At 38.0% G+C, this 72,089-nt stretch overlaps 4 protein-coding genes across 4 annotated transcripts in view; all 4 read left to right on the top strand.

Moving 5' to 3' along the window:
• The window catches only part of LOC101627467 (guanylate-binding protein 4), a 10,022-nt gene extending 7,310 nt beyond the window's left edge, over positions 1-2,712 (top strand). Inside the window, exons 8-10 of the mRNA XM_012722135.1 lie at positions 967-1,069; positions 1,420-1,613; positions 2,470-2,712. Coding sequence (XP_012577589.1) covers positions 967-1,069; positions 1,420-1,613; positions 2,470-2,712 — 540 coding nt within the window. The remainder of the gene's footprint in view (positions 1-966; positions 1,070-1,419; positions 1,614-2,469) is intronic.
• An 11,983-nt stretch (positions 2,713-14,695) lies between these two features.
• On the top strand, positions 14,696-26,972 carry LOC101627239 (guanylate-binding protein 4-like). The gene is made up of 10 exons (XM_012722160.1): positions 14,696-14,885; positions 16,709-16,836; positions 18,732-18,841; positions 19,030-19,226; positions 20,554-20,799; positions 21,644-21,924; positions 23,306-23,518; positions 24,518-24,620; positions 24,971-25,164; positions 25,964-26,972. The coding sequence occupies exons 1-10, from the start codon at positions 14,696-14,698 to the stop codon at positions 26,204-26,206; spliced, it is 1,905 nt and encodes a 634-aa protein (XP_012577614.1). The 3' UTR covers positions 26,207-26,972.
• Positions 26,973-37,725: 10,753 nt separating this feature from the next.
• LOC101634754 (interferon-induced guanylate-binding protein 1-like) lies at positions 37,726-48,843 on the top strand. Its single transcript, XM_004679191.2, has 10 exons — positions 37,726-37,945; positions 40,370-40,497; positions 41,648-41,757; positions 42,016-42,212; positions 43,658-43,900; positions 44,382-44,662; positions 45,130-45,342; positions 46,131-46,233; positions 46,465-46,658; positions 48,007-48,843. The coding sequence occupies exons 1-10, from the start codon at positions 37,756-37,758 to the stop codon at positions 48,121-48,123; spliced, it is 1,776 nt and encodes a 591-aa protein (XP_004679248.1). The 5' UTR covers positions 37,726-37,755; the 3' UTR covers positions 48,124-48,843.
• Positions 48,844-61,816: 12,973 nt separating this feature from the next.
• LOC101627013 (interferon-induced guanylate-binding protein 1-like) overlaps positions 61,817-72,089 on the top strand; it is an 11,669-nt gene continuing 1,396 nt past the window's right edge. The window contains exons 1-10 of the mRNA XM_012722002.1: positions 61,817-61,928; positions 63,722-63,930; positions 65,512-65,639; positions 66,542-66,651; positions 66,913-67,109; positions 68,587-68,829; positions 69,188-69,468; positions 69,893-70,105; positions 71,144-71,246; positions 71,968-72,089. The exon at positions 71,968-72,089 is cut by the window's right edge and continues 72 nt beyond it. Coding sequence (XP_012577456.1) covers positions 63,741-63,930; positions 65,512-65,639; positions 66,542-66,651; positions 66,913-67,109; positions 68,587-68,829; positions 69,188-69,468; positions 69,893-70,105; positions 71,144-71,246; positions 71,968-72,089 — 1,587 coding nt within the window. The 5' untranslated portion in view covers positions 61,817-61,928; positions 63,722-63,740. The remainder of the gene's footprint in view (positions 61,929-63,721; positions 63,931-65,511; positions 65,640-66,541; positions 66,652-66,912; positions 67,110-68,586; positions 68,830-69,187; positions 69,469-69,892; positions 70,106-71,143; positions 71,247-71,967) is intronic.

The raw sequence follows: 72,089 nt of genomic DNA, 5'->3' as shown, positions 1-72,089 counted from the left end.
ATAACTCTGGTTATGCTACGACTACTGTCATATTTACATAGATAGAGGAAAACACAGAGATAGCTAATATTAGCTTTTATATTGCAATCATTTATATATTCTTTAAAAAGTAGAAATATTTCTTCCCAAATATAAGATTTATTTTCAGGAATCTAGATGAGAAAGACCATTCCTCTCACTTTGTAAACAGTGTAACTGTTTCTTTGCTGCCTATGAGGAGTATATAATGAGAGACACAAAATTCTTCTCAAGAAGTTTAACTTTTACAGAGAATGAAAAATATATAGTTGATTGGATATAGCAGTTATCACAAAGATATACATTGAAGGGGAGATGATAGTGATGAATATGATGATGACTGATGACTGACCTATTTTTCACTAAATCATGTTGGATTATTAATTAAATACTGAGATAATGTGAATTAGCTACTACTTCAATAAACTAGGCACCTCACAGTAAAATTGAAGAATTTTATGCAAGGAGAAGTTAATAAGTCAATGCAAACACACAGCCATCAAGAGGTAGAGATGATACCTGGCAATTTTGGTACCTGGCAGCCATTCAAATCTCAGAAAGAACTTTAGGGAGCATCCCTGGAAGAACATGTCTTTGTATCAAAAAATAAGATAAGATAAAGGAGAAAAAATATACAACAATTAACAGGGGGAATAAAAAACCAGACACTACAAACAAATACCACTTTGAATTTTTAGAACAGGATATAAAACTGGTTGGATCTAACCTGGGAGGGTGGCTTGATTGCAAGAAAAAAACTGTAGGATTAAAATGTGAGTTCCTCTGGCTGGTATTTATTTTTGCAGTAAAGGAAAAGAACCATTGTGGACCCTCAATTGGACAAAGAATTTACAGGATATTATTTATAGGTTCATTGAACAATAATTTCCCTAATATAAGACTAGCTCTTAGCTGCCTGACTAAGTCTTGCTCCTATTGTTTCCTCAGGCGAAGAAGGTTCTCCAGAGCTTCCTGCAGTCACAGGCACCAATAGAAGAATCCATCCTGCAGGCAGACAAAGCTCTCGCTGATGGGGAGAAGGCCATAGAAGGTATGGAGAAAGGAGGGAATGTCCTGCAGTGCATTGATATGGGTGAAAGTAAAACCTTCCTGAAACAACCAGCATCCTTTATTTCTGTGGGGGGAAATGATATATGTGAAATAAACCAGGTGGGTTTTGTTGTTCCTGCAACTAAACAGTGTCTTCCCATCACATTCTGACATATTTTCCTGGTGTGACTACCACTTGGTTTCAGATATCCCTCCCTGAAATTTTAAGGACTATTATCGACTATAATACATATGATAATTGTTAATAAGCTATTATAGTCTATTAGCTCAGAGGGTACAGATCTACATTACTGTTGTTTTTCTTCCCCCTACAAAACTGTTGTGGAACAGCTGAGCGGGCCAAGAAGGAGGCAGCTGAGCAGGAACGGGAGCTTCTAAAACAGAAAGAGAAGAAACAACAGCAATTCATAGAAGCTCAAAAGATAAGTTTTAAGGAAAACATAACCCAACTGCAAGAGAAGATGGAGAGAGAAAAAGATGAACTTCTTAGAGAGCAGAAAAAGATGCTGGATCATAAACTAAAGGTATTTCTGCATAGCCTGATCAGTGACTGAGGGCAACACTACAATTCCTCAGAAGGAAGAAAACAAAAAATTTAACTCTAATCATGACCTAGGTATAAAAGCAAAGGTATATGATTACTTGAAATAGTGAATAAACCTGGATCATGTGAAGACTTAAATATATAAGATCAATACCTTCTGTAGCATTTCATTTTTCAGAGTTCAGTGTTTATATGATTATAGGATCAGATTCTGATCCCAAATTCAGTAGAACAGTAGTTTCAGAGTCCTTCATGATGCATAAAACCACAAAGAGAAATGAAATATATCCATTTATCTTGAAATAAATAGGGAATGCTGAAAACACTAAAATTAGGTCAATTTTATTGTAAATTGCTTGATTCATTCCATACAGATAAAATGTATAGAATGTCCATGAATACATTTGGAGGACATTCTTACAAGCATTCTCTGTCCCAGCCTAGAGTGTGATAACTGTGTTCTGGAGAAATACAGCACTTCCCGTTATGTTAGAAAAGTCCTCATAGCTCCTCAGTGGAAGAAGCACTAGTGGAATTACATCTATATGTTCCCTCTCAAGTGTGTCATCGGACTTGAACACATGCTGGCATAGCTGCCGAGCCTGGCTCAATCCCAATACCTCCCCACTGCAGGGAGAGGTTTTCAGGGGTCTGAAGCACCTACAAGTCAAGGATACTCCAATTACCCAGCTCCAAACATAGGGGTATATTGAACAAACTCATCAAAGAGCAACTAATAGTGGGCAGTAGCAGGACATACTTAGCAGCTAAAACTGTTAAATAGAAAATACTGCTAATTTGACATTTTCAACAGAAGACATCCTTCTTTTTTACAGATGCAAGAAGAACTACTTACTGAAGGGTTTACAAATAAATATGAGGAGATGAACAAAGAGGTAAATCAGCTAAGAGAAGCTGTTCAGCAAACTAAAAGCAATAGATCCACAGCAATTTCTGATGGCCTCATTGAGGCTGGTAGTGTATTAACTGCAGTACTACCTGAGTTTTTAAAGGTTTTTGGTGTAGGCCTTGTTGGTCTTGGCACAGTTATGAAATATGGCAATGGTTGCATTCAATAAATTTGAAAGGTAAAAAGTTATTCCCGGGCCCTCCCTGGTGGCGCAGTGGGTAAATGCAGCACTAAAAAGCTAAAGCCATTTCATCACTATTTCAATCCCCGGCCCCAGAGGTGACCCAGATGGTGTGGCAGAACTCTCCTGACCTCCGACTGCTCCCCTCAGCAGCGTACTTGTCAGTCAGCCTGTTCTGTTCCCCACAGTCTCTGGTGAATCCTCTCACTGACCCTGCACCTCTGGCTTGTACCCCAGTTCTGTATGTATAAATAAACAAAACTTTAGAAAAAAAATATTTATTACCATAGTATATCAAGGGTTGACATCTTAAAAACCCTTGAAATTCTATATATTCAGAATTAACTTATATTCAGAATTAAGTACTAAGATGTGAACTGCAATGGACAAAAGTCCAGCATTATGTTTATCAAGATGGATTATTTCTAGGAAAATTTTGTTCATGGTAAACCCAAATTGTAGGGATTCTTTCCGGCTGGAAACTCTTGGTTTAGAATGAAATGCTTGCAAGTCCATAAACGGTACGTACTCTCTTGACTCAGGCTCTGCACAAAGAACACAACTGTCCTTACACAGTCATTTTCCTCTTCCCTGATACTTTTTGCCCTGTTCCTCCTCACTGTTTCCTAACCACCTGAGACTGGATGAGATGTCTTCCTTTGAACTATGTTGTCCGACTATGGGATACTGACTAATTATGATTTAAAATTCCAATTTAAAAATTTTCTTTTGGGTGATTTGAATTTATTTTGATAAAATTGTGGTAGTGAGATTGTTTTTCATTGGATCTTTGAACTTTCTTTTCTGTTTGGGCCTTTGTCAGCATAAGTGTCATGCTGTTGGAGTGATTATTGATGGTAACATACAAAGAAGAATGTCAATATCAACATACATAAGACAATGCTTGAAAAATTGTTGTGCTGTCCCTATGATGTGCAGACGATGCTTCCATCATTAAAATTGTGAAATTGAGAAGGCCTGTTTACAGCTGTCTTCTCTTCGTGGTCATGAAATGATACTTGATGGTCTTTGTTGTAATTTATTTGACTATTACTGTAATGTCCACACACAGCACCATGTAGCCCACACTTATGTATGAATAAATACATGAGCCACAGCCCTTTAGACAGGGTCCCAAATTGCCATTTCCTTTCATATTGGCTGCTCTCTAGGGTGCTCAAAATAAAGAACTCAACCTTAAGAATGAATGCAGAAGAGACTAAGAGGTAGAAAGGACATGACTGCCCTGAATATGTCACCCTGAATATATTTCTGAATATGTCGCTCTGTTTTCTCAGGAAAACCAGACACTGCATGTGCTATTTGCTCCTCTGGTTTCTTCCCCATGAAATTAGCTAGCCATAAACAACATACCTTGGCTTATAGGACCATTACTGTGATCAAACATCATAAAGCAAATCGTTCTAGTATGCAAACTTCTTTCTACCCATAGTATCTCTGTCCCTTCAAGGTTCTGCTGAAATAGAATACACTTTTGATATGCAGCTCATTGAACACACTGACAAATTATAACACATTGTTAAATTTGCTCACTTCTTAAAATGGTGCAGTAAACAGGAACACTTTATTTTAATTATTTAAATCCAGTCTGTAATTAATCTGTACAGTAATAATTAGGGAGGATTTATTTCTTTACTTATAATACTAGTTACACATGGAGTCTTACAAAAATATGTTCTGAGGTTAGATGTTTGAAAACCAATAAGCACTTTAAACACATGGGGTCGAGCCTTGGCAATCTGACTCCAGAATCTGATATCCCAGGGTGGCTTGGGTTCCTTCAGTGTGACTCATCCTTATCCACCTCTAGAGGGAAATCAGCCAGTAAGTCCCCCTCAGTGCTTATTTGGAAACAAAACAGCAGAAGAGACAGACAGGGTGTGATCATGTGCACGTCACTCGTTCCTCTTCCCACTGTCCTGACTACTGAAAACCTCCCTCTCTGAGCTCCTTCTAACTGCTCTTTAAAAGCAAGCAGTGGGAGAATGCCAGGCTTAGGGGTTCAGTCATTCACTGTTTCACATCCACACAGCTGCTCTCTCTAGAGTCCTGACCTCATTTAAATGGGTTCTGAATATTGATTTTGACACCCTCTATCACATGGTCTCTTAATTACCATGGTTGGCCCTCTCCTGCCTGCTTATTCTCATGCAAGGCCCTCTACTTATTGCATGGGAAGAAATGTCCGGTTTCAGTCCAAGTCAATTCTTCACCCTGTTTAGAAATTACCCTCCCTGTCTTCTTGGATATTCAATTTTTAATCAATACTATGTAGGATTAATCACAGATGAGCAATATTTTAATATCACCCTAAATATTATGGGCTATGCTATCCTCTTCATGATCCTAACAGATTATTGCGTTTAATGTTCCCATTTTAAAGAAGATTAAAAACTGAGACAAAGAGAAAGTAGTGATTTTTCCTGTGGTCACAAACATGTGAATGCTGCTTATTAATATATTTGAGAAAACAAATGCATAATCAAAGCACTGGGACTAGTCTGTCTCCTGCTTTCATGAAATAGAATACATTTTTTCTTTTAAATTAATTCATATTTACTTTTAACTCAGGTAACATTGGAGTATTGCCATCAGGTATTATACCATAATGCACCCACCAGCAAGTATCCTGGACTCCACATCCACAGATTGTTGTGCTTTCCTCTTTCCCTGTTCTTTCCCTTTGCTCCATCTCTACTCCCTGGTTATCACAGTTATAAAGTTTAGTTCTCAAGTCAGTTATTAAAGGGTAGTTTTTCTATATTTCTTTATTGGAATATTAATTTAATGACTTGCTATTCTACATATTCGTGAACCCAAATGGTACTTATCTTTCTCCTTTTAATTTATTTTATTTACCATTACCATTTCAAGTTCAATCCATGCTGCTGCCAATGACATGAATTTATCTATTCATTTTGTTTTGTTTTACAACATTCTTACTTTTTGTACAATGTACGTTTTCTCCTCTCAAGTACAGTCCCCATAAAATTCCCACCAATTCACCTGTGCACCATCATTATAGTCCCTTTTGCTCTGTTCTCCCTTGTATGGAATTCTCTCCCTCCCCTGCAGAATGGCTCTTATTTATAGTTGCCTGTTAATTTTGTTCTTTCAATTTTTTATAATTATTTTTTTCCTGATCCCTTATTTGGTTCCCCTATATTCTTCCTATAAGTGAAATGATTACTTTTTTTTCTTTTAGCTTATTTCACTCAGTATGATCCCTTCTAGTTCCATCCATGTTGCTGCCTATGGCAGGAGTTTATCTTTTTTGATTGCTGAGTAATATTCCATTGTGTCAAATTACTACATCTTCTTAATCCAATCACCTATTTTTGCATACTACTGATATGCACAAGACTTGTGTAACCATGAGCTCTGGCCTACAGGGCTCTTATTTTGGGGAATTCTTCCTCTGGTTTACAGTTCACCATGGCATCTGGATCCATCATGACGGTCCCACCTGTCTAGTGGAAAATGAGGAACAGCAGCGGAGGGTAAATCAAGAAGCACTGAGCATTCTGGTGAAGATATCAGAGTCTGTGGTGGTGGTGACCATCGCAGGGCTGTATTGCACAGGAAGTGCTACCTAATGAACCACTTTGAGGGACAGAACCACCATGAGTGCTGCTCCGGGGCAGGGGACATGGGTCAATTGTACCTCTTTTGGGATCATGTTAGGAAAAGCCTGGCACTTGCCACAGAAAAACACTAATTGTCAAGAACAAGGTAAAGGATAATTAAAGCAGAGTGAAGGAGTTCATCACTTTAATGTCAGTCACAAGTGTCATCTGCTGAATCAAAGTACATATAGCTCAAGAAAAGCTCCAAGCCAAAGGACTCTCCATACCTGAAAATTAATAAATGAATTAAAGATCTATTCTTTAGAAAGATGCCAGAAAAGAATTCTCAGAACCATCACCTCACACTTTGATATAGTAAGTAGTGAATGGTTTGGACATTGCCCCATTCCTCCTCTCTGTCCTCAGATTTCTTTATAATCTGTTTCACCAGTGTTTCTCTCCTGTTAGCTGGTTATCATATAATCCTCATAGAATTTGTTATTATATGCTTTAGTGATACCAAGGGTGTGGCAGTACATAGGAGGGTGAGTCTGAGGCACAAGAGTGGAGGAATTCACCAGAACAGTGTGGAGAACAGTAAAGGTGGGTTTGTTGAAATACCCTGGAAAGGTTCAGGGCCAAGATGGTAGAGATACATCTGCATGGGAAAAAGAATGGGGTTCCCGTTTTGAACTTATTTTCCTGGGCTTTTTCATGACGAAGAACAAGACAATTTGTGCTAATTATCAGCTGGCTCAAGGTTTCCATGAGCCTTCCCCACAGGAGATTTGTCCTGTCTCTGCTTTTCCAAATTCCCCACAGAACCAACTGGTATTGTGGACCCATGGCAAGGTTTCCGTGGCAACTGTAGCAGTTTCCCATTTTTCTTTTTATGTCTCCCAGCATCATTCAGCTGGGCAAGGTGCAGACTAAATTTACTTCTTAACATACCTTGACCCATGGGTTGTGTTGCAAGATTTTGTAGAAATGGAAAGAAAACTAGGGGATTTTTCTCTAAGAATACAGGAAATAGCTTAAAGAATCAGGAGAAGTGACAAGAAAGTGTGAGGTCTTCATTGGCCTCTTAGTCCAGGTAGGATTCTTCCAACTATGTGTGTATGCACTGTGTAGAACAGTAAGTGAAATATGTTCTATTGAAGCAACCATTCTGCAGCATGGGGATTCCTTCTCTGGGAAGCAAAGGCTCAATTCATAGTTGACAGGTCAAAAAGGAACAAATGAACCTGATATATATTACAAGTGCATCATTTGCCCTCATGAGAATGGTGTGGAAAGAAACAATTACTATAAGAGAGAAGTGACTGGTGCCTGTCCTGGCCCCTCCTGACTCATTTATTGTCTGCTTTTGGTTAACTGCAGGAGACAGAGGACACTGCAGGGACTTTAGTGGGACGACTGGGAGAAGAGAACTGAAAATACAAAATTGGACTTCATTACATACATTTATTCCAACTCAAGAAATTGAAATAAGAAAAAAAATAAGTAGGGTCTACAATGTTAGTGCATTAATAAGCACAAAGGATATAAAAATGGAAGCAAAATATCACTAGCTGGGTAAACAAAGGCAAGGAGTGTATGACAAAGAAGCAACCAGAAAAATAACAACTTAGGTGGAAAGGGGGAATATTTTTGTCAAATGCTAAAGATAAAAACAGAGCACAGACTCTGGTCTGTGCAGGGAGCAGGGAGAAGGCCTTGATGAAAATTGAGTGGTTGTGTTGGATGCTTTAAAGTGAGATTATGGAAGACCTTTATTACCAATAGGAAAATGTCCAGACTGAGGTAAGATGAATGACTAGGTTTTGGAGATAGAAAGTCAAGAGTCTGAAAGCCCTGAGTATTATATAACATTCTGCTGAAGCTAAAGTACCCAAGAGCAGCGAGCCTGGTTATAAACGAGGGGAGAAGAACCAAATGGTAAGCTTCAGTGTATGGATGGTTGGGAGATTCAGGACTCCTGAAATCAAGCACTGTACAGACAGATGACATGTACATCAAAAACACATAGTGTTTTGTGGTTCTTTCTTATTTTGCATTTTTTATGGAAGTATATCTGAGGTGACTGAAAAAAAGAAATAGATTATCTGAAGCTATAATGAGGGGCAAGATGGGCATCTAATCCACCTTACTTAGGGCTCTTTCATTTTAAGACAGTGGAGTTACATGAAAAAGCCACCATGGAAAAGAACAGCTGGCATACCATTTATGCCATCAGCTGCCACTCATCAGCCTATCAATTCTCTATGATCTATTCTACATCTTCTCAATAGGCATAATACCCATACAGTTGATTTATGAGGTTTTATTCAATAATGTACATAAAAGACTCAGATGTGTCAAACTCATTGTGATCATTTAAAAATTGGGAACATTTAATCAACTCTGAAAAATCAAAATGTATTTCCTAATTATGTTAATTAAACATATGCTCCACACAGAAAATTTTCAGGATACAAACCTACAATAACGTACAATGTTTATATTATTCTTACTAATATTTTGTTTCATTTTCTTTTTATTCTTTATAAGCTTGTGTAAAACATCTTTCAGGATTAGAGCATATACAAAATCCTTACATAGAGTTTGATTCTGTATAAAATAAAAATGCTTTTACACATCATTATAACTATATCTTTAGAGACTCTATATTCCAGTGAAGTTTTTACCTGTTTTTATTAGTGTTCACAAAATGTGAACAGTGTAGGACTTGAACAATTTCTTTAAAAGATAAATTATCCTCTATTAGAATTGTATTCCTATACAATTTTGATGTAATGATATGAGTCCTGTCTGGAAAAGAGCCACTACCACACATTATGGAAAGATGTTCTTGATGTAGGATTTACTTGGATTCAGAACTAACACAAATGATGTAGGGCAGCTGGGATGTGAAGGTCTTAGAAAGAGGAAGCACAGTAACCAGGAAAGTGGAACTGTCATAAAAAGACACACATAGATCAATGCAATGTCTTCCATAGAGGGTGCCAATTCTGAAAATGACATTGCATTGTTACTGCACCATGCACAAAAAAATAACAAAATGGATTGATGATTTGAATATAAGACCCCAAACCATAACATTTTTAGAAGAAAATATAGCAGGTAAGTATCATCAATCTTAGCTTTTTTTCTTTTCTTTTCTTTTCTTTTTTTTTTTTTTTGGATCTTACACCAATGGCAAAGATGTCAAAAGTAAAAATTGCATGGGGATTACAAAGTAAAAGCTTACTGTATAGCAAAGGAAATTATCAACAAAATGAAAGGTAATTTGCAGAACTGAACCAATATTTGCAAATCATATCAATGACAATTGTGAACATCCAAGATATATTTTAAGAACTTATAATTCAATTAAAAATACATCTGTTTAGGTCTTCCCTGGTGGTGCAGCAGGTTAAACCACTGCACTGAGAAGCTAAAGCCACTTCCGCATGAGTTCGATTCCCGCCTGCCTTGGAGGTGACCACATGGCGTGGCAGACCTCTCCTGACACACCCGCTTCTCCCCTCAGCAGATCCCCTTGTAGATCTGCCTGTTTTGCTCCCCACTCTGTCTCTGGTGAAGCCTCTCACTGCCCCTGAGCCTCTGGCCTGTACCCCAGTTCTGTATGTACAAATAAATAAATCTTAAAAAAATATATGTCTGTTTAAAAAAATGGGTAGAGTCTAAAGATAATTTTACAAAACAGATATACTTAAGGTAATGGGACCAGGCAAAGTTTATCAACATCATTAATTGTGGGGAAACGCAAATCAAAGAAACAATGTGAGCTGTATTACCTCACCCCCATTGGAATGACCATTATCAAAAAGACAAAGGACAACAAGTATTTGTGAGAATGTGGAGTATACAAAACAACAGTGCATGTGTCTGGGTTATAAAATAAAGGATTAGATACACACACACACTGCTGTGTGTGTGTGTATTATATACATACATAAATACATATATATACACGCATGTATATATATACATATATATATACACATACACACACACACACACACATATATATAGTTATTGGGGAAGAAAATCACAGTTGAAGGAGAAATTCATTTGGGAACAACAAAAACAAAAAAAAAAAAAGAAAGAAGTGAAAAAATTTAAAAGAAATCTGTGGTAGCTAAACTCAGAAAAGCACCCCAGAGAGACAGACACTTGAATTTTCTCAACAGATCACTGAAACCAGTTTGTGCTGCTACTGCTTTTCATCCCAGAACCCTTAAACCACATGGGTTCCTTTCCCAGAAAGCAGCAAAAGGGAATTTGAACAAATCCTCAGAGATATAAGCTGAGAGAATGAAATCTTTATTTAGAAATTAAAGGAAAAGTTTACTCAGAGGAAAAGAACAAAGGTGAAGACTCAACACCATCAAAACCAGTTGCAGGCAAAAGATGCCAGTATGGGCCTGTGTGTAGAGAATATTTAACCTGTCTTCACTATTCTAAAATCTCATCATCCTACTAAGTGACAATCTCTCTCTCCCAGTGCTTATTCTCCTCCATGCAGATGTGCCCACTTTAACTCTTATCCTAGAGTTTCTCCTTTAACCCTCCCTATCCAAGGTCTCATTCTCTCAAGTTTTATTGTCCTTGTTTATTTAGTCCTTCTGGACTTTCTCACCTCATCTCTGGAGTATGTTTTGGTTAGTACCTCTTAGAATATATTTCCTTTTCTCAGAAGCCTCTTTACCTCTTTTGAAGTCCATGCCTGATCTGCCCCTGAAGCTGCCAGTACCCTAATTAGCCCTAGGACTCACCATTACACTCATGTCTGCTTCTCTGTATTTATTCTGGAGTCAAAGAAACCTAAGTCATATGTGAAGGAGGGAAAACCCTGGAATTTTAAACCAAGGGTGTTGAAACCCTGGAATTTCTCCCTCCTTATATAGCCCTGCCTTTTCAAAAGAGGAAGAAAACTGAAAATAAACTTTAACTTCCTAGAAACGAGCACCTTTTCCCTTTCAGTTTCATTTCTTCTAAACAGGCCATAGCAATCTGTAAACATCCAGGACTGTCTGTATTTTCAACTTAAAAATAGAATCACTGCCCGAGACCAAGGAAGGAGAGCACAGGGGCAGCAAGGAGTGCTGAGAGCTTGTTCCATAGCTGCAGCATCTACTCCCGGTGAGTTCCCTCCTCAATTTGGTCTTATATATTTATTTTAATATCAAAGCAAAATCCTAGGTGCAAGGTCCACTAAGAAGGCAGCCAGAGGAGCACAGAGTTCTAAGATTTAGTGGGATGCAGGAGTGGGGTGAAGCCAGGAGGGGATAGAGGGGTGAGGAGGGGGTGGAGAAATGGGGGTGGGTTTGCTCCAGCAGCTCAGATGCTCATTGGGACTTGAAGCAGCTGTGAGGGGAAAATGCCTGTTCTCAGTTGCCAGTTTCTCCTCTGATCCAACCCAGGCTGCCTCAAAGAGCATTGCTGGGGCACTGCAAAGCAAGGTCCAGCAGCTTCAGCAGGAGTTCCATCCCTGCCGGGGAAGTGAAGCACATGACGCGGCAGACCCTGGACTCCCCCCTGCTCTCCTCAGCAGTGTCCTCCCTAATCTGACAGATCCTGATTATGCCCTTTCCCCCCACCTCAGTCCAACCTCAACACTACCCAACCAGACATTAGAGAAACAGAAAAAAAAAATGCTTCTTCATTTACAATTCAAATCCTTAAATGACTGCATATTATACTTGTAGTAGCAACATTTATTATTCCAAATATACTACAAGACTGTCAAATGGAATAGTTCAACCTCACACTCACTAGTCAGCTGTGAAAGATAACTAAACTAAGCTCTAATCATGTCTGTTGATCACTCGCTGTTTATAATGTAGGGTCTACACAAGAGCAGTTTCAGAATTAACCAATATTTGCTGAGAAGACACAGCTTTGGATACATTTTTTTTAAAAAAAACAATTGTTTCAGATGACTCTAATGAACAGAAAATTTTGGAAATTATTCACATGTAACTCTGTCTTATACAATTATCTCATACTACTTGCTTGTTTGGAGTTTATAGCTGTAGGTTGGGTGTCTAAGTTGGTGTGTTGGCAGGCATTAGGTCTGGTGGATTGTGGAAGAATCCTGAGACTGAGAGGTGCGATGTAAAGCAAAGTTTCTTTCCAAGGGAGGGAAAGACAGAAGTAAGTGGTTGTCTGCAGAAGTGAGCAGCTGGAATCTAGCTTTTATATTTGAGTTTCCTTTGCCTTATGGTTTCTTTATGCTCCCTTAGCAAGAGCTATTATAGCAAATGCTGTGTACATAAACTTTTCATTAAAACTGTGACACAAGATACATCAGGTAGTTAGGGTGTTGGTAGTGCTAGTGGGGCAGCTTGCTCACAGGAAATGCTACTGGTGTCTGGTTATAGGAAGAGCAACTAGCTCACAGGACCACAGGTTTAATAAATTTAGCCAAATCATGATACACTTGCATTAAAAAAAAAAAGCTTAGTAAACTCAATTATTCCTTTGAAAACTACTTTTTAATTGACTACTTTTAAAAATTTTGGGGTCATTCCATTCTGTTCACAATACAACAGAAAAAAGAGAGAGGTTTTTTTTACAGAAAGCCTGTTAAGTAAGTTGGTGGTGTTTTTGAACAAAATGGTTGTGTATACCTTGTATTTCTTGGCAATTAGCAGCTCACTGATGGACACACATAGTTTTAGACATTGTCTAACTCATTGCTGCAACAGTACATCAATACTGAATTTTAGAAAAAAATTGAGTGCCTGTCTATAAATAGTCTGTGCTAATCAGTCAGGCAGGAATTATTTTTCTACCTGTAACACTGATGAGAAATGGAGGCTCAAAGAGATAGACCTTTATCATGGGCTTGCAGACAAGAAATATTTAAAACTCTGGGGACTGAACCCTGGCAGTCTGGCTCCAGCATGTGCTCTGACATCCTGGACTCTGCTTCCTTTGGCCTGACTCACGCTCCCTCTTGTGCTCCCTCAGCTGTCACTGCTGGTCCTCTCCTGCCTCCTCCTCCTCCTCCTGCTCCTGGCAGGTGTCCTGCCCTACTTGCTGCCAGGAGAGAGGAGTCACTGCTTAGCCCAGATCCAATCCCTCATCTTTAGTTAGAGATACCTTCCTAGACTTTTAACTTTTATTCAATGCTTCATAGGATTAAGTATGGACCAAAAAGATTTGAAGAGTATTATAAAAATTGTAAGACATTAATCCCCTAATTAATATGAGCACCAGGAGATTATTACATGAAACTGCAGTTTTCAGGAGAGAAACTGAAGCACAGCGACATTAACAATCGTGTCAGTGGTCACATGATAGGAAAGTATGGGGACACATGAATGTTTAGCATTTCCTTGAAAACATACAGTGTTTGTCACAGTAGAAACTGCTCGCTGTCTGTTGATTTCGTTAATACCCAATCACTGAGATGAAGAGTTAAACTAGAACCTTGCCCACGTGCACGACTGTTACTAATGGATAGCTCCTAAATCACCATGACTAATCCTTCTCCGCCCTGTCCACCCATAAGCAAGAAATTACAATCAGGATGCATCATTTAATTCCTGTGACCATTACAATACTAGCCAGAGTCCTATACTGGATAGGGTTGCACTTTAAGTGTGTTTCATCATAATTCCTGTACCCATAACTTTTTCTAGCTACTATGGAGGCATGTGTTGAGAGAGTGCCATTCATTCTCTCTTCTTTTGCCTAAGATCACCCTTCTCCAACCTGTTCATGCTGCCATTGATTCACCAAGCCTGTCCTCATCACATTTGCTGACACATTCATTTTCTCATTCATGGAAAGGCCTTCCCAGACACCCCCATAGCTCTTCAGCCACCAATACTTCCTATGCCTATTACTTCATTGCTTTCCTTGAGCAAATACTATGTATAAATACATGTGTTTTGTCTTTTTTGCCTATTGTTACTTGTCTAATTCCCCACTCCTACCCCCTACCCACACACTAGAATTGAGGTCCATGAACAGATCCCAGCATATAGTAGGTATTCAAGAAGTATTTATGCATTGAGAGATTAACTGATTCCAGATGCTTATTATCTCCAGCACCCATTCTTCCTCCATTTTCTCCCCAAATGTTAGTGTTTTTAAAGTTTCATCATAACTGCTTAGTCTTGATATTTTCATTTAATCCACTTTATAAACCAAGTTCATTTAAGGATTCATCAATAAGATAAGGTGCATTAGGTCACTACACCAGTGTTGATGTACTCAGCTACAGAAGGTCTTTAGAAATATACATGTAGAAATTGAGATATACATTCCAGAGCAGAAAGCTGATATGGAAGTGGAGTGTGCAACCAGGAGCTCCGACCTGCAGAGCTCTTATTTTCTGGAGTTCTTCCTGTGGGTTACAGTTCACCATGGCACCTGGATCCATCATGATGGCCCCCATCTGTCTGGTGGAAAATGAGAAACAGCAGCTGAGGGTAAACCCAGAAGCACTGAACATTCTGGAGAAGATCTCAGAGCCGGTGGTGGTGGTGGCCATCGCAGGGCTGTGTCGCACAGGAAAGTCCTACCTAATGAACCGCCTGGCGGGACAGAACCATGGTGAGTGCTGCTCTGGGGAAAGGGATGTGGGCTGGGCAGCAGTGAGGACACAGGCTGATGGCACTCCCTTTAGGGTCATTTAGGAAAAGTTTAGCACTTCCCAATAAGAACACTAATTATCATCACTAAATGTATCACCTCACCCACATCTGCCTCAATTCTCCCTTTCCTAAACTTTATCAAAGGATACCTCATTAATTTAATCTCAGCTGCTCTTATCTGCTCAGTAGCTCAGGTCCAGCAAGTATTCCCTTACTTGTTCTAACATCATTTTTTCCCTAAATTAGGATCATTTCAAGTAACACAAAAATATTGCTCAATAGGACTTCATTTTCCAAAATGGATGGAAGATGAATAGATAATTGAAACCCAATATATTCTATTTAAATGAGACCATCATAAAGCATTTTTGCATCATTTGATAGCAAAATTTGTTCAACTATACCCCCTTCCCATTCTCTATTTGGTATTACCGAATGTGCAAACTATAGCATAAGGAGATGGCTGCATAAACATATATTTGAATGATAAAGTTAGTAAATATAAACTGATAAGTTCTATCATCACAGTCCAGATGTAGAAACAAAACATCAAAACATACTAGAGTTTAAAACATTTATATTTTCATAGTGTATTTTTTCACTTTTCATTTTTAAAATTAGTTTCATAATCTGCATATACATTTCTCAAAAATAGTTTACCTTTATATAAAGGGAATTACATTTCTGGTGTTCTTGCTTCTAATGCTCAACAAGAAGTTTATAGTAAAGTGCCTAGGGTTTGTCATAGGTATGTTATTTATTTATTTTTACCACACTAGTATCCAAAAATACCACAATTTATGTATTGATTTTTTTTTGTTCACTTTATGAATGGACCTGTATTTAGGTCCTTTGTGATATTTCATGAAGTAGAAATGTTGGTTCATATATATGCTTGTATATCATATGTGTGTGTATGAATACACATATAGATACAGATAGAAGTATATATACATATATACTTTGAGCCATTCTAGATATTAACAGCTTTTCAAACTTTATATGCAATTTTTACACATATTAGGTAACAGCAACTGAGAATTATCCACATCCCCCAAAAAATCAGGTACAAAAACTGTTTATTGCTGATTTAGTGACCCTTTATTTATATATACTATGCATTTACTGACCTCACTTTGTATCATTTGATATATTTGCCATAATTACTTTCTATTTACATTCTTAATTCATGAACTCTATTATAACTTATTGCTTCCTTTGGTTCTCCCTATTTTTCAATCTCCAAAAGAGGAAGTTTGTGGCTGGGGGACAGAAAGTGGAGGGCCTGCACCATGGAAGCCTTGATAGTGGATGGGTGTGGTAACATACACCTGATGAGCTGTGTGAATCTGCATCCTCTGAATCATATATGGTGTTCAATATATTGTTACCTCAATAAAATAATTTTTAATTCTAAAAACATTTAAAATAAACTAATTCACATAATTCAGTAATGTGACATAGTTTTAGTCAGTAATGGCATGACATGAACCAGGAATACAAAAGCCTTCTTGAGAATTTCCTTAATGTGTATAAAGTTGGGTTGCTTGCCCTTGTTGAAAGAGTAGAAGTTTAACTCCCAAACAGGGGTCAATTACAGGCCCTTCTCTTTCTTCTATTTGACATTTTCTACTGTGCAAGCTATAACCTATAGATAGTTACATAAAATATACATATATAATATATTTAATCAATATAAATTGATAAGCTAGGGACTACAAGGTAAAACCAGTGGGCATCCTGCACCTATTATCAATAACACTTTCTCCTCTTCCACTTCAGGTTTCCCTCTGGGCTCCACTGTGCAGTCCAAAACCAAGGGCATCTGGATGTGGTGTGTGCCCCACCCCTCCAAGCCAGACCACACTCTGGTCCTTCTGGACACTGAGGGCCTGGGGGATGTGGAAAAGGTGAGGCAGAATATCTTCTTGCTCTTGATACCCTACTTACATTTCACTTTGCCACCTCAATTCAGTTTTTACCATATTCCTTTAAACAATGAAGTTAAATTCTGTTTCTTGAATTTGCTTCCTTTAAAGATTAGCATTTTACTTATTAGGAATAACCCTTGTTTTAAACACTGCACTGAAGGATACTGGTCAAAAACTTGCCAGGTTGCTGAATTGAGGCTTTTGTGTTAAGTACTATAGGTACCACAGTGAAGGAACAAAACTCAAAGAGTCTAGTTAGGGAGATAAGAAATAGGCAGGCTATCAGAACAAGGCACAATAGACTGTTCTATTGTGGCAGGGGTGGGGGCTGGGTAATTAATGGGATTGAGAATAGGAACCATGAAAATAGGAGGTCAGTGAAATAGACTATAAAACAACCCCAGAACTGCTAAGCCAGGACTCCTTATTAGGTTTTAGTACAATTCTCTGAGGTTTGAGTTTGAATTCTTCACTAATTTACATAAAAACATGACCCACCAAAAATTGAATAATTTCAATGTTATTGTTTTAGTCTAAGCTCAAAATAATTTTTTTCCTTGCTTATGTAAGTGAGATTCCAAATTATAGTAGTAGCAGTGGCTCTTTGACTTCTATTACTATCAAAAAAGTGTGAGGGAATAAACTCAGAAGTTCTGAATATAAGTATTTCATCATAAATATACTCAATAAGTACCTAAATATAAATTCACAACAATCTACTGATTCTGAAGACATTGTGGCTTTCATAGACCTTCTTTGTATCTAATAGCATTTATCAATGTAACAAAACACACCCAATTATAGGTAATAGCTGCAGAACTATTGTTATCCTTGCAAATTACAGTGTATTTGAGTGTTACCTGATTCTATGAAAGTCACTGTAACAGTCCTAAATACCACTACAGCCATGTCATCTACTGCCAAACAAATAACCAACCACTACAGTCTAATGAAAACCTTTGTGGCCCTCCCTGGTGGCGCAGTGGGTTAAAGCACAGCACTAAGAAGCTAAAGCCACTTCCTCATGAGTTCAATCCCCACCTGCCCCGGAGGTGATCCACATGGTGTGGCAGACCTCTCCTGACCCGCCCGCTGCTCCCCTCAGCAGTGTACTCCATCAGTCTACCTGTTCTGCTCCCCACTCTGTCTCTGGTTAATCCTCTCACTGGCCCTGCACCTCTGGCCTGTACCCCAGTTCTGTATGCATAATAAATCTTTATTAAAAAAAAAAAACCTTTGTAATACCTATGTCTGCATTCTGACAACAGTTGTCTTCTTTTGTTGCTCTACCTCATAGTTCATTAATCTTCACAATTCTACATTCTGTCAATGCTTAAATCAATGCTATTATTCTACTGAAACATGAATGCTATTTAGTCTGAATCAAAGAATACTTTTTCTGGTTTGTTAAAATCCCACTTAGTCTTGAATATGTGGTCATCGTAATTTCATTTGCAGGCCGCCATGTATACCTGCTCCTCTAGAAATGCATCTACTTGAGGCAGGTACTTTATAGTCACATAAATAAATGCATGATAGTGATACTGATACTCTGCAGATGTGCAGTGAATAATTGTGCCCCTATTAGAGCCAATGACTAAAAAAAAATTACACAAGCATCATTGCTTATTGCTATGTCTATTTAAAACTTGACACACACAAATAGTGGCATTCATTGCTAGTTAATCACAAAAGTATCTCAGACCATGAGAGGAATATATATAGATACAAAACTGAGGTTTCAGTTCAGAACTGTTCTCAAAATTTACGACTTTTACACTACTATTTAGCAACAACACAAATGGCATCATGAGTGAAGAATTTACTGATGAAAGGAAAGTAAGCTCTTACTTCCTAATTAATGCACTCTCTAGGGTGACCCCAAGAATGACTCGTGGATCTTCACACTGGCTGTGCTACTCAGCAGCGTGTTTGTCTACAACAGCATTGGCACCATCAACCACCAGGCCCTGGAACAGCTGCAGTATCCTTCTTGAGCAAAACTGTCATGCATTATCAGTGTGTAGATATTGCACTCACTTTTTTCCCATAATTCAGTTCCATGGAGAAGTGGGAAAAGGGAGACAAATAGGAATGCTTATAAAACAGTTTTAGGAGTGAGATCTGGAAGTTTTGTCAAAGGACCTTTCTCTTTCCTTAGCTAAGGTTCAGCTACGTGACTGAACTAGCAGAGCTCATCAGGACAAAATCATCTCCCAGCTCTGATGAAATACATCACTCATCTGAATTTGTGAGTTTCTTTCCAGACTTTGTTTGGGCTGTCCGTGATTTCACACTGGAGCTAGAGTTAGATGGTCGCCTCATCACTGAAGACGAGTACCTGGAGAATGCCTTGAAGTTGATTAAAGGTATAGAGAATGTCCTGGTGATGGAAGGTTCAGTGGAGGTGGAATGGACTAAGCTCTGTCATTCAACTGTTGAGATGAATCTTTACTTGACTTTGGATTGTCACTTATGATATTAGTTGGTGTATGATTAGTGGGTATGGAGTCAATCATTAGTACTGAGAAAATTCTGGTGGTCAAGTTTAAATTCACCAAGGAAACTTAGAATCCATGATTGGAACAAATCATTTCAGAAAAAATTGATTCCTTGAAAGTTCATAATTACAACCAGTGTTCAAGCTTCCTATATCCCAAATATCTTTCATACTTATTCAGTTTAAGTGTTCCTCCACTCCTCTTTAGAGAAAAAAAAATCTCCATTATATTCGAAGTAGGTAAATCCAGAAGCACAAAAATATCAAATTACCAAGCTTTGACATATATTTCATGCAATTTATTTTACTAGCTTACATAATTACATATAAATAGTTTTATACTTGAAGTTTCCCAAAAATCATTAACTTATTTCTCCAGTGAGGCTGTCCAACCTTTTTGGATTCTCATAGAACATGCTCTTTATTGTATAGCTTTACATTTTGTGTAGTCATGTTAATATAAATATTCATTATTAATTGTACTTAGCAGAAAAGATAATAGGTGTTACCTAAAATCTATATTCATTTTGATTTATTTATCATTTATTTATTCACTCAACAAATATTTCTTTGATGGTTGACACATATCCATAAACCCTCTGGATGACATTATCACATTCAATATAATTTGGAATAGAGAACTGGTGAGGCCTCCAAATTCCAAGGCTTACATTTGATATTTTACTGCTCTGTTAAAAGCAATTTTATACATACTTCAACTTGTTTCGTTGGTTATTTATTTATGCAGTGCTGATTTTATAAAGGTTTTCCTTACTTTCCTGTTTATCAACAGGCCCCCTACATGATATTTTTCCAGAAATATCATACATGTCTTTATCAATGCCCATAATTTACTGAGATACTATATATCAAGACTAACAAATTATCAGAAAAATAGTTATGAAAACTTTTTGCATTAAACTATCATTCAACAAATGTAATAAAACCAACCACTGCATACCATCAAGTACTAAAGAAAAAAACTCATGAGTTTCTTAATTTAGGATGGAAGCCTCCCTCATCCCTTTATTCTGTGTTCTGTATAAAGAAAAGATTCTTCATATCTTGTGTAGAATTATATAAGGTTGATTTTCATATAATCAAAGATGGATCACAGATTCCTCAAATGAAAGTAGTCAGCCAGCCCCTACATGGAAGACATTCATTCAGTGACTATTATTTTTCCACTCATAAAGGAAATATTCCCCAAATCCAAATGTCCAACCTGCCTAGAGAGTCTATCAGGAAGTTCTTTCCAAAACGGAAGTGCTTTGTCTTTGATCGGCCTACAAGTGACAAAAAACTGTTACACTGCATGGAGAAAGTGTCAGAAAGTCAACTGGATCTGAATTTCCAAAAGCAATCCCGAAAATTCTGTTCCTATATCTTCACACATGCAGAAGCCAAGACCCTAAGGGAGGGGATCACTGTGCCTGGAAATGGTGAGTCTCGTTACAACATGTCTCTGTGGCTCAGTGTGTGGATGACACCCACTGCTCCCTGGGCTTGTTGGTGCTGTTGTCTTTCTCTATGTGCTACCAAAAGGCAGGTGTTATGCCACATATAGAAATTCATGTACTCACTAAAATTTCCTTTTAAAAGGGTTAAATGACTCTTTCAGTGTCTCATGAAATAATGACATTAGCACTGGCTGCTGTTAAGAACAAAAATCTGTGTGAAGATGAGTTGATTGGAAAAGTCTTATTTGGTGAGGAGACACAAGATGTTCTGTGAATTGACACAGAACATAAATAGCAGTATATGAATCTCTGAATGCTCTTTTAGAGTTTGAGAAACTGTTTAAATATAATCTTATGTCATGGACAGGACACCTGAGCAGACACACTGTGTCTGTGTTCAGATGGACCCATGCCTGAGGAAAGCGTGTGGCAGTGGCTTGAAATTCATATGATTTTTTATAAGTGGGATTTATTTTCATATGGAAAGTGTGAAAATTATGTACTTAACTATAAAATAAGCACTTCTTAATTTTATTTCAATGAGTAAAGTTTTCCTGATCATCATTGATTACATAGGTTGATTTCATTAACTTATGATTGTAACATGGTAAAACAGCCAACCAAAAAAAAGTAAACAATACAGCAACATTATAACTAGGATGTTGATTCATAGAAGACAAAAGAAGATAAAGCAATGATGAAGACGAGGTTGAAGATAAAGCTAAGATGAAAGTCAAGATATTTCAATAAAGTTTTTGTGATTTTTACAATGTTGGCCTCAAAAGCTGTGAATTCTTTTTATCTCCTAAATATCATTGACATTCAGGGCTGGGAACTCTCATTGTGATCTACGTGGACACCATCAATAGTGGAAGTATTCCTTGTTTGGAGAATGCAGTGACAACTCTGGCCCAGCTTAAGAACTCAGAGGCTGTGCAGAAGGCAGCCGACCACTACAGCCAGCAGATGGCCCAGAGAGTGCAGTTCCCCACGGACACACTCCAGGAGCTGTTAGACCTGCATGCAGCCTGTGAGAGGGAGGCCATCGCCATCTTCATGGAGCACTCCTTCAAGGATGACAAGTGGGAGTTCCAGAAAATGCTTGTGGTAATAGGTCTAAGCCTTCATTTACCCTTATTTCTGTGTTTCCAGAGTGAGACTTATTCACCCTGCTCGGCCCTACATTTGATGTGCTCTCCGTGTAGAAGGATCTTGATGCAGTCCTTCCTATTTCTAAAAGATTGACTATTATTCCTATTATGAGAAAACATCTCAACATGAGCTTGGCATCTTAAAACATTTGATTAGCTCACAGTTCTTCTTGTCAGATCCCTGTAAAAGATAGTATCAGCCCCATTTATGTACAAGTAGAAAACAAGTTTCAAATGGGCTTATTTTACCATCTGAAGGCACTGGGATCCACACCTCATTTAATCCACCAAGAGCACATGCCATCCTTCTCTTGTTCTCAATTTTTACATGTCTGCCTTCTCTGCCCTAACCTACAGAAAAATGCTTTTAGGCGACTCAAATGATTAGGTAATGATCTACTGGTACTCTCTTTTCCTTAAAGTCTATTTTATTTACATACCCAACTAACAAGATTAATATTCACAATCCCAGAGAGAACGCAGAGTGTAAACATCAGAGAGGTGACTCTTGGGGGGCGGGGGGGTCATAATAACGCCCCTTAGCCAGGGCACCATTACTGCAAGTTTGCCTTTGAGTTTCCTATTGGTCATTGGACAAATCACAAATATCACTTTGTACATATAGAAAGAAGGATTGAAAACTACTATCAGACAAACAAGTTCTCTTCCTAATATTTATGCACACAAGCAGTTATTGAAAGAATTTATGACAGGTTCAGAACTCTGTTCAGCAGCTACTTACTAACTTAATAATGAGTAGTTGATGCTATGCATAAATAGAGAAAGTTAGCATCCCTTCATCCAATAACATTCCATAGTTTATTCTTGATAGATGGAACATTTTTAATTCTACAATCTATAGTGAACCACTCATGACATGATATTGCACATATATAGTGCTCAAGGGTTAGAACATAAAAGATCTCATAAAAGAAAAAAATTCATAAATATGTAAGATGACAAATATTAACTAGAGTTATGTTGTGATCATTGTGCAGTGTCAGCAAATATAAAATTATTTTGAACAAATAAAACTAGTAAAATATTTTATATCAGTTGTATCTTAATTAAGAAAATAATTGGTAGCTGGTAGTTCATGACTAGCAACCCCATCATTTCAAAGGTAATGACTTCAATCCACAGGAGATGAGGGACTTTGAACAAGTTATGAACTGAATTAATCAGAACTATGGCTAACAAGTCTCCTAACTCCTGGTCATTCCATGTTTTGTCCACTCTGAGGTCACTAGGCTGCTTCTTCCAGAAGGACCACAGATAGACTTTCCCTCCTAACAACTTTTTTTTTTTTTTTGCATTTTTCTATTTTCCACTGGCAGGAAACCATAGAGAAAAAGAAGGAGGATTTCTTACTGCAGAATGAAGATGCATCTCTCAAATATTGCCAGGCTGAGCTTAGGAAGCTTTCAGAATCCTTGAGGGAAAGCGTCTCCAGAGGAACTTTCTCTGTGCCGGGAGGACACAGTCTCTACTTAGAAGCAAAGAACAAAATTGAGCAGGACTACGAGCTGGTGCCCAGGAAAGGAGTTAAGGTGAGAAATAAACAGAGCTGAGAAGAGCATACTCAGTGGTAGGGACTAAGACTACTGCCATAATTACATAGGTAAAGGAAAACACAGATAGCTCATATTAGCTTTTACATTCAAATTATTTATATATTCTTTAAAAAATGGAAACATTTCTTCCCAAATATAAGATTTACTATCAGGAATCTAGATGAGAAAGACCATTCCTTTCACTTTGTAAACAGTGTAAATGTTTCTGTGCTGCCTATAGGGACTATATAATGACAGACACAAAACTCTTCTCAAGAAGTTTAACTTTTACAGAGAATTACAAATATATAATTGATTGGATATAACAGTTATTACAAAGATATACATTGAGGGATGATGATAGTGATGGTTTTGATGATGACTGATGATTGACATATTTTGAGCACTCACTAAATCATGTTGGATTATCAATTTAATACTGAGATAATGTGAAATAGCTACTACTTTAATGAACTAAGCACCTCACTATAAAATTGAAGATATTTATGCAACGAGAAGTTAATAACTCAATGCAAATGCACAGCTATCAAATGGTAGAGCTGGTAGGGAAACTTTGGTACCTGGCAGTCATTCAAATCTCAGAATGAACTTTAGGGAGCATCCCTGGAAGAACAAATAGGCTACATGTCTTTGTGTCAAAAAATAAGATAAATGTAGGAAAAAATGTACACCAATTAAAAGGGAAAGATTCACAGACACTGCAAACAATTGACACTTTGTACTTGTAAACAGGATATAAATCTGGTTGTCTCTAACCTGGGAAGGTGGCTTGCTTGCAAGAAGAAACTATAGAATTAAAATGTGAGTTCCTCTGGCTGGTATTTTGTGACCAGTGAAGGAAAAGAACCAGTGGAGACCCTCAAATGGACAAAGAATTTACAGGATATTATTTATAGGTTCATTGAACAATAATTTCCCTAATATAAGACTAGCTCTTAGCTGCCTGACTAAGTCTTGCTCCTATTGTTTCCTCAGGCGAAGAAGGTTCTCCAGAGCTTCCTGCAGTCACAGGCACCAATAGAAGAATCCATCCTGCAGGCAGACAAAGCTCTCGCTGATGGGGAGAAGGCCATAGAAGGTATGGAGAAAGAAGGGAATGTCCTGCAGTGCATTGATATGGGTGAAAGTAAAACCTTCCTGAAACAACCAGCATCCTTTATTTCTGTGGGGGGAAATGATATATGTGAAATAAACCAGGTGGGTTTTGTTGTTCCTGCAACTAAACAGTGTCTTCCCATCACATTCTGACATATTTTCCTGGTGTGACTACCACTTGGTTTCAGATATCCCTCCCTGAAATTTTAAGGACTATTATCGACTATAATACATATGATAATTGTTAATAAGCTATTATAGTCTATTAGCTCAGAGGGTACAGATCTACATTACTGTTGTTTTTCTTCCCCCTACAAAACTGTTGTGGAACAGCTGAGCGGGCCAAGAAGGAGGCAGCTGAGCAGGAACGGGAGCTTCTAAAACAGAAAGAGAAGGAACAACAGCAATTCATAGAAGCTCAAAAGATAAGTTTTAAGGAAAACATAACCCAACTGCAAGAGAAGATGGAGAGAGAAAAAGATGAACTTCTTAGAGAGCAGAAAAAGATGCTGGATCATAAACTAAAGGTATTTCTGCATAGCCTGATCAGTGACTGAGGGCAACACTACAATTCCTCAGAAGGAAGAAAACAAAAAATTTAACTCTAATCATGACCTAGGTATAAAAGCAAAGGTATATGATTACTTGAAATAGTGAATAAACCTGGATCATGTGAAGACTTAAATATATAAGATCAATACCTTCTGTAGCATTTCATTTTTCAGAGTTCAGAAAATACCAAAGATTGTTTATATGATTATAGGATCAGATTCTGATCCCAAATTCAGTAGAACAGTAGTTTCAGAGTCCTTCATGATGCATAAAACCAATTTTATTGTAAATTGCTTGATTCATTCCATACAGATAAAATGTATAGAATGTACATGAATACATCTGGAGGACATTCTTACAAGCATTCTCTGTCCCAGCCTAGAGTGTGATAACTGTGTTCTGGAGAAATACAGCACTTCCCGTTATGTTAGAAAAGTCCTCATAGCTCCTCAGTGGAAGAAGCACTAGTGGAATTACATCTATATGTTCCCTCTCAAGTGTGTCATCGGACTTGAACACATGCTGGCATAGCTGCCGAGCCTGGCTCAATCCCAATACCTCCCCACTGCAGGGAGAGGTTTTCAGGGGTCTGAAGCACCTACAAGTCAAGGATACTCCAACTACCCAGCTCCAAACATAGGGATATACTGAACAAACTCATCAATATAGCACCTAATAGTGGGCAGTAGCAGGACATACTTAGCAGCTAAAACTGTTAAATAGAAAATACTGCTAATTGACATTTTCAACAGAAGACATCCTTCTTTTTTACAGATGCAAGAAGAACTACTTACTGAAGGGTTTACAAATAAATATGAGGAGATGAACAAAGAGGTAAATCAGCTAAGAGAAGCTGTTCAGCAAACTACAAGCAATAGATCTTCAGCAATCTCTGATGGCCTCATTAAGGCTGGTGGTGTATTAACTGCAGTACTACCTGGGCCTTTTAAGGTTCTTGGTGTAGGCATGACTGGCCTTGGAGCAGTCATGAAATCTGGTGGTTGTTGCACTCAATAAATTTGAAAGGTAAAAAGTCGTTACCATATTATACCAAGGGTTGACCTCTTAAAAACCCTTGAAATTCTAGTCCCTGACCTTTATTTAGAATTAAGTACTAGGATGTGATTGCAATGCTTCCCCAAGTCCATCATTCTAGTCCCTGACCTATATTCAGAATTAAGTATTAGGATGTGAACTGCAATGGTTCCCAAAGTCCATCATCACGTTTATCAAGGTGGCAAATTTCCAGGAAAATTTTGTTCATGGTAAACCCAACTTGTAGGGACTCTTTCCAGATTGCAACTCTTGGTTTAGAATGAAATGCTTGCAAGTCCATAAACTGCGCCTACTCTCTTGACTCAGGCTGTGCTAAAGGACACAATTGTCCTTACACAGTCATCTTACTCTTCCCTGATATTTCTTGCCCTGCTCCTCCTCACTGTTTCCTAACAGCCTGAGACTGAATGAGGTGCCTTCCTTTGAACTATGTTGTCCCACCTATGGGACAACTAATTATGATTTAAAATTACAATTTAAAATTTTTCTTTTGGGTTGTTTGAGCTTATTTTGATGAAATTATTGTAGTGAAACTATTTTTTGTTGGATCTTTGAACTTCTTTTCCTGTTTGGGCCTTTGTCAGCATAAGTGTCATGCTGTTGAGTGATTATCAAATGGGACATACAAAGAAGAATGTCAATATCAACATACATAAGATAATGCTTGAAAAATAGTAGTGCCTGTCTATATGATATGCAGATGATGCTTCCATCATTAAAATTGTGAAACTGAGAAGGCCTGTTTACAGTTGCCTTTTCTTCTCACCACGTAATGATACTCAATGGTCTTTTTGTCATTTGTTTTATTATTACTACAATGTCCACACACAAGCACCATGCAGCCCACAAATATATGTGAATAAATATATGAGCCACAACCCTTTAGACAGGGTCCCAAATTGCCATTTCCTGTTATATTGGCTGCTCTCTAGGGTGCTCAAAATAAAGAACTCAACCTTAAGAATTAATGCAGAAGTGGCCCCTCCCTGGTGGCGCAGCAGGTTAAAGCACAGCACTAAGATGCTAAAAAGCCACTTCCTCATGAGTTCAATTTCCGCCTGCCCCGGAGGTGACCACATGGCATGGCAGACCTCTCCTGGACCGCTCGATGCTCCCCTCAGCAGTGTACTTCGTCGATCTGCCTGTTCTGCTCCCCACTCTGTCTCTGTTGAAGCTTTTCGCACCCCTAAGCCTCTGGTCTGTACCCCAGTTCTGTATGCACAAATAAATTAATCTTAAAAAAAAAAAGAAATAATGCAGAAGAGACTCCAAGGTAGAAAGGACATAACCACCCATCTGAATATGTCGCCCTGTTTTCTCAGGGAAACCTGTCACTGCATGTTCTGTTGGCTCCTTAGGTTTTTTTCCCCATGAACAACATATCTTAACTCATAGGACAATTACAGTGGTTAAAATTGTAAATCAAATACTTCTATCCACAAATATCTTCTTTCCACCATAATACCTCTGTCTCTTCAAGTTTCTAATGTAATAAAATACACTTTTGATATAAGTAACAATTTAAGAAACAAGTTAAGGAAACTTGTCTCCTACCAGCTCTTACAAAAAAAAAAAAAAAACACTTAGTTTTTCACCATTAAATTTGACATTAGTTCTAGATTATTATGTTGAAATATGTTCCTTGTATTTCCATACTTTGAGATTTTATAAAATATTTATTTATTTATGCATACAGAACTAGGGTATAGGCCAGAGGTGCAGGGGTGTGGAGAGGACTCACCTGAGAGAGTGGAGAGCGGAACAGGCAGATTGAGGAAGTACACTGCTGAGGGGAGCATCGGGTGGGTCAGCAGAGGTCTGCCACCCCATGTGGGTCACCTCCCTGGCTGGGGATAGAACTCACACTGAAGTGCCTGAGGCTGGCTTCACAGTGGTGTGCTTTAACCTGCTGTGCCACAAGAGAAGGATCTTTGAGATTTTTAATCATTAATGGATGTTTAATCTTGCCTGAACTTTTCTTGCTCTGTGCTATTATCCACCATCAACATTCATTGGTAATCCTCTGTAAAAAACACCATATTTTCTATATCAAATACAATGAAGTAAGGAAAAAAAGTTAGAGATAGTGATGAACATTGTAATGTTCAATTTACAGTTGGTTTCTTATCTCTGCTCTATTTGAAGGATAAGATTCAATTCACTCTTGCCTATGTTTCCCCTTTCAAGGTTATTTTTTCCATTTGAGTAGGGAAAATGTAATAGGGAGAATTTATGTACATTACAGTGTATTATAAATATATATATATGTATTCACATGCAGATTTTGAAAAAAAAAAAACTCTAGTTTTCAACCTATGAACACGAAGTTTATTTCTTATTTACCCTACATTATACAGAATTCCCCAAAACATGTTCAGCTATTCCTGAAGCCAACTTCTTGGTTATCTTACATAAATAATATACATCATTGGTCAGGAACATAAGCAGCTGATTTATTGGCATTAATCCTATTGCAAAGCAGTTCTGCCCTACTTTCACTTTCAGTTATACTAATAATAACTTTGAAGAGTTCCATTTGGGCCATAAGATAAGTTAAAGCATTTTAATGAACCGTACACTAAAATGTTTTTGAAATGATGGGAAGAATTTGAATAAATCTGTTTTAGAAAATGCAGTTAAGCTAAAACAAAATATCCTTTTAGCATCAATATGTACTTTTAAATACATATTACTAAATTAACATGTATCAAATGTTCACACAGGCATTTATTCTAACACATTTCAATAGTTTATAAATTCATAGGTCAGAATGGAAGAAGGATTCTCTCATAGACTAGTCACTGTATGTTCACTGACATCATCCCATTGAGCTTGTGCTCTCTGCCAAGCTCTGTTCTAGGAGCTAGAGGTGTATCTGTGAACACAGGAGGTCCCTGCTCATGAACATGAATTTTAGCTAGTCATAGGGAAATATATATATTTATTGAGGTGATGTGGTGGAGAATAACAGCAGGTTTATAGTAGACCTCAATGACTAGATACCATTTCACTGAGATCAGTGGAATAAGTAGGAGCTCTTCATGCCAAAACTTGGTAAGTTAGCTCCTAAAGCAGAAAATGTGCACTAGCAGGAAGACCCTGCATGTTTTCAGCAATGAAAGAAAAAAGTCATACAAAAAAAAAAGTTATCTTTTCCAGAGAAATGAAAACGCTATCTATGCAGAAACATTTAAAATGCAATGGCAATTATTTAAAGAGTACTCGCCACTATTCATTTAATTTCAGGTAACTTGTTTATAGATGGAATCAGTAGAAACCCTTGAAAATCTTATGCTTTCTCCTTAATTTTTTTCCTTTCTAAAGCAAAGAGGAAGGGGAAGAAGAAACACAGCCTAACTTGAATATCACCTCTATTGCTTGTTTGATGAATTTGAGCAGGAATATTTTACCCTAACTCAACTCAACTTCTTTATTTTCACAGTCAAGTGGAGTCATGATTATTGTCATGTAACATCTGTAGTTGTTAGAAAATCATGAAATAAAGTTGCTATTTCTATTGCTATTCACACAGCAGACTTAGAAAAGCAGCCTAGTGAATGTCTTAACGAGACCAGTTTGATCAAGGTTTTGGTTCAATTATTTTTGAGCCTATGACTTTGGGCAAGACACTGAACATTTCTGTTCCTCAATGTCAATAAAATCTTTGACCTTTAGATATGTTGAGAGTTTTGTCATATGACTCAGGTAAAACAGGCACTTCTGAGTCTAGAAAACACAGTAATACATGGTACCTCTTCCTGACTACATTTAGTATTAAGTATCTGGTCATTGGTCAGGTGCTGGCTTTACCTGAATGTGTCACACATGGCTTTTCCTCAGTTATTGAATGTGTAAATGTGGATTACCTGGCCTATTGTTAGTGTAGCCATTTTTAAAAAGACAGCATGTGCATGTCACTTGTTCTTCTTCCAACTGTCCTATCTGATCTCTGAAAACCTCCCTCTATGAGCTCCTTCTAACTTTAAATTGGCACCTTTATGATTAAATCCAGAAGATGGTAAAGCCCTCATTCCAAGCCACCTTTCCTATCTGACAAACTTTGATATAAAACTCATCGGTACAAAATTGAAGAGCAACATAAGACAAATTACATATCATTGGCTGTTACTAAAAACAGGTGGAACAAAGAATGATTATAAATGAAATACAGAAGCCTAGAAGAAAATATTTCTTAAAATAGAGGATTTTTGATTATCAGGAGATAAAACATGTAAGCATTATATCTGTATTTCTATAATTTGAAAATAATTGACAACCACAAAAAAATACACTGTGACAAGAAGACTATTTGAAAACAAAAAACAAAAAAAAACAAAACACTACAGTCTCATAATGAAAAAGAAATACTGGTGATATCAAGGTATATAGTGATGCCAGGCTACTATTAATGACTTACGTGCAATAAGTTGCACCTATACTGAATTGAAATATTAAAAACCAACATAACCAAATTTGACTACAGAAATACCTGTTCTTATAGAAAGGGGTTTGCAGTATAGACAAGGAAGTTACTCTTTCATGTTACTGATGAATTAAAAACCATATCAGCAAAATGATCCTTACAAACAATGTAAAAGAATAAGAAATATGTGATAATCTTGAAAAGCAGTAAATGCTATTCAAGTATATGCACAGGTAGAGAGCAAGTGAGACACATGGTTGAAAATTCACATAATGTACACATCTGAACAAAAAGAAGGCTTCTTTCCATTGCACAATCCACAGCCAGTGTAAAACAGTTTTCCTCAAGGTCAATGGTTATCTGTGTTCCCGCTAGAGGACTGGACAGTACAAGTTGAATTACCAGCACCTTCCTTCCCATAGTTGCACCTACCTCACTTGAGGTAGCCCTTGTTTGATGAAATGCTCTACCTAAAAGTGTAAGCAAACTTCTCTCCTGTGCCTGAGAAGACACTGTCTTAGCCAAGACTGAAGAGAGGTTATGCCCCCAGATGTCAGAGAGCCTGGATCTCTGGCTTTCTAGTTGTTTAATTTCAAAACTGTTGGAGTCCAGTACCTTGGAGATTTCTCCTGGTGTAAAGCTGCCAATTGCTTTATTCAGTGACTGAGGAATTTTATTGACATGTAAATTTTAGAAAAGAACTCAATTTCTCAACCTATGAACACAAAGATTTTTCCCTTATTTACCCTACATTATACACAATCCACAAAAACAGATTCAGCTATCCCTAGAGACAACTTCTTGGTACCTCACATAAACAATACATATCATTGGCTAGGAGCATAGCAGCTAATTTCTTAGCATTCATTCTATTCCAAAGCAGCCCTGCCCTGCCCTACTTGCACTTTCAGTTGCACTTATAAAATCTCAAAAAGGTTTCAATTTACCTGCAAAAATAAGGCAAATGATTTTAAAGAAAGTTTTTAAATGGTCCAGCAAAAAATGTTTTTAAAAGACTGGAATAATTTGAATAAATTTATTCTAGAAAATATGAGTAAGAAAAAACAAATTAGATTTTCTCTACATATATAATTATTAAATAAGTTTTACTAAATTAACAAATAAGCCAAATTTTTATAAAAGCTTTTACTCTAATATACTTCAGAAGTTTATATATTCAAATAATCAAAATGGATGGCTTCTCTTATATACAGAATGATGTCACAAACGCATAGTTTGTTTTCTGTGCCAAGCTCTGCGAATACAAGAGTTCTCTCCTCTCATGAGCATGAATTTCAGGTAGTTCTAAGAAAAAATATCAAAGTGATGTGATGGAGAATAATCGAGTTCATGACAGACCTCAATGAGTAGATGCCATTTCACTGAGATCAGTGGAACAAGCAGGAGTCCTTCATGCTAAGGATTCAGATGCAGAAAATATGCACTAACACCTAAGGCAGGAAGAACATGCATATGTTCATCAACAAAAGATCCAAAAAAAATTCATATTTTCCAAAGAAATTGAAATGCTACTGTGCAGGAACATTAAAATGCAGTGGCAAGGAATTAAGAGTGCTCAATAATATTTGTTCAGTTTCAGATGCTAGCTCATAGGTGAAATCAGCAGAAATTCTTGAAATTCTCTTCCTTTCTGCTTTGCTATTTTTTTCCTTTCAGAAGCAAGGACGAAGAGGAGGAAGCACAGAATGGAAAGTTAATCAGAGTTTAACATCTGCCTGTGAGCTCTGTTATTGGTGAATTTGAGCAGGAATATTACTGACCTTCCCCCCCCCCTTCTTTATTTTCACAGAAAGTAGAAACAATGACACTTATTTTGCATACTATTCAGGAACAGTTAGGCCTGTAACATCTGTAGCTGTTAGTAAACCATGAAAAAATAAAGCTGCTACCTCTATTGCTATTCACTCAGCAAAGTTAAAAAAACAAGATAGTGAATTGTTAAGTAGGATAGTTTGGATCAAAAATGTTTTGATTCAGATTACTTTTGACCCTGTGATTTGGGCAGGACACTGAAAATTTCGATGCCTCAATGTCAATAAAATCACGAGGGTCATGCTTGTGAGATATGAGTCATGTGACTCAGGTAAAGCAGTCTGCACTGAACCTGCAACACAGAGTAATACATGGCACCCTCTTCTGACTGCCTCGATTATAAGTACTAGGTTCTGGGCGTTCCTGAGTTGGCAGACAAGTCTCTCTTTGAGGGACTTGGAGGAGACACAGTGAGTCAAAACATATAGAGACACTTGGAAGGGACACAGGGGTGAGAGAAATGTGGGAGGGCTGACAACTGCAGGCTTTTATTTACATTTGTACTTTGCTTTTGCTCCTTTCATCTAAGACTTGTCTGGCCCCTTTCAACCTTTTCATATGGTTCCCCTTTATAAGGGGTCAAGAAGATGCCTTTCAGTGTGGCAAGCCTTTGGGTCTCAGGTTCAGACCAACCCTGTTCAGTTGGAAATTTACCCATGTCCATGAAGGGACTGGTAACTTTTGGTAGATAACAATTGCACTTTCTTCTCTTCCCTCTCTATGTACAAATTTCTATTAAAGGTTGCCTACTCTAAGAGTTGATTTTTCTTCATGGGGAAGATGGCAGAATCCCTTCAAGAGTGCAGTCAGGGTCCCTCAAGTGTCATCAGTCTGCCCACTAACACATGCTTCTCAAGTTGACCTTCAAATGGGAAATATACTCATATCATGGATATTTTCTTAAAAAAAAAAAAAAAAGGAAGATTTTAGTTGAGAAATCATGTGAAACCCATGTAACTTGCTACTAGCACAGCTTCCAGAATTTCCTGTTTTGATTGTTGACTCACTGCTTTGTCCCCTGTATTTTCAGTTTCATATTACTCTAATATGAAATGGGAGATACACTCATATCATGGATATTTTCTTAAAAAAAAAAAAGGAAGATTTTAGTTGAGAAATCATGTAAAACCCATGTACTTGCTGCTAGCACAGCTTCCAGAATTTCCTGTTTTGATTGTTGACTCACTGCTTTGTCCCCTGTACTTTCAGTTTCATATTACTCTAAATCATTAAAAATTGCTTGTACTTTTAGTTACTTGGTCTCTGAGGGCAATCCAGAGATCCACATGACAGAGGGAGGGTAACATAAAAGTCCAGCCTCTAACCATCCAGTGAAAGGACACAGAAATCACTCTACCTCAACTGAGCAAAAAAAAAAGGTAAGATCTACTATTCCCTCACTAAGTCAAACTTTCTTTCCAGCTCCAAAGGAGCTTTTCTCTGGGAACTGGAGCCCAAGATGAGGTTGGGACAAAATGGAAAGGATTTTGATGTTCAGTTTGTTTTCCAAAACCTGAGAAGAACCAAGATAAACAGCAGCTAAGCCTAACATGGGACAAAAGAGGGGGGAAGTTATGAGGTGAAGGTATGTCCCAGCCGTGGCTAGTGCTGGTGAGGAGTTGGGCAGCAGCAGGTGCAACAGGTACTAAGAGGCTGAAATAAAAGTACCAGGAGTGTCTTTCTCTTTGCTAGCATTGCCGGTGCTGACTAAAGACTAACTACAATGCTTTGTGATGAAACTTGCCACGATGTGCCAACTCATTCTTTGCCCCTTGCAACTAGAACTGAACCTCACAACTTTACTAAACAGTTTTCTCTTTAAAAACTCTGTGGTGATGATACATCACAAAGGCAGCATCTTTGCATGAGCTCTCAGTGCTCTCCAGCAGGTTTGATCCGTCTTCTGGAACCTCCTCCCTGAGTTCCCTGTTTGGCACTAGCTACATTCATCACCTACTGTCTAACAGTTCTCTCTCTCTCCTTTTCACCTCCTTTTGCCCTTCTCCCCCTTCCCCACACCTCACCCTCATGCTTCTTTTTCTCTTTTACAAAAGGGGAAAAAAGAAAGAAAATAACTGAAAACTGAGTGTGGCTGGAAACATAAATATTTATTTACTTACTCCATCTCTAGCTCTCCTGATCTGTCTCCTGATCTTTTCAACACTATTTCATAGCCTTTTATTCACTTTCACTCACATATCTGCACAAGCATTATCTTAGGAACATTCAGTATTTGCAGTTATAACCTATAACTATGCAGTTATAATCCCATTTAGTTGGAGGCTAATTTAAAGGAAATTGATGGAGTTATAAGTTTAGGATCTCTTGCTTACACAAGTTCATAGCAAGACACTGGAAGAATCTCTGGATATGTGTTTCATATAGTCATATGTATATACTTTAAAAAATTTTAAAAGCATTGTTTGGAAGAATTTTAAATTTATACAAAGTAGTATCAGCTTCAACAAACAGCACTTTCTCTGGATATTTTTTTCTCTTCTTCAAATGTTTAGATAAATTCCAAATATCATATTCTTTTTACCCACAAATATTTGAGGTTTTAATCTAAAAGATTAGAACTTGTCTTAAAAATATAATCAGGGAACTCCATGGTGGTGCAATGGGTTAAAGCGCAGTACTCTGAAGCTATCCACAGCCACTTCAGCACAAGTTCAATCTCCAGCCAGGGAGCTGACCCACATGATTGTGGCAGACCTCTCCTGACCCACCCGCTGCTCCTCTCAGCAGTATTTTTCAGTTGGTCTCCCTATTCTGCTCCCCACTTGTTGCTGGTGAATCCTCTCACCCCTCCCCAAACCTCTGGTCTGTACCCCAGTTTTTGCATGCCTAAATAAATAAATCTTTAAAAAAATAACCACAATAATATCATCTATAAAAATTTGTAATAATAATTTTGAATACTATAAATAATCAAGACAATGTCAACTTTCTTTTGTTGCCTTTTCTAAAAAAAATAAAAATTGTAAGAAAAGTTTTAGATCTATAATAAAATAGAGAGAAAGATAGGGAGATTTTTATATAATCCTTGATCTTATACATATATGGTCTTCCTTGTTTTCAACATTTCAAGTAACCAAAATAATATCTTAAAACAACAAACAAAAAAACTAGGCTGAGCATTGTAGTCACCCAACGTCCAGGGTTTACTGAAGGGTTTGTTCTTACTGTTGCACATTCAGTGCATTTGGGGAAAAGTCAAATAACATGTATCCTTCATTACAATACCATACACAGTATTTTCACTACTCTAAAAATCCAAAAATCCTCTATCATAACACAGGTAACCACGAATTCTTTCACTGAGTTCACTGAGTTCTTTATGGCTTCCTCAGGAAGTCACGCAGTTGTGCTCTTAGAGTATGTGTGATTCTAGATTTTTTCCCCACGTATTTATATATCATAGGCCTTCTTTATAACTTAAGACCACTTAATAGTTCATTTCTTATGAGCACTGAATATTCTTCCATTGGGGAATGTAGTAAAGTTTATTTACTCATTTATCAGTTGAAGATCATCTGGTTGTTTCCCAGTTTTGGCAATTATGAATGAAGTTGCTATAAACATACATGTGCAGGTTTTTGTGATATTTGAAAAATTCAGTTCCATTTCTGGAACAGTAGGATGAGGTGTTCTAAGAACCCTAATTCCAGCTAAATAAGTTTAACTGATTTTGGTGGGGGGGAGAAGCATATTTAAAATATCTGTGTGTTGTCCATAAGTATATATTAAATAAAGAGACATTTATTCCTGATTCTTTCTTTATAGTGAAAATTAATGAAAAAAAAAAAAAAGAAAAGAAAACTGAAGGCCTTCCCTCGTGGTGCAGTGGGTTAAAGTGCAGCACTAAGAAGCTAAAGCCACTTCAGCCTGAGTTCGATCCCCACCCTAGAGGTGACCCACATGGCGCAACAGATCTCTCCTGACCCACCTGCTGCTCTCCTCAGCTGTGTAGTTCCTTTATTTTCCTGTTCTGCTCCTCACTCTGCCTCTGGTGAATCTTCTCACCACCCCTGCACCTCCAGCCTGTACCCCAGTTCTGTATTCATAAATAAACAAATCTTTTTAAAAAATTCAAAACTGGGTCCTCCCTGGTAGTGCAGCGGGTTAAAGCACAGCACTAAGAAGCTAAAGCCACTTCCCCACGAGTTCAATCCCCACTTGCCCCAGAGGAGATCCACATGGCGCAGCATAATAATAATAATAATAATAATAATGAGCAGCTATATAGCAGAGACATTTTATGGGGGTGGAGTGGTGAATGGGATCAAAAGCAATGGGAGGAGGGAAATGCACTGGACCATTGTGATGGCACATGGGTGATTTGGTGTTGGAAAGTACACAGGGATTACAACTGAGGTGGAAAAATGCACAAAATGATGTAAAAATAAACTACATATTAAAAAAACTTAGGGGAACCTTTATGCACCTTCAACATGGGAGGACACAGCTGTCTATAAACAAGAAAGTGGGCAGAAGACTCAGTATTACTGTAATGATTTTAATGTACTTCTATTGTATGTGCCATTGAAATGTATTTTTTTAATCTTTTTGACCTCTTAGCCCCTAAAACAGATTTTAAATTAGATTTCAAACTAGTTTTTACAAAGCATATTAGAGTTCTATTACAAAAAACCTGAGGCAGCTTTTACATGCTATCTCACCCTTTGTACCAGTTTATCATGCGCACATTTAGTAAATTTTATTTTACTATTTAATGTCAATCAATAATTGAATATATCCTAATATTATAGGGAAAGATATGCATACCAATACCTTATATGTATGCAAGATAAATAAAATCTAACATGTAACCTAGGGTTCTAGAGCGACCTTACTTATATAAAAACCAGATTCAAGGTTATTAAATAGGACAATTGTTCTCTTGCCAGTTTCTGACCTGAAAAGAGAATCTGATTACTCATTCCCTAATGTTTATTAAAACCAGCCAATCATTTTACCATTAACAAATATAAAAAGTATATTTTTATATCTTTCAAAACCAAACTTCTATAATAATAATAAATAATAAAATGCTATAAACTTTCACAACTTTCTAAAATGATACAGATGTGCCCTCATCTATCCAAAATTAACAAAAGGCATTTCACCATGTTGAAGAATCTAAAACATTATCTTCTGAATGCCAATAACCTGGTACGTACTCTTGAGCTACTTAGACTGAAAATTTAATTCACCCCATCTCTTCCCTTACAGACACAGGAATATCCCCAACATGACCTCAGAAATGCACATGTCAGAACCAGTGTGCCTCATAGAGAATGCTCAAAACCAGCTGTTGGCCAATCCGAAGGCTCTGGAGATCCTGTCTGCCATTACACAGCCTGTGGTCGTCGTGGCTATAGTGGGTCTCTACCGCACAGGCAAATCCTACCTGATGAACAAGCTGGCTGGCAAGAGAAGGGGTGAGTGATACCACCAACGCTCTGTCAAAGTCTCCCCTGTCCACCTATATGACCAACATTCAGGATGGTGCCGTGAGGACAGACATGAGAGATGGGGAAAGAGGTTGGAAGATAACTTTTGATCCATAGTGATGCTTTTATCTTTATCTTTAATATGCTATAAAGTGAGCTCATCTTTCTTCCCATTTGGACTTAGTACCTTTTGAAAGCATAAATTGTTCCTTTCTTACACAGACTCAGGCAGTAATAAAAATAGTGATAAAGAATAAAGTGATAAAGTGATAAAGAATAAAGTGATAAAGAATAAAGTGATAAAGAATAAAGTGATAAAGAATAAAGTGATAAAGAATAAAGTGCTTACTGAAATGTTTGTGTAGTAAGAACAATTTTCCACTGATGCTTGAAAACTTGTTTAAATCTGAAAAGGATATTTATCTACTGTTTTTAAATGTACTTTAAAAAATTACCATTGCAACTCTAAGTGTACATTTTTGTGGCACTAGGTAAATTCACAATTATATTCATAAGTTTTGCCTCTTCTCCAACATAAACTCTGCACCCATTAAACAATTACTCCCTAGAGGTTAGCAACCACCTTTCAATATTATGTTTCCGTGAAAATAACTGTTCTGCTCTTTTTTTTTTTTTTTTTAAAGATTTATTTATTCATACAGAACTGGGGTACAGGCCAGAGGCTCAGGGGCGGTGAGAGGCTTCACCAGAGACAGAGTGGGGAGCAGAACAGGCAGATCGACGAAGTACACTGCTGAGGGGAGCAGCGGGCGGGTCAGGAGAGGTCTGGCTCGCCATGTGGTCTCCTCCGGGGCAGGCGGCAGGCGGGAATCGAACTCATACGGAAGTGGCTTCAGATTCTCAGTGCTGTGCTTTAACCCGCTGCGCCACCAGGGAGGGCCACTGTTCTGCTCTTTTATAATAGGAATCATTTTTTTTCTGGTCATGCTATGACTGGCTTATCTCATAAATAACATCTGTTACACCACTGTGGTAAAATGTGTCAAAATTATACTCTTTTTTAAGGCTACATTGTTGTATATGCATAGCAATATTTTATCTGTCAGCAGTCATTGAGTTATTCCCATTTTTTGCTATTAGAATTATATTGCTAAGAAATCAGGTATACAACTATCTGTCGAAGAACCTACTTACACTTCTTTTGGGTAAAAACCTAAAAAAGAAATTGCTGGAATATATGGGAACTTGATATTCAGTTTATTTTAAAATCACCGTATTACTTTCTATAGCAATTGTTCCATTTTATATCCCTACCAGAAATACATAAGGGTTTTACTTTCTTCCCATCTTCACCAATAACTTTTAATCTCTGCTTGTTTTTGTATATTAGCCATACTAATAAATAGTAAGAAGTATCTCACTGTGGTTTTGATTTGTATTTCCCTAGTAACTGGTGACATTGAGCATGTGTTATTGTTTGTTTGCATATTTTATCTAGAGAATTATCTATTCAAGTGCTTCAGTTATTTACTGGTTTGTGTTTTATGTCTGTTGTGTTAGAGGACATCATTACATGCACTGGATATCAGCCCCTTAACAGAATCATGCTAGCAAATATTTTCTCCCCTTTTCAGGTTACCTTTTTCACTGTTGTTAATGTCCTTTATTTTTACTTATTTGTTTGCTTAGAATAACTCAGGTGTAGGCCATAGAATGTCCTTTATTTTTACTTATTTGTTTGCTTAGAATAACTCAGGTGTAGGGGAGTACTAGAGACTGAGTGAGGAGCAGAACAGGCTGATTTGTTGAAATACATTGTCAAAGGGAACAGCTGGTGATACAGTAGAGGTCTGCTAAGCCATATGTGGGTTAGTTCCCCAGCCAGGGATTAAACTCAAACTTAAGTGGTGACAGTGCTAAGGCTTAACCCTAGGCCACCAGGGAGGCTCCAGTAATGTCCTTTAATACATAAAAGTTTTAGTTTTGATGTGGTTGAATTTGTCTGATTTTTTCCATTGCTTTTGTATTCTTTTGGTGTCATATAACAAGAAATCATTGCCATAACCAATATGCTAAAGCAATGCTCCTGTGATTTCCACTACCAGTTTTTCAGTTTTTACGCCCATATGTAGGTATTATATACATTTGCATAAATTTTTTTTGCAGGAAATTTTTCAGTCTTTCACTATTGAGTATGATGTTCTCTGTAGGTTTTTAATTTTTGTTTTATTATTTTGAAATAATTTCCTTCTCTATGCTTTGGGTTGATTATTTCTGCCACAAAAACATGTGAAATTGTTTCATGTAGTGAATATTCTATTTTACCCAATTCTATGATGCAGGTAAGATTAATAATGACTGATATCAACTTTCTCTCCTAATCCTTGATTTACAGATCCCATTCCCATTAAATACCCACTTTTTATTTTTTATCTCAATTCTCCCCTGAAGGCTTCTCCCTAGGCTCCACAGTGCAATCTCACACCAAGGGGATCTGGATGTGGTGTGTGCCTCATCCCAAGAAGCCAAATCACACCCTAGTTCTTCTGGACACTGAGGGCTTAGGAGATGTGGAGAAGGTACGGGGTGAGGACTCAACCTGGGAACAAACCCCTCATCTCTGAATATTCTCTACCATATTTCAATTTTCCTTAAATAAGAACATACACTCAACCATAATACTATTTTCCTTTCTCTTCACATGCCATGAGAACAAGTTTAGCAACCATGGGTCGGGGGAATACAGAAAAGCATAGTTAGTACTGTATTCGAATTAAAACAATAATAGATAACACAGTTGCATACACATGGTATAAAACAATACCAGATAACACAGTTGCATACACATGGTATAAGTAAAATAAATTTCATTAGGCTTAAACAGCAGAGAACTTTAGCGAAGGCTTTTGGTCCCAAATCTTACTACTTCAATTTAAACTATATCACTAACTCAGTAGCTTGAGAAAATTATTTTACTTCTTTTAATATCAGTTGAAAATTTGGAAAACAGACCTATTAGATCTTTATTTTTCTCATACTTAGTTTGACAGATGTAATGGATCCATATTTGCCTGACTTGTAATGGAGAATTAGCATGTCTAAATGTGCCACATAGTACTAAGGGAAATAAATTAAAAATACAGGTACAAAATAATTGCTAAGTAAATAGCAGTGTTATCATTCTTATATATCAATTATACCATTAAAAAAAGAGAAAATTCTTGCTACTGAAGGTCTTAGAATGACCACTAATCTTGCCAACTTCTTTTGCAATTATCCTCCAAAGTCCAAATAGGCCCTAGTGAGAATCAGTGTAAATCAAAAACTATTTTTTTTATATAATAGTTCATTTTTACATCATTTTGTGCATTTTCCCATCTCAGTTGCAATCCCCTTGGGCTTCCCATCACCAAATCACCCATGTGCCATCACTATAGTCCAGTGCATTTCCCTCCCCCCACTGTTTTTGATCCCATTCCCCACTCCACCCCCACAAAATGTCTCAAACAAAAACTATTTAAGAGAAAATTATTTAATGTACATGTTCTCCTCACAAACATTTTTGTCTGAACATGGTCTTTAATCTTAACATAATAATAATAATAATAATAATAATAATAATAAACCTAAAAATACACCTGTAATGGAATGAACATAATTTGGCACTGCTAATGTGGAAAGTGCCCTGAGAGAGAAACCAAATCCTGCCCAGTGTGCTCTCATTTCCAGGGTGACAACCAGAACGACTCCTGGATCTTCGCCCTGGCAATCCTCCTGAGCAGTACCTTTGTGTACAACAGCATGGGCACCATCAACCAGCAGGCCATGGACCAGCTGCAGTATCCTTTTTGCCATCCCAAACATGTCAAAGTAGGGGGGAGACTTGTACTAAAAAACAGCTTTCTAAATGTAAACATTGGTGGATCCAGCACATACACATTCACCAAAAAATACTTTGAGTATGGGGGATGAGTCTATGTACATACTGAGAATTCACACTTGGGTAAGAAGAAAGAAAAAGGAAAGTTCTACAATCTGTGGTGCTAATACAGGATGTGGGGAATGTTCTTGTTTGCCAGTTTCCCTTAGCTGCTCAGCTATGTGACAGAATTGACAGATCGAATCAGGGCAAAAGCCTCACCTGATACACCTGAAGGTGAGGATTCAGGTGACTTTGTGAGCTTCTTTCCAGACTTTGTGTGGACATTGAGGGATTTCTCCCTGGACTTGGAAGCAGATGGACAATGCATCACACCAGATGAGTACCTGCAGAATTCACTTAAGCTTAAGAAAGGTAAAGGGAACTTAACAATTGGTGGATTTATTCTAGGGATAAAACTTGAGAAACTTTCATTTCTTAGCTTACTAATAATACTTTGTTACTTTTATAGGTATCAGTCCTTCTCAGGTAGATATTATTACTAAGAAATAATTATTTAGTATGTGAATAAGCAATTTTAAATTATGCCTCCTCTGTTCTAAGAACAAGTTTCTTTTCACATTTTGCTATGCTGTGATCAAATTAATAATACTTCCCTACTTACATTTTGTAATGTAATTAGCCAAAGAGTATGACATGGAATGGACATTTAGAATAAAATTAGTTTCAAGCATGAACGATGCAGTAGTCCAGAGTTTTGCATTCTGTGGTCATGGGCAAACGATGATTAAACCAGCCTGCCAGAGCCTTTCTAAATAAGTTTTTTTTTTTTTTTAAATAATGTTGTCCCCATCCATAAATGACAAGATCCTGCTGTTATCAAGTTTAGCATTCCTCTGAAACCTTCTCAAACTCAACATTTTATATAATATAGAAGCAATTGCAATACAATTTCTGGAAAAATTTGGAGTGTCCCCAAATCCAAAACCTAACCTACAAAATCATACTGAATAACACATGAAATCTAAAATAACACCAAGCTATCATGAAAGCAGAAATGTGATGCATAAAATGCAGGGGTAAGTAGTAAGTTTCACTAATCAGAACTAAGAAGACAGCAATCACCTCGGAAGGCCAAAAGCTGATGGTGATGGTTTATCAGGCTAAACCATCAGAGGTGGGGTGAGGGAGGTACAGAAGCTGGGCCTGCGGTAATGACAGGAAGAGGGTCATCTGCAGAAATGCATTGTACTTAGAATTCATTGGAGCAAGGCCTACACCTCTTCCTGTGTCTGTCAGCCTCCATGTTCCAAAGTCGAGGCTTAGCTTCTGTTATGGCTGATGTGGCTAGTGCAGAAAAGGTCGAATAGCACTCCTTGCATTCTTCCATTTTAGGCTTTGCTGATACCTTAGAACACATCTTGCTAAGGAATGCACAAATTACTGAGATGCAGCACACACCTGCACAAACAGAGCCTAAAGCTTTGACAGGTTGATGCTGAGAAGCTGAGCTAGCTCCAGGGACAGGACATGGGCGGTGCCCTTGGGATGCTATACAGGTGTGCTTTGCTCTGTGACAGGTCTCTAAAAGACCAATACTGAGTACTAGCTTCACTATTAGCCTCTTGTGATAGTTGTAAAAATCCTCTTTGGATCACTTTTGGTTAGTAAAAAGTGGTGTGACTTTGCTTTAGTAAAAGTGAAGTAAGTGGCTTAAAGAGAACTTGTGAGAAGTAGGGGATACTCATATCAATGGCTACTTTCTATTGTAACTGAAGCCATGCAAACTAAAATATTTGCTGTGTGATCCTTTACAGTAAAATTCATAGTTCCATATGACATTTTTTGTCTTCCTCCAGGCACCAATGAAAAAGATAAAAATTTTAATCTGCCCCGACTCTGTATCCGGAAGTTTTTCCCAAAGAAGAAATGCTTTATCTTTGATCGGCCCACTAACTGGAAAAAATTAGGCCAACTCGAGACTCTGCATGATGATGACCTGGAATCTGAATTTGTGCAACAAGCTGCAGAATTCTGTGACTACATCTTCAGCAATTCCAAAACTAAAACACTTTTAGGAGGCATCCTGGTCAATGGAACTCGTGAGTTCTCTTCCAGTCTTTATTCTCACTATAAGACTAAAGCTAGAAATAGTATCTGCCTTATAGGATGTGTTAGTCACATTCCTTGGGTAAGAAGAGACAGAAGGACCGAAAGAACCACATCAACACCTCTAATGTGCATACACATATCACCTGTGGTCTCACCAGAGAGGAGGGTCTAATCCAGTTGATCTGAGACAGAGACAGACTGATGAGACACTGATGCTATGAGGCAAAGGGTGGTAGTACATATCATCAGAAACCTTCATCTACAACAAGCATCATCATTTGTTCTCTGTAGGTCTAGAGAGTTTGGTTGTGGTCTACATCAATGCCGTCAGCAGTGGGGGAGAGGAGGGTCTAATCCAGTTGATCTGAGACAGAGGCAGATTGATGAGACACTGATGCTATGAGGCAAAGGGTGGTAGTACATCATTAGAAACCTTCATCTACAGCAAACATCATCATTTGTTCTCTGTAGGTCTAGAGAATTTGGTGGTGACCTACATCAATGCTATCAGCAATGGGGATCTGCCCTGCATGGAGAATGCAGTCCTGGCCTTGGCCCAGATAGAGAACTCAGCTGCAGTGCAAAAGGCCATTGCCTGCTATGACCAACTGATGGACCAAAAACTACAGCTGCCCACGGAAACCCTCCAGGAGCTTCTGGACTTGCACAGGGACTGTGAGAGAGAGGCAACTGAAGTCTTCATGAAGAACTCCTTCAAAGATGTAGATCATTTATTTCACAAGGAATCAGTGGTAATTTTTTCCCTCAAGTTTACATGGATTAGGGTCCCAGAAAGCAAAGTACTACTAGAAAATGAGATGGGTTTTTGAGAAGCAATACTTATTAGATATTAAAATGACAATAACCAATATTCATTATCATCATAGGAAGAAGAAACAAGGCTATCATAATGGACTGAAAGAGATAATTTTTGATGAATAAATTAATCATTTTCCCCATAATTTAATGAAATGCACATACGTAGCAATCAGGGCTTTTAATCAAATTGCATCTCCTTGTTATAATACAGATTTAATATTCTAGCCAAATGCAAAATAAAGTGTTCTCTCAGCGCTTTCCTGCTGCTTTATGATGAACTGTACTTATTCAACATGCATTCATAGGTCTCATTTTAAAAACAGAAGTTTATATTCTCATAAATTCTGAGATCAATATATCACCTTATCTTATTGATTCCATATCTTATTTTTCCATTTAGGCCAAGCTAGAACAAAGACGGGACAAATTCTGTGAAGAGAATTTGCAAGCATCATCAAAACGCTGCTCAGCTTTAGTTCAGGAAATTTTCACTCCTCTAGAAGAAGATATAAATAAGGGGACATTTTCTAAAGCAGGAGGCTATCATAGCTACATCCAGAAATTAAATGAGCTGAAGAAATTGTACTCACAGCACCCTGGGAAAGGGATACAGGTACCTAGATTTAGCTGCTGATTCTGGGAAGGTGACATACATTCTTGAAACACCAATGTGATCAAGGGCAATTTCACACGGATGTGCAATTCAGGGCTCACAGAATTCACACTTTCATTCAATCAATGTGCACAGCGAATCTGCTCTATCAGATATGTCCTATGTGCTCACCAAGAAAGTGCACTCAATTCACGATTGAGTTATAAATTGGATATCAGATTCTTGACCTACCAGACTATTGTCATCCACTACCACAGCCAGAACCAAATGTTGCAGAGGAAGAAACCTAGTGACAGTGGTTGAACAAACATGTAACTTACTGGGTTAGGGTTCAAACTGGTGTATGGGTTTCGAGTCCAAGAATTCAAATAATATTATCTGCCTCTCTGCTGTTACTCCTCCTCAAACCCACACACCCCTTCCTTCCACTTACCCTCCACCTTCTTTACTCTGATACACCTTCTAAATGATGGTTTCATTTTCTATCACACTCACTCTGTTGGGACCATAGTGCTATAGCTCCAAAATTAGACTCCTCACTCTGTGAGAAAAGATTCTTATATTTGCAATATATATATAACATATATTATAGTACAAGATATAAAATGTATTTATGTATTACATGTAATTCTGCTTAGTAAGATTAGCAGATTGGCCTGCTTGGAACACACACCCATCCTGTGACAAGACTCTTAGCTACCATGTTCACATGCCCAGGAGTAGAAAGTCAGCAGGAGCAAGTGCTTGCAGACATTTCCTATCACTAACCTTGTTCTCTGGGTCCTAAGGCTGAAGAGACTCTTCAGAAATACTTGTCATCCAGGGAATCTGTGTTGGCTGCCATTCTACAGACAGACCAGACTCTCACAGGAAAGGAAAAGGAACTTGAAGGTGAGGAGTTAATCAAGAGATCAGATAATCTCAAAATCCCTTAGTTAAACTCAGTTGGCTGGTTGAATCTGGGGTCCTCAACTATAACAAGAGCAGCAGCCTCAAACTGCTGAGGTCATTTCTGACTGGGGCATGTGCAGTCAGCAGCAATGATAAAGGTCAGTGCACAAGGAACAAAGAGACAACATGGTTACCCACATACTTTTTTTCTATTTCATTTCCTCCTGACAGTGGAACATGTGAAAGCAGAAGCTGCTGAGGCTTCTGCAAGAATGTTAGAGGAAATGCAAACAAAGAATCAACAGATGATGGAACAGAAAGAAAAGAGTCATCAGGAACATGTGAGGCAACTGACTAAGAAGATGGAAATGGAAAGGGCCCAGCTGCTGCAAGAGCAAGAGAGGACTATTGCTCTTAAACTCCAGGTAATTAATGGCATCACCTTCAGGTGTCTGTCCTATCTTCTCTCTAGTCTTCCCTGGTCAGTTCTTAGTGTGGCAGTGAGGACATGAAGCCCAGAAGCAGGGCCTTGCTTGCCTGCTTGTACTTTTCAATACCTTAAAAACCATCCTGAGTGCCCTGTCTGAGTCTGGTTCCTAAGACCTTTTTGCAGTTTTAATTATTCAGTTCTTTATGAGTGTGTCCCTCAATCACAGGTAACTGTTATCTGCTTGGCCTTATATATAAAAGAACACTCTTTATCATTTGCTTAATATGATATGAAACATGAACTGTAATGTCCTAGTCATTTAAAAACAGATAATATGTTGAAAAAAAAAACATATAACTTTTTTAGGATCATACCACAGGTAGGACATCTGAACTGATTTCAGTACTTAGTGGAATCCACAATGATTTTTTTTCCCCTTCATACCTGGTACTACTTTAGCTGTAAGAAAACCTTTATAAAGTACATTTAAAGCTTCACACCTGTATGAGTCTGCCAGGCCTACTTGTCATGCATGGTCTTCTCCCTGTTGTTTTAAGTTGAAAGTTAAATATAAAATCCTTGTCAATCCACCTGGGACACTGATTTCCTTGATTCTATGCTGCACTTCTGGTACCAAGGTGTGGATACTTATATCTAACTCTCTGATCTAAAATTCAGACACTTTGGGGCCTCCCTGGTGGCATATGGGTTTAAGTTTTAGTGCTTATTAAGTCTCACCTCTTATTGTCTGAGCTGAATCCCCAGCCGGGGGGATAACCTATATGATGCAGCAGACCTCTCCTGTCTTGCCTGCTGCTCCCCTTAGCAGTACATTTCAATAAATCTGCCTGTTCTGTCCCCACTCTGTCTCTGGTGAATCCTCTCACCCCCCACACCTCTGACATACATCCCAGTTCTTCTATGCATAATTTTAAAAAATTTAGACACTTCATCAGACATGGAAAATGCTGTATTTCTATGTTCTGTGGCTGGCTAAGTGTTGTGTGTATGAAAGTGTCTATAATGTATAGATACAATTTGAAGTCAAACAGATGAATATTGCTCCAAAGATTGCATAGAACTAATAGGAAAAGAGATAAAGACTGATAATTTAGGTTCATCAACATATCAGGAGATACAAGTAAAAAACCTTCCTTCGCTGAAATAGACTCAAGAAAAGTAATCATGGCTCTACTGTGGCCAGGAAAAAGTGTAATGAAAATAAAGAGTAGAGAAAATTTTAAGAAGGAATTAGATATTAAAATGTCTATGAATGTAGGAACTAAATAGTAGTTAGATCTACTTAATACTACGCTGTACTCAGTTTGCTTTTGTCATTTTAGGAACAGGCCCGACTACTAAATGAAGGATTCCAAAATGAGAGCAAACGACTTGCTAATGAGATACAGAATCTCCAGAGGAGCATCAAAGAATCAAAGTCGAAATGTTTGTTAAGCTAAAGACCTAAAGAAAAATGTTCCCTAGTAACTTTTAATCAGGCACAACACAAGCATTTTTAAAATTTGGAAAAACATCACTATAGCTGATAGTAACTAGGTCTTGTATTTTTATAAGACTTAAAATTTATAAAGACATTCAATACCACAATTAAAACCATGCCCATCTTCCTAAAAAAGATACACATAAATCGTTTAATAAAGATGCATTTACTAATATGCCAACACAGCAAAGAACATGAGCTAGTACTACTCAGGAGAAGGTAATTATTCCAGAAGACCACTAGTCAAAAATTGCATACTCAGCAGAATTTTAGATAAAAATCTTAGGACATAGTTATTTGTCTTTTTCTCCAAGTGTTCAATGAGTTCCAATATCAGGAACAAGGATCCTAGATTCTTAGTAAAGACCATGTACAATTTGTTCATTGTTTCAATGTTGGATGGTCTATGAACAATATTGTGATTTCTGGGCATTGAGATGGATAATCTCTCTGATGCATTCCAAGCTACAGCAAATTATCATATACAGAGATCTAGAAATGGCAGCATTTCCATAGGAAGACTGAAGAAATCATTAGCATATGTAGGAGTTGAATCATTAAGAAATAGGTTAAAGGAAGTACTTCCTTCTTGCTTAATTCATCCACTTCTAATGTTAAAAGGACATATGAGAACTCTCATTACACTGGACTAAACATAGTATATAATGATAATCTTATTGCTTCTGAGTAGCACAAACCATTTACAAAGATAAACAGAACACAGAAATGTTAGAATACTGAGCTAACAATCAGTAGCTGTCTTATAATCCTAAAGCTCAAGCTATCATTTCCACTTTTTTTAAGTGGAAATACTGGACTCTCCCTGGTGGCACAACGGGTTAAAGCACCACATTATGAAGCTCTCTGAAGCCACTGCAGCAAGAGTTTGATTCCCAGCAAGGGAACTGACCCACATGGCGTGGCAGACCTCTTCTGACCTGCCCACTGCTTCCCTTAGCAGTGTACTTTGTTAATCTGCCTGTTCTGTTCCCTACTCTATCTCTGGTGAATCCTCTCACCCACCACACCTCTGGCTTGTACCCCAGTTCTGTAAGCATAAATAAATAAATCCTTCAAAAAGAATGGAAATACCATTGCATTTTGATATATAAATTTACTATGTGCATCATTAAAAATCAGCATGTGTGTAGATGGCATGAAAAGTACAATTAAAAGTACAATTCTAGGGCCCTCCCTGGTGGCGCAGCGGGTTAAAGCACTGCACTAAGAAACTAAAGCCACTTCCGCATGAGTTCGATTCCCGCCTGCCCCGGAGGCGACCACATGGCGAGGCAGACCTCTCCTGACCCGCCCGCTGCTCCCCTCAGCAGTGTACCTTGTCCATCTGCCTGTTCTGCTTCCCGCCCTGTCTCTGGTGAATCCTCTCACCCTCCGCATCTCTGGCCTGTACCCCAGTTCTGTACAAATAAATAAATAAATCTTAAAAAAAAAAAGTACAATTCTATCCTTTACCACACAAGTGATCCCTTTCACTTGATTTACTCACACTTCTTCCCCCTTGGTCTTACTTGAGAGCCTACTGATTTTCTCCTAAAGAGACTGGAATTATTTATGACCTTTTGACTAACAAAATAATGTTCTGTGTACTATTTGGTTTAGGCAGACTTCATTCTAATTGTCGAAAGTCCTGGGAAGTAGTTGTTCTGCCTTAAGGTAATTAAGAGTTATTTTCAATCTGGAAAAAAAATGTATCTCACAAGACTTTTTTTTTATTTCCGATGAGTTTTTTTTTTTAAGTTTTTCACCAAAAACTAAGGCTCTAGTCTTCATAGCAGAAGACTAGATTTCTTTTCAGAAAAAGATCAGATAGTAACTATCCATGGCTCTGTAACTCATTGGCCATACAATCTCTCAATGGTTTCTACTCTGCCATTAGCATGAAGCAGTCAGCAGCATAGATATAAGAGGATGGGCATGTCTATGTGCCAAGAAAACTTTATTCTCAGGTATACTTGGTACCAACAAACAAAGTTCACAGACCCTTCACTTTGAAGAAATATTGGTCAAAATACTTTATATCTGTTTTATTCTACTTATATTTGTAAAGAATACATGAACTAGATTATATGTTAGATTCTAAAAAATACTAATGCAGTGTTATAAAATATTACATGATAAGAAAAAAGCTGAGAAATGGCTGATGTCATTAAATCCACATTAATAATCTGAGCATAGTTGGACCTTTCATTCCTTTGAATACCCCCTACCCTCCCATCAGAGGGAGAATGTATCTTTCAACAGTTGAGCTGTTAAAGTGTTTCTTCACTGGACTGGAACTTCATAGGGGACTAATGAGACCCACAGCATATTAGATAAGTTTATGTAGTAATGCCATTGTACTTTCTTTTCCAACCTGTATCCTTTTCTACTTCTGTATTGCAGCAGCGGAGCAAATAATTTTTTTTTATTTGAAGAAACTGTATGGTAAAAAAAAAATCTGTTTTTAAACTAAATAATGGTTTGTAATGGTGTGATACCCAGGAAATGGGAGGTTCCAGGTTCTCTGCCCCACCCAAGGCAAGGTGGAGCCGATCAGAGAGGAGAGGAAGTCTGAGAGGAGATTGAGAAGGAAGAAAGCAGGAAGAGGTACACGGAGCAGAGAGAAATGTGAAGAAGCTGCACTTGCCTTCTTTGTCCTGGACTCCTTTAAACAGATGTGTGTGAGAGGCAGGTGGGGAGGTTAACTATGGCAGTGTTAATCTTGATTTTGATTTTGCTCTTTTCCTCCCAGACTTGTCTGCCTGTTTCTGACCCTTTTCTATGGGTCCCTGTCAGAAGGTGCTTTAGATTTGTGGTGGATTTTCAGGACTTACTTTGGGCCAGTCCCATTTGGGTAGACTTTTACCCATGAGGGGACGGCTAACTTTGGGTGCTTGATTGGAAACTACATTCTTTGTCTTTTCTGTGTTATATGCTAATTGTATTAAAGTTCATTTCCATTAAGTGTTTGTCTTGATGCAATGGTTAGAAGAAACTATTTAGAGGAGGCAGATTTGGGGGCTCTGGGGTGCCTCTCTCCCTTTCCTGTAGCAGCTTCTTTGTTAACCATTTAAAAATAAGAAAATTGAACCTGGCAAAATTAAGTAACTTCCTTTCTACCTTGGAAGCATGAGTCTGCATCAATTCTGAATCATCTGATATATGGTTTAGAGTTTTCTTCTAAGATATTCTAGTGCAAACATCCACAGGGCAAGTTCACTATTGATTCAGGCAGACAGGTAAGGAGCCCTTGGTGGATCTTGCAGATTTTAATGCCTTTTCAGGGAATCAGGTACATAGCACCAGAGGCAGGGAGGATGGAATGCAAGGAGGCAGGCTGGACAAGAGGTGCTGCAAGGCAGGCAAGCAATGGAGATTCCCAGCCCCCTCTCCCAAATCTTTACACTTTTCCTCTGGGCTCTCTTTGGCATTCTCTCATGGTCTTTTCTCTTCTGTAGTCACCGGTCCTCTCAAAGTTGTCCTTCCATGGTCATTTGTCCTTTCTGAATTACCCTACCCTCATGTCCCTGGCTTCCAGGCTCAGGTGTGCACATTTGCATATGCCCACACCCATTACTACAGGTGTCCACAATCAGGTACATGTGCCCCACACTCACACTCCCAAACGTCTTCTGCATCAACACAATAAAGGCCACAGGTGATAGCCATAGACTAGTGGTATTTAAAACCTGATTAGTTCACTTTCCTACATACATATATCTATCAACAATATATAGTTCTTTCTCCAATGGTCTTCATCAGTGGCTCTCAAACCAGCTATGCAGTAAAATCAACTTACTAAAATCAACTTACTAAAATAATATGCAAATCTTCCATATTATAATATAAATCCATATTATAATATGGAAGATTTGCAAAGAGTATTGGGAACTATAATTATAAGAAAAGGACAATTCAAGGTTATACATGTACAATCTGCCAACATTACCAGTTAGGAACAACATTTACTGATACTTAAAGTGTTAGTGTGTCAAAATTTGTCTCTTGTTTAAGTAACAGGTTGTTACTTTTCTTTCTATGGGTTTAGCAAACGGAAATATAAGTTACCCTAATTTAGATGGAGTTAATATATCTAACACTGAGTTCCTGACAAAATATCAGAACCCCCTCAGTGAAAGCTTCTTATCACATATCCAGGGTCAATAATCAATTAAGTCAATGAAAATATATTCTCTGAAAAATAAGCATAAATATAAAAGTTGAAGATCTTTTTAAAATTTGATTGATAAACAAAAACCAATATTGCCATTCACATCAAAGTATCAAACACCAAGGGGTAAGCTTAAGAAAGGAAATGAAGATCTTCTACAACATAAATGATAAATCATTATTAATTAAAAATAGAAGAAAACACACCAAAAAATGAAAGATATGCTACACTCATTGATTAGAAGTTATCACTGTTAAAATGACCATCCTATCAAAGGTAATACAGAGATTTAATGTAATCCTATAAAAAACCAATGTATTTCCTTGAGGATATAAAGCAAACATAAATGAAATTTGTATGGAACCAGGAAAGGCCCTGATAGTGGAAGTAATTCTGAGAAAAAGAATGCAGGTATTACATTCTAAGTCTTCAACTTATATTAGGGCAATAGTAAACAAAACACTATGGCATTGAAATAATAATACACACACAAATAACACACAGTATTAGAATTGAGAGTTTAGAAATAAATCTATACTTGTATAGAATGGTAATTTATGATACAAGTGACAAATGGCATAGTTTTAAGGGTAGTGGGCTATTATTCAAAATTCACAAAGAAATTTAGGAAAACTCCATGGAAGAGGAGGTAGGATCTGCAAATTGAAGTATCAATAATGGGATAACATAGAAAAGAAATGGTAGAGGAGTCTCTAGTCAAAAGAAAAGACTGTGAAAGGATTGCAAATCATGAAGGAAATGTTTGTCAAACTGGACATAAATCTGGTTGTCCGTAAGTTAGGGACAGGAGTATGTGGAATCCTTAGAAGAAACTGGAGCACTAAGGAAGCTGTTTAAAAGGGTTTTCATAGCTCACTAAACAGGTTAGATTTTAAGTTGTGGCTACTGGAAGAAAAGTACCAGTGCAGGATTCTCAGAAAAGTGAAGAATTTTCAGGATCCTACTTAGGATATTATTGAACAATAATTTCCCTACTGAAGTCAGAGTTTTGCTGCCTGCCTAGTCATTGTTCCTTGTTTCCTCAAGGTAGGGAGGTCCTCCAGAGCTTTCTGCAGTCACAAGCAGCAACAGAGGAAGCATTCCTGGAGGTAGATAAAGCCCTTAGCCAGAGGAGAAGGTCATCAAAGGAAAGGAAAAGGGAAATGGAGGGGAGAGGAGGTCTCACAATGCCCTCTGAGAAAAACTTTCCTAAAACAAGGAGCTTCCTATCCTCCTGTTGAAAAACTATTATATCTGAAAATTACAAGGGCAGTTTTGGTTGCTCATACAGCTTCTCTGCGCCTTTGCATCACTTCTGGCACATGTTTTCTGGTGTAGCATGTAGAATTCAGAGATCCCTCTCTGACAATTTTAAGTCATGTAGTCTCCATGCTCAGGTTATAGCTTAGCAGTGTAATTCATATCCTTCCCTCTCCAAAATCATGTGAGCATGTTAAAAGCATGCAGTAGAGGAAATCTAGAGACAGGAAAAGAAAGGTAAGCAACAAAAGGAAATAGTCTGAAAGAGAAGCTTAACGTGAAAATGGCCTCCTACTGAAAGAAAATAAGGAGAGAGAAAAGAGAAAACCAACTGACAAAACTGGAAAAGATGCTGTAGCAGCTGATTTGATTGGGCAGTACCTCACAGGAAAACATTATGGCCCTAGTCACGATCTTAGTGAAAAGCCCAAAAAGATTAGGATTACCTCATACATTAAATTTGAACATTCTGAAGCCTTTACTCTATGAATCATCACTTTTTGTAGCAACAGACTTTGCATAAATACTATAATATAGCTCTTGGACTGCTACTTATGGTGACTGTAGGGTCCATTGTGACTCCAAAGCAACAGGTCCATAGTATAACTTTTAGGATGTTTATTACACATTCAGATAGAGCTGAACTTAATCTATAATACCTGGTCCTGAAGATATCAGATTTTACTTGCTATAAAACACAGGCTATTGAGAGTCCTTAATTTGCTGCATTTGTTTCCACATCTGCCTGATTCATTTCATACACCTAGAGTACATTGCATTCTTTATCCCAACCTGGAGTTTGGTGGCCAATGTTTTACTGATAGGCATCACTTCCCATTATTTGTTACATGTGTGTGGTCACATGTCTCAGTAGAACAGGGAGATAGAATTAAACCTACCTTTCCTACCAGAGTAGGCTCATGGCTGGAACACAGGTCTGAATTGTCAGATCTGACCCAGTGTGAGGGTGCTGAGAGATCGTGGAAAGCTATAAGCTATGGGTACCCCTACAACCCATGTTCAGCCACTTGGAAATACTGAACAAACTCATCAAAGAACATCTAAGACAGCAGAGAAATTATTGAAAACTATTGTTGCAGTGTTCTTGTAATTCCAAAAGACTGGAAATAATTTAAATTCAGATACTGTCACATTCTAATAAGATAATTTTGAAGCATATTTACAAAGCAATCCTCCACAGTAAATAAAGTGAAAGGGGAGTTGATTTCTACTAACATGAGGAAATCAGATTAATTAATAAATTAAAAAATAAATAAAAATGTAGTTATAACACTGAATTTTGAAAGTAATGAGCTATACACATATTATCATCTACCACTGGAAGAATAATAAATAAACTAGTATCTATGGACACAAAAGGAATAGACCTGAATAGCTGAAGTTAAACTGGACAGCATAAATATCTTAGTATGTATTCCTCTTTGCCTTTTATAGTGTATACAAATTGTTACCTATTCAAACACAAATAAACACAGTTAACAATTTAAAACAGAATAATTCATGGAATGGACATGATCCCCTGACAAGATGAATGTATTTAATTCCATTGGAGATGGAATTGGTCAGTAAACAGTAAAAGAAGACGTATTAGAGCAGAGAACAAAAAGTAGAGGATGTGCATCCTAATTTTGCTGCACTGAAAATTCTTGAAAGGCCTTTAAGAGTTCCTTTTTCATTGTCAGATATAAAGTGTTGGTTTTGCAATCATTAAAAATCCATCCCTCATTTATAAAAATTGTGAATTAGAAGTTTCCTTTAAGGTCAACAAAACATTTTAGGATTGTTTTCTGCTATCTAGAGGTTAAGTATCTTCTGGGTAGAATGAACTAGTAATCCTATCCATTGTCCATACTTCTTGTTTCTGCACCTGTGCACACAGGACTCAGACTTCCTCAAACACTCCAGTATTCTCACCTTCAACCCTTTATTTACTATCCTCTGTTCCTCTTTACAGACTCCTGCTTCCTTCTTCCTGAAACTGGAGGAAGTATCTTCTTGTGCTACCATTGTACTATGTTGTCCTTCCTACCAACATCTCTTATATATGTGCAAAACTAAAATGACATATTCATAACTGTCTCCTCCACTGCTTCATGCAAATAATACTGTATGATCTTCATCATTTATTTAGCTCCTACTACAAAACCCATCACATGTTTAAAATATGTGGATTAGGGCCCTCTCTGGTGGGGCAGCAGGTTAAAGTACAGCACTAAGAAGCTAAAGCCACTTCCGCATGAGTTCAATCCCTGCCCCAGAGGTGACCCATATAGCGCAGCAGACCTCTCCTGACCCACCTACTGCTCCTCTTAGCAGTGTACTTGTCAGTCAGCCTGTTTTGCTCCCCACTCTGTCTCTGGTGAATCCTCTCACTGGCCCCTGCACCTCTGGCCTGTACCCTAGTTCTGTATGCATAAATAAATAAATCTTTTTTAAAAATATGTGGGTTAACATATACACAAGATGGATCAACAGGCCCCCAGATTACCATCTCCTTACCATATTAGCTGTTTTAGGAATTAGTCCAGAGGGATTCAGGCAGAAAGAAGATACACGACCATCTAAACCTGCTGCCCTATTCTGTCTCAGGATCAGGATTCGCCATGTATGCTTAGTTCCTCAAGTTTCTCCCACTTGAAACTACCTAGCAAGGAACCAACACATTTGATACAGCACAATTATGTTACTTCAAAGAGAGTAGATGGAGCCATTTAGTTGTGTAACATCCATTTCCGCTGTAACACCTGGGCTCATTCAAGGATCTTAATTCAAATAAAACTGTGCTTTTGATGTGGGCATTAGTTTCTCATTGGAGTTGACATGGATAGGCTGACTGTGTGGTGGAATTTACAGGCACAGCTCTGCTTTTTGGAAGGGGGTGAGTTAATGCTCAGATGCCTTATATTTTCCCCAACCAAAGTGGAAGTCCTGAGGTTGATCCTGTCTGCAGACCATTTTGTTGCCAGAGGATGCAAAAACACTGCTGGTCTGGATGGTCTGGTAAAAGGGTATGGGACAGTGAACAGTTCCCTGTAAGACCTCCCTAAAGTAGATGACCAGCATACAAATAAGAAGCAGTGAACATGAAATGCTATTGTGAAATGAAAACAGTTTACAGAAAGGAGGATATTGGCTGTGAGGTGTCAGAAATGAAAGCACAGTCAAAGAAATCTAGTCACTTTAAAGTTCAATCACAAGTTGCCCTTTGTTGGGGTCCGAGGCTGGCATCTGGCGTCTGTCAGCAGTCATAAAAAGGTGAAATGGAGTCCGGATAGAGAAAAACATCTGGGTTGTAAAAGGCATGTGGGAAGAACTCCCTGCCTCCACCTTTTCCTTCTCCTCTTTCTTTTCTCACGCACCTATTATCAAAACACTGCTCCATTCTCGCCCATTTTTGCTTCTCGCAAGAGCTACCGTCTATCAAGCACTGCTACATGTCTAGTGTCCATTGGCTTTCTCCCTGCCTGACTTCTGCATCCCCCACCTCTTGTATTTTATATAAACCAGATAAAAACAAAATAAACTCTCTCTCGCTCTCTCTTTGTTCTGATACACGCGTGTAACTGTTTCTTTTGTTCGCAGGACCTGGGGCCCTGACTCCCGGGCCTTGCAGGTTCAAGGCCCCCCGCAGCCCTTTGCTGGAATACAGTTTATATACATCTCAAGATAAGGTGTCAATTTCACATTTCATAACTAGAAGATAATTGTTAAGTTAAGGAAGGAATAAATAATCTGTACAGGCAATATATCAACACTTTCATAGGCAGGCAGTCTCCCAGCCACTCTTCCCCATGGTTTTGTTCAGTGGACATCTCTGTGTTCCTTTCTCTTTAACTTAGATGTGTCTGTAGCCTCCCTCAGGAGTGCTCCTCTCTTAACTTAGTTCTCACAAAATTAATTTTGTTAGTGTTACAAAGGTATATGTTACAAAGGTATATGTTGCAGGTACTTTTAGCATGCAAAAGAAAAAAAGAATTTTTCCTAAGAATGCAGGAAGTTAACTTTAAAATGTAAAGGGGCTGACGAGATAATGTCAGGAGATCCCCTTGTCTCTCAGGCTCAGGTTAACTTCATGACAGTGTGTGCACTGGATATAAGGAGCAGTGCCTTTTAAACGTGTCTGGGGTCTGGGGACGGCTATTTCTGGGAAGCTACTGCTCTGGATACAGTGAGTTACTATAACAGATTTCTGATCTTTCACTGCTGGCAGGAGTGCGGGTGCTGCCACAGATAAGCCCTGCTAACGCCAGGGCAGTAGCACCTGTCTGTGTCTCCGTATCTCCTACTCATCACACGTTTCAAGTCCCACTGATGTCTTACTCAACTGACTCACACGCCAATGAACACACTCTTTTTTGTCAAATCAGAAGAAAATGGCTCCTGTAGTAAATCACCAGATCTTAAACTGGTTATTTTAGGTCCGGGCAATTCACATGCTCCTTAACTACTCCATGTATGTATAGGAGTCTGCATCTAAACACACAGCATTCTGCTTGTTCTAAACTATTTTAAGTTAATGACCACATGGATAATTTTATTTTACATTTCCAAACTGTTAAGGTCCTAGATTTGTCTACTGGTTTTAACTACAAGATACAATAAAACACCTCATTGTCCATGGCAACTTTAAATTTGTTACCTGTGTAACTAAACCCATAACATGATAAAACTCTCATTCCAAGCCACCTTTCCTACCTGACCTACTGCAAAATAATTATTCAACTTGCACAGCTGAACAATAACCTATGACAACTTCTTATATAATCATTTATAACTAAAACTTTGTGGAAGATATACAGCATGATCATGATTTCAATACCCCAAATCTATCCAAAATATTCTTAAAATGGAAGGGTTTTGATTATTACAAGAGAACATACTTTACTATTGCACATATTTGGTTTTAGTTGATTTGAAAATAATTGACAATCATGAAAAATACACTAAGGAAACAAAACAAAACAAAAAAAGAACTGTAATCCAACAATGAGAAGGAAATACTGGTGATGCTGGAGTATAATATGTTCCCAGGCTATTGATTAATGATAGATACCACAAGTAAAGTAAATTGCACCTATCCTTAATTGAAATATTAACAACCAACACAGCCAAATTTAACTACAGAAATAGCTATTCTTCTAGAAAGGGGTAGACACACATAGGTTCATAGCATGTGACACATAAGGATGAAAATTCACATTATATACACATCTGAACAGAAGGATTCTTTCCATTGTACCATGCATAGCCAGTGTAGAACAGATTTCCTCAATGTCAGTGTTGTCTTTATTCCCCAAGAAGACTGGACAGCACAATTGGCCTTTACAACCTGAACTGCCTGAACCTTCCTTCCTGTATTTCCCTAAGGCTTACTTGAAATAGCCATTGTTTGATTGCTTTGTCTGAAAGTGTAACCAAACTTCTCTAATGTGCTGGAGAAGATACTCTTTTGTCCAAGACTAAAGAGATTATGTATTGAAGCCTGGAGCTCTAGCTTTCTGGTTGCTCACATTTCAGAAAGGATGGAGTCCAATCCCTTGGAGATTTCTTATGATCACAAAGCTGCCCCAGTAACTGAGAGTTTTGCTGACATGCAAATTTTAGGGAGGAATTTTTTTCTCAACCTATAAACAGAAGAGTTTTCCTTCATTTACCATGACATTATACAAAATTTACAAAACAGATTCAGTTATCCTTGGAACCAACTTCTGGGTACCTGACATAAATAATACACACTGTTGGTCAGGAGCATAAGCAGCTGCCTTCTTAGTATTAATACTATTTCAAAGCAGCCCTTCCTATTTTCATTCTCAGTTGCACTAATAATAACCTTGGAAAGGGTCCAGTTGGCTTGCAAAATAAGCTACAGCATTTTAATGAAACATACAGCTAAAATGCTATAAAAGTAATGGAAAGAATTTGAAAAAAATTTATTTTCAAAAACGTAAATGAGCAAAAGCAATAAAACACATGTGTTTACTAAAACAACAAAGATATATAGGCATTTATTCTATACTTCAAAAATTTATATTTTAAATTAAAAGTTTGGAGGTTTCTTTCATATACAGGGTGTTATGCAACATCCCAGGATAGGTGGGTTCACCATCAGTTGTAGTGATAAAAAGGAGAATTTTGGAAACTTTGATATCATTTTCACAAGTTTTAATGGTAAGAAGGGAACACAAGACAGCACGGAGACAACAACTTGTGTCCCCTGCAAATCTCTATATGCTCTTTTCTGTGGACTTCAGTGGCATTCCTCAGACTCTCTTCCTCTTATAGTCATTCCACTGTGGCTGTCCCTAAGTGATGCTGCCCTTACATCCCTGACCTCATGGCTCAGGTGTGCACAACCCATGCTCAGGTGTTCATAGTCAGGCACACTTGCCCCACACCCAAACAGCTTCTACATTAACAAGATCAAGGCCTCAGGTAACAGCCACAGAGGCCAATGGCATAAAAGACTGGCCAACTTCATTTACCCTACACAGGGTCACTATATTTAGTGACATCATTTCCTTATGTGCCAAGTTCTATTCTAGGTGCTGGAGAGGAATATTTGAACACAGAGGTCCCTACTCACATGAACATGGGTTCCAGGTAGTCATGAGGAAAAAATCAAAGTGATGTGATGGACAAGAACAGAGGGTCCACAACAGATTTCAATGAGGAGATGCCATTTTGCTGAGATTAGTGGAGTCAGCAGAAGCTCTTCTTTTCAAGATCAGGGGTAAGGAAGCTTCAGATGCAGAAAATGTGCATTGATACCTAAGGTAGGAAGAACCTAGATGTGTTCAGTAATGAAAGACCCAGAAAAAAAAAATCATACTTTCCAAAAAATAAAGTGTTATTTATGCAAAAACATTTAAAATGCTAAGGCAAGGAGTTAAAAGAGTACTCAATACTATTGTTTAGCTTCAGATGTTGGCTTGTGGGTGGATAAAAACCTGTGTATAGTGAAATTAGCAGAGAATCTTGTAAATCTCTCCCCTTCTCCTACTTCATTTTTTTTTTTTTCTTTTTAGAAGCAAGGAGGAGGGTGAAGAAGCAGCACAGGGTCAAAACAAGAGTTACGATTGTTGCATCCCACCTCCATTACTTGCTTGGTGAATTTGGGCCAGGAGTATTTCTTATCCTCCCCCTACTTCTTTGTTTTCACAGTAAATGGAGAAAGTGCCACATATTTGTATCTTTGTGTCAAAACCAATTAGGCACAGAACATCTGTAACTGTAAGCAAACTGAGGAAATAAAACTGCTACTTCTATTGTTATTCACACAGCAAACTTAGAAAAGTAGTTCTGTGACTTAGTTTCACATGGCTTAGGTCAAAAATAGTTTCAGATGACTTTTGATCCTATGACTTGGGGTAAGACATTGAAACATTCTATTCCTCAGTGTCAATAAAATCCTGGGGGAATGCTTTTGTGCCTTATGAGCCATGTGACTCAGGTAAAGCACTGAGCCTGGAACGCACAGTAATGCATGGCACTCCTCACTCCCCCACCCCCCAACTGCATGGGTATTAAGTGCCAGATGCTTGGTCAGGCAGTAGTGTTCTGAGGTGTCAGACATGCCTTTCCCTCACTTTTTTTTTAAAAGATTTATTTATTTATTCATACAGAACTGGGGTACAGGCCAGAGATGCGGAGGGTGAGAGGATTCACCAGAGACAGAGCAGGGACCAGAACAAGCAGATGGATGAAGTACACTGCTGAGGGGAGCAGCGGGTGGGTCAGAAGAGGTCTGCCACGCCATGTGGTCTCCTCCAGGGCAGGCGGGAATCGAACTCATGTGGAAGTGGCTTTGTTTTCTCAGTGCTGTGCTTTAACCCACTGCGCCACCAGGGAGGGCCATTTTTCCTCACTTTTTGCATGTATAAATGAAGAACCAGCCTACTCTAAGATGTAACTATACTTTTTCAAAGAGTATAGTTAAAAAATAACATGGTATTTTCCTCAATACAGGTTTCTCAATCTTATCTCCAAACCTGAGATAGATTTATTATAAATCATGAGCATTTTCTTAAAAATAGGCGGTCTCTAATCTCTTTTGAAATCTTCAAAGATTGAGAAATCACGTAAAACCCGTGTAACCGCCCACCCCCTCAGCTTCCAGGACTTCCTGTTATTTGACTGCCCAGTGCCCTGTGCTTTCGGTTTCATATTACTCTAACTCTGTTAGAAGTTGCTTTACTTTTAATTACTTGGTCTCTGAAGGAAATCCAGAGAGCCACACGACAGTAGAAGGGTAACATAAAAATCCAACCTTCCAATGAGAGGCAAAGAAGTCACAGAAAGCAGGAGAAAAAGAGGTAAGATCTACTACTCTCTCACCAAAGCAACTTTCACTCTGGTTCCAAAGAAGCTCCATATTCTGGATCTAGAGCCCAGAGTGAGGCTGGGACAGGATAGAAGGGATTTTTGATGTTCAGTTCATCTTCCAAAATCTGAGCAGCACCAAGATAGACAGCAGCTGAGCCTGACTTGAGACACAGGTCAGAAAAAAAGATGACCATGTCCCTGTCATTACTACTGTGCTGGGGAGGATTTGGGCAGCAGCAGGTGTGACAGATACTGACAGGTTGAAATGCATCAGGACTTTCTCTTGCTGACATTATGTTGACTGGAGATACTAACTAAAACTCTCTGCGATGAAACTTGCCACAATGTGCCAACTCACTTCTCACCCCTGACAACTAGAACTCCACCTCACTACTCCACTGAACTGCTTCCTCTTTAAAGACTCTGCTGTGGTACATCACAAAGGCAGCATCTTTGTATACATGAGCTCTCAGTGTTCTCCAGTAATTTTAATCCCGTCTTCTGGAACTTCCTCCTTGAGTTCCCTGCTTGGCACTATGTTCATCATGATAGTTTTCTTTCTCTCTCTTCTCTTTATCTCCTCTTTCCTTCCCTTCCTATGATCTCACCCTTTCCCTACCTTTTTTCCCTCCTTTCCCTGCTTCTTTTTCTTTTCAGCAAAAAGGAAAACCAAGAAAATAACAAAAAAGAAATCTAGAAGTGTGAGGCTAGAAATGTAAACATATTTGACTAACTCCGTATCTAGCTCTCCTCTTTTTCCTAATCTTTTAAAACTTATTTCATAGTCTTTTGTTCCCTTACATACATATATACACAAACATGATTTTTAGCAATATTTAATGTCTGTAATTGTACAGTAATATCCCCATTCAGATGGGGGCTAATTTAATATGAAGCTAATGAAGTTTAAGTTTCAGTGCATCTTGCCTGCAGAAGTCCATAACAAAGCTTTAGAAAAACCCCTACATGTGTTTCACATATTCATAGAGTTTGATGAAATTCACTCACACACACACACACACACACACACACACACACACACACACATTAGTTTTGCATCTGGAATACTAATGAGGAGATGTGTGAACTCTCGTTTCAGCAAAATAATAATTTTAGGGGGAAAGAAAGAAGAATTTCTTAAAGATTGAAGAAGTGAAAGAAATCTATCCTAAGAAAATGATTTTTTTTAAATGTCTAGTGTAAATGCTTTAATGAGATTTTAACTGGAGAGTTTTCCATAGTAATTTAAAGAATGTATTCATGAAAGAAGGTGAGTGTTGGTAAGTCCCTGTCATACCAATATTTTTTCCAATGGACTACTGTGACAATGATGCCATAACATTTTTTTTAAAGATTTATTTATTTATGAATACAGAACTGGGGTACAGGCCTGAAGTGCAAGGGCAGTGAGAGGATTCACCAGAGACAGAGTGGAAAGCAGAAAAGGCTGACTGATGAAGTACACTGCTGAGGGGAGCAGTGGGAGGGTCAGGAGAGGTCTGCCACACCATGTGGATCACCCCCAGGGTGAGGATCAAACTCATGCTGAAGTGGCTTTAGCTTCCTAGTGCTGTGCTTCAACCTGCTGCACCACCAGGAAAGGCCCTGACTCCATAACTTTTTAAAATGCTATAGATCTTCACCTCATCCCTCTCACAATTGACAAAACTTTTGACTATGTTGGGGAATTTTAAGACATCATCTTCTCAATGTAAATAACCTGGTGTAAATTCCTGATCTACTTAGGCTGAAAATTTAATTCACCCCATCTCTTCCCTTACAGACACAGGAATATCCCCAACATGACCTCAGAGTTGCACATGTCAGAACCAGTGTGCCTCATAGAGAATGCTCAAAACCAGCTGTTGGCCAATCCGAAGGCTCTGGAGATCCTGTCTGCCATTACACAGCCTGTGGTCGTCGTGGCTATAGTGGGTCTCTACCGCACAGGCAAATCCTACCTGATGAACAAGCTGGCTGGCAAGAGAAGGGGTGAGTGATACCACCAATGTTCTGTCAAAGTCCCCCCTGTCCACCTATATGACCAACATTCAGGATGGTGCCGTGAGGACAGATGTGAGAGATGGGGAAAGAGGTTGGAAGATAACTTCTGATCCACAGTGAAGCTTTAATATGCTATAAAGTGAGCTTGTCTTTCTTCCCACTTGACCTCAGTTTCCCTTTTGAAGGCATAAATTGTTCCTTTCTTAGATAGACTCAGGCAATAATAAAAATATTGTACCTAGTGATAAAGAATAAAGTGTTTACTGAAATGTTTGTGTAGTAAGAACAATTTTCCACTGATGTTTCAAAATTTGTTTGAATCTGAAAAGGATGCTTATATATTTACTGTTTCAAAATGTAATTTTAAAAATTATCATTGCAACTCTTTTTAAGTGTACATTTCTGTGGCACTAGGTAAATTCAGTTAACTTCATAAGTTTTGCATCTTCTCCAATAGAAACTCTGCACCCGTTAAACAATAAGCCTCCCAGAGCTTACAACTACTGTTCAATATTATGTTTCTATGAAAATGACTGTCTGCTCTCTTATAGTAGTAATCATTTTTTTTCTGGTCATGGAATGATTGACTTATTTCACAGATAACATATAAATTACATCACTGTGGTAAAATGTGTCAAATTCTACTCCCTTCTCAGGCAAAATTGTTGTATAGGCATATCAATATTTTGTCTACGATAGACACTTGGGTTGTTTCCACCTTTTGGCTATCAGAATTATATTACTAAGAAATCAGGTGCACAACTATCTGTCCGAGTACTTACTTACACTTTTTTTTTGGTATATACCTAAAAATGGAATTGCTGGATCATATAGCAACCTGATATTTAATTTATTTAAAAAATCACTATATCACTTTCTATTACAATTGTTTCATTTTATATCCTCACCAGAAATACATAAGAGTTCTAATTTTGGCACATTGTCACCAATAATTGTTAATTTCTACTTGCTTATTTTTTCATTTGGCCATACTAATAAATAACAAGTAGTATTTCACTGTGGTTTTCATTTGTATTTCCCTAATAATATATTGAGCACTTGTTATTGGTTATTTGTATATTTTCTCCAGAGAATTATCTATTCATGTTCTTTCTTCAGTTATTTACCAGTTTGCTCTTTATGTCTGTTGTATTGTAGGACATCATAGAAGAGGCTTTAGCTTCTTAGTTCTGTGCTTTAACCTGCTGTGCCAGCAGGGAGGGCCCGCTCCTATATTTTCTGCCACATGTAGGTCTTTTATACATTCATGTACATTTTTATTGCAGGGAATATTTCAGTCTTTCACTATTGAGTATGATTGCTGTAAATTTTCTATTTTTTGCTTTATTACTTTGAAGTAATTTCCTTCTCTATGTTTTGGGTTGATAATTTCTGTCACAAAAACATGTGAAAGTGTTTCATGTAGTGAATATTCTATTTTACCTAATTCTATGATGCAAATTAAGATTAATAACAGTTCATATAGTTTTCTCTCCTAATCCTTGATTTCCAGATCCCATTCCCATTAAATACCCACCTTTTATTTTTTGTCTCAATTCTTCCCTGAAGGCTTCTCCTTGGGCTCCACAGTGCAATCTCACACCAAGGGGATCTGGATGTGGTGTGTGCCTCATCCCAAGAAGCCAAAGCACACCCTAGTTCTTCTGGACACTGAGGGTTTAGGAGATGTGGAGAAGGTATGGGCTGAGGACTCAACCTGGGAACAAACCCCTCATCTCTGAATATTCTCTACCATAATTCAATTTTCCTTAAATAAGAACATACACTCAACCATAATTCTGTTTTCCTTTCTTCACATTCCATGAGAACAACTTTAGCAACCATGGGTCAGGAAAATATTCATAAGGGAGAATATAGACAAGCATAGTCAGTACTGTATTCTAATAAAACAATACCAGGTAATACAGTTGCATACACATGGTATAAGTAAAATAAATTTCATGAGGCTTAAACAGAAATTTAGTGAAGGCTTTTGGTCCCAAATCTTACTACTTCAATTTAAACTATATCACTAACTCAGTAGCTTAAGAAAATTATTTTACTTCTTTTAACATCAGTTGCAAATTTGGAAAACAGACCTATTAGATCTTTATTTTTCTCATACTTGTTTCAACAGATGTAAAAGATCTATATTTGCCTGATTTGTAATGGAGAATTAACTTGTCTAAATGTGCCACCTAGTACTAAGTAAGGGAAACAAAATTCAAAATACAGGTACAAAATAATTGCTAAGTAGATAGCTATATTATTATTTATACATATCAATTATACCATAAAAGAAAGAAAATTCTTACTACTGAAGCCTTAGAATGATCACTAATCTTGACAACTTCTTTTGTAATTATCTTCCAATGGCCAACATAGGACCTAGTGAGAATCAGTATAAACCAAAAAATATTTAAGAGAAACTATTTAATGTACATGTTCTCCTCACAAACATTTTTGTTTGAACATGGTCTTTAATCTTGAAAAAAAATAATAAAAGTCACCTGTAATGAAATGAATACTTTGGCACTGCTGATCTGGAAAGTGCCCTGAGAGAGAAACCAAATCCTGCCCAGTGTGCTCTCATTTCCAGGGTGACAACCAGAACGACTCCTGGATCTTCGCCCTGGCAATCCTCCTGAGCAGTACCTTTGTGTACAACAGCATGGGCACCATCAACCAGCAGGCCATGGACCAGCTGCAGTATCCTTTTTGCCATCCCAAACATGTCAAAGTAGGGGGGAGACTTGTACTAAAAAACAGCTTTCTAAATGTAAACACTGGTGGATCCAGCACACACACATACACCAAAAAATACTTTGAGTATGGGGTGAATCTACGTACATACTGAGAATTCACACTTGGGTTAAGAAGAAAGGGAAAGGAAAGTTCTACAATCTGTGGTGCTAATACAGGATGTGGGAAATGTTCTTGTTTGCCAGTTTCCCTTAGTTTGCTGCTCAGCTATGTGACAGAATTGATAGATAGAATCAGGGCAATAACCGCATCTGATACCAATGGAGCTGAGGATTCAGGTGACTTTGTGAGCTTCTTCCCAGACTTTGTGTGGACACTGAGGGATTTCCACCTGAAGTTGGAAATAGATGGACAACCCATCACACCGGATGAGTACCTGGAGAATTCATTTAAGCTTAAGGAAGGTAAGGTAAAGGGAACTTAGAATTGGCAGTTTATGCTAAGGATAAAGCTCAAGAAAAAAATCATTTCTTAGTTTCCTAATAATACCTTTCTTTTTTTTAAGAGTCGTCAATCTTCTCAGTTGGGTATTTATACTAAGAAATAATTATTTAATATCTGAATTTATAAAATTAATTTTAAATTATGTCTACACCATTCTAAGAACAAGTTTCTTTTTCTTTCACCCTTTCCTGTGCTATGTATGGTCAAGTTAACTTTATATCTCTGCTCAGGTATCATGATGTAATTAGCCTAGGAGTATGACACAAAATGACATGTATGAATAAAATTAGTTCCAAGCATGAACAATGCAGTAGTCCAGAGACATGCATTCTGTAGCCATGGTAAATGATGACTAAGCCAGCCTAACTGCTGTCTTTCAAAATAAGTCTTTATTGGAATAAAGCTTTGTTCATTCATTAGCATACAATTTCTCCACTAGTCACTAGCAAAGCGTTTCTACGAAAACTTTCCTAAGTCAAAGTGGCACCAAACACAGAGACAAATGCCATGAATTTATATGGAAAATTTTTTTATTATCCCCAGATCCAAAAAGTAATCTACAAAATTATACCAAATAACACATGGAATTTAAAATAATACTACCTATCATAAAAGCAAGAACATGATAAATACCCCACCCATAAAATACAGGAATAAGTAGTAAGTTTCATTGATCAGAAAAAAGAATACGCTGAGTGCCCTGGAAGACTGAGAGGTGATGTGGTATTTTAGGTTAGGTATTCAGAGTTTAGTGTGGGAGATACAAGAGCTTGACCTGTAGGACTGAGATGAATATGGTCACTCAAAAGTATCACACTGTCAATTGAATTCATTAGAACAGGAAAATCACTAATGTCCACACCTCCTTCTGTGTCTGTAAACATCAATATCCCAAATCAGACTCATCTTCTGTTGTGGCTAATGTGACTAATGCAGAAAAAGTGAAATTGTACAGTGTGTGTGACTGCTTAGCCTTCCATCTTAGGCTTTGCTGACACCTTATGTCTTATCTTTGCCAAGGAACGTACAAATGGTCGAGATGCAGCACACACCTGCACAGACACCGTTGATGCTGAGCTGCTGAGCTAGCTCCAGGGACAGGAAATGGGCAGTGGCCTAGGACTGCTTGGCAAGGGTGCTCTGATCTGTGACCACTCTCTAAAAGACCAACACTGACTGCTAGTTTCACTATTTGCCTTTTGTGATAGTTGCAAAAATCCTCTTTGGATCGCTTTTGGTTAGCAAAAAATGATGTGACTTTGGTAAAAGTGAAGTGCTTTAAAGAGAACTTTTGAGAATGGGGGGTACTTATAATTCAATAACTACTTTCTGTTGTAAATGAGAACATGCAAAAACCAAAATATTTAATGTGTGACCCTTTACAGTATAATTTTTTAAGTCGCTATTCAGTCAAATACTTTCTTTGTCTTCCTCCAGGCATCAGTGAAAAAGATAGAAAATTTAATCTGCCTCGACTCTGTATCCAGAAGTTCTTCCCGAAGAAGAAATGTTTTATCTTTGATCAGCCCACTAATCAGCAAAAACTAGGCCAACTTGATAGTCTGGATGATGATGAGCTAGACTCCGAATTTATGCAACAAACTGCAGTCTTCTGTGCCTACATCTTCAGCAATTCCAAAACTAAAACACTTACAGGAGGCATCCTGGTCAATGGATCTCGTGAGTCCTCTTCTAGTCTTTATTCTCACTGTAAGACTAAAGCCAGAAGCTATGGCATCTGCCTTACAGAATTTGTTAGTCCCACTCCTTGAGTGAGAAAAGGCAGAAGGAATGAAAGAACCACATCAACACGTCTGATGTCCATACATATCAGCAGTGGTCTTGCCAGAGAGGAGGGTCTAATCCAGTTGATCTGAGGCAGAGGCAGAGTCTGCATTTGTAGCAGCAAACTCCCAGGTGATGCTGAGGACACTGATGCTGTGAGGCAAATGGGGGGCAGTACACATAATCAGAAACCTTCATACCAGCACATTTCCGCGCCCCTTCTACAACAAGCATCATCATTTGTTTTCTGTAGGTCTGGAGAGTTTGGTGGTGACCTACGTCAATGCCATCAGCAGTGGGAATCTGCCCTGCATGAAGAATGCAGTCCTGGCCTTGGCCCAGATAGAGAACTCAGCTGCAGTGCAAAAGGCCGTTGCCCGCTATGACCAACTGATGGACCAGAATGAGCAGCTGCCCGCAGAAAACCTCCAGGAGCTGCTATACCTGCACAAGGCCTTTACCCGAGAGGCCAATGAAGTCTTCATGAGGAGCTGCTTCAAAGATGTAGACCATTTATTTCTAAAGAAATTAGCGGTAATTTTTTTTTCAAGTATATATGGATTCAGGTCTCAGAAAGCAAAGTACTATTATAATATAAAATGTACTCAAACACTAATTTTTTTCGTGAGTAAATTAAACATCTTCCCCATAATTTAATGCACATATGTTATGTTATAATTAGGGCTTTTAATAGAATTGCATCCCTATATTATGAAACTGATTTGATATCCTAGCCAAAAGCAAACTATAGTTTCAGTTCTTTTTAGTAGCCTTATGTTGAACCACCTTTATTCCATATGCAATTATTAGTCTAATTTAAAAAGCAAAATTCATATCTAATGGTCTATGTAAAATTAACAGATTTCAACTCCAGGGATAAAGGGACTTGCACAGAAATTCTGATATCAATTTACTACCTTTTCCTTATTATTTTCGTATCTTATTTTTTACATTAAAGGCCCAGCTAGAAAAAAAGCAGGAAGAATTATTAGAACAGAATTTGAAAGTATCATCAGATCGTTGCTCAGTTTTACTTAAAGATATTTTCACTCCTCTTGAAGAAGCTGTAAAACAGGGGATGTACTCTAAACCAGGGGGCTATTGTCTTTACATCCAGAAAATACAAGAGCTGAAGAAAAAATACTTTCAGCAACCCTGGAAAGGGATGCAGGTAATCAAAATTTAACTATTGATTCTGGGAAGGTGCTGACATGCATCCTTGTAACACCAATGTGGTGAAGTACAGTTGTACACAGATGTGCGATTCAGGGCTGACAGCATTCACACTTACATTCAATCAAAATGCACAGGTTGCCTGTTGAGTTTCTATGACATACATCCTATACTCATCCATGAGTATACACTCAATTAACATCTGAATTATAAATTGGCATATCAGATTTATCACTTAGCTATTCTTGCAATCCACTGTCATATCTGGAGTCAAATATTATAGAGAAAGGCCTCCCCGGTTAATATTAGCACTATCCCAACTACAGCCTAAATTCGTTCCCCAGCTGTAGAACTAACCCACATATAGCAAAGCAAACCTCTCCTATCACACTCATTTCTCCACTTAACAGTGTATTTCAGTGAATCTACCTGTTCTGTTCCCCATTCTGTCTCCAGTGAATTCTCACACCCCAAACCTCTGGCCTATACCCAGTTCTTCTATGCAAAACTAAAAAATTAAATTAAAAAATATTACAGAGGACAGATAGCCTGTGATGGTCACTTTTAAAATTATGGTAATTTACCAGTTTAGATTTAAAATTGTCTTTAAATAGCAAATCCAAAAATTCAAATAATGTTATGATTTGCCTCTCTGTTGTTACTCCCACTCAAACCACATATCCCTCCTTCCCACTCTTCCTCCAACTTCTTTCTTCTTATGTGCCTTCTGCATGATTGCTTCATTCTAAAGCAACTTCACCCCATTCGGACCATAGCATCAGGGCTCCAAAATTAGAGCTCTCAGCCTATAAGATCAGAATCCTAGATTCCCAGTTTACATATAAACGTATGTGTGTATAATTCTGCTTAGTAGGGTTAGAAGATTGGCCTGCCTGGAACATGCACCCACCCTTGAGCACCATGTTTGCAGGCCCAGGAGGAGAAAGTACTAGAGGAAAAGATGGTGGACAGTCAATCAGGAGCAAGTGCTTGCAGACATTTCCTATCACTAATTGCTTGTTCTCTGGGTACTAAGGCTGAAGAGAGTCTTCAGAAATACTTGTTATCTAAGGAATCTGTGACTGACGCCATTCTATGGATAGACCAGACTCTCACAGCAAAGGAAAAGGAACTTGAAGGTGAGACTCTCATTAAGAGACTAGAGAAACTCAAAATCCATGTTAAACTCACTTGGCTGGGTGAATCTAGGGTCCTCAGCTATAGCAAAAACAGTAAAGGTGCCTCATACTACTGAGGTCATTATCTTTTTATCCTCTTTTTTTTTTCTTAAAGATTTATTTATTTAGGCCCTCCCTGGTGGCGCAGCGGGTTAAAGCACAGCACTGAGAATCTAAAGCCATTTCCGCATGAGTTCGATTCCCGCCTCCCCGGAGGTGACCACATGGCGCGGCAGACCTCTGACCCGCCCGCTGCTCCCCTCAGCAGTGTACTTCGTCCATCTGCCTGTTCTGTTTCCCACTCTGTCTCTGGTGAAGCCTCTCGCTGCCCCTGAGCCTCTAGCCTGTACCCCAGTTCTGTATGCACAAATAAATAAATCTTCAAAAAAAATTAAAAAAAGAAAAAGAAAAAAAGAAAAAAAAGATTTATTTATTTATGCATACAGAAGTGGGATACAGGCCAGGGGTGCAGGGGCAGAGAGAGGATTCACCAGAGACAGAGTGGGGAGCAAAACAAGCAGACTGACAAAGTACACTGCTGAGGGGAGCAGTGGGTGGGTCAGGAGAGGTCTGACTAGGGCATGTGCAGTCAGCAGCAATGATGAAGGTCAGTGTACAGGAACAAAGAGACAACATAGTTAACCACATACATTTTTTTTCTTTTTTCTTTTCCTCCTGACAGTGGAACATGTGAAAGCAGAAGCTGCTCAGGCTGCAGCAAAAATGTTACAGGAAAGGCAAATAAGGAATCAAAAGATGATGGAACAGAACGAAAAGAGTCATCAGGAACATGTGAGGCAACTG

The sequence above is a fragment of the Condylura cristata genome, unplaced genomic scaffold (assembly GCF_000260355.1).
Source record: "Condylura cristata isolate star-nosed mole 26May11 unplaced genomic scaffold, ConCri1.0 scaffold00008, whole genome shotgun sequence".
Lineage (NCBI taxonomy): Eukaryota > Metazoa > Chordata > Mammalia > Eulipotyphla > Talpidae > Condylura > Condylura cristata.
The sequence above is the reverse complement of the archived record's forward strand: the minus strand, read 5'-3'. Positions and strand labels throughout refer to the sequence as shown.

What these genes read in the sequence shown, in the direction of transcription:
- LOC101634754 (XM_004679191.2), top strand. Translation starts at nt 37,756, where the DNA reads ATGACCTCAGAAATGCACATGTCAGAACCAGTGTGCCTCATAGAGAAT. An exon ending in CATCCTGGTCAATGGAACTC is followed by an intron (nt 43,901 to 44,381) that starts GTGAGTTCTCTT and finishes TGTTCTCTGTAG; the next exon opens with GTCTAGAGAATTTGGTGGTG. An exon ending in CTATTGCTCTTAAACTCCAG is followed by an intron (nt 46,659 to 48,006) that starts GTAATTAATGGC and finishes TTGTCATTTTAG; the next exon opens with GAACAGGCCCGACTACTAAA.
- LOC101627239 (XM_012722160.1), top strand. Translation starts at nt 14,696, where the DNA reads ATGGCACCTGGATCCATCATGATGGCCCCCATCTGTCTGGTGGAAAAT. An exon ending in AGTTCCAGAAAATGCTTGTG is followed by an intron (nt 21,925 to 23,305) that starts GTAATAGGTCTA and finishes TTCCACTGGCAG; the next exon opens with GAAACCATAGAGAAAAAGAA. An exon ending in TGCTGGATCATAAACTAAAG is followed by an intron (nt 25,165 to 25,963) that starts GTATTTCTGCAT and finishes TCTTTTTTACAG; the next exon opens with ATGCAAGAAGAACTACTTAC.